At 42.9% G+C, this 72,089-nt stretch overlaps 2 protein-coding genes across 2 annotated transcripts in view; both read right to left on the reverse strand.

Moving 5' to 3' along the window:
* Positions 1 to 3,871: 3,871 nt before the first annotated feature.
* On the reverse strand, positions 3,872 to 54,186 carry LOC135545477 (complexin-2). The gene is made up of 4 exons (XM_064973110.1): positions 54,097 to 54,186; positions 18,952 to 19,102; positions 12,008 to 12,195; positions 3,872 to 9,960 (listed from the first exon to the last, which is right to left on the reverse strand). The coding sequence occupies exons 2-4, from the start codon at positions 18,980 to 18,982 to the stop codon at positions 9,763 to 9,765; spliced, it is 417 nt and encodes a 138-aa protein (XP_064829182.1). The 5' UTR covers positions 18,983 to 19,102; positions 54,097 to 54,186; the 3' UTR covers positions 3,872 to 9,762.
* Positions 54,187 to 65,623: 11,437 nt separating this feature from the next.
* The window catches only part of LOC135545478 (solute carrier family 25 member 48-like), a 14,523-nt gene continuing 8,057 nt past the window's right edge, over positions 65,624 to 72,089 (reverse strand). Inside the window, exons 6-7 of the mRNA XM_064973111.1 lie at positions 67,081 to 67,214; positions 65,624 to 66,340 (exon numbers count right to left, since the gene is read on the reverse strand). Coding sequence (XP_064829183.1) covers positions 66,236 to 66,340; positions 67,081 to 67,214 — 239 coding nt within the window. The 3' untranslated portion in view covers positions 65,624 to 66,235. The remainder of the gene's footprint in view (positions 66,341 to 67,080; positions 67,215 to 72,089) is intronic.

The following is a 72,089-nucleotide window of genomic DNA, read 5'->3' on the forward strand; positions in this document are numbered from 1 at the left end:
AAATGTGGAAAAGGTCAAGGGTTGTGACTACTCTGAAGGCACCGTAGGAACATTAGGATTTAGGTTTACTATCTGAATTGACCGGAATTGAAATGTAATTGACCCCAACCATGCAACTCACGACTACCCACTGATTTCTGATAGTTAGGGTTATCTAATACCCTCAGCGTAGCCTTGGACACCATGCACTTCACAAAACAACATTTGAAAGGAAAAGCTCTGCCAGACTAAACTACCCCCACCCCGATTCACCATTCTCTCACTAGCTACTAATCATGATAAATCGAAATGTAACTCACAACCCCCAGCCTCCTCAACCCTTCCAGACACGACACAATTACCAAATAAAGCCTTTGGTCTGCTCTCAAGATGGACGATGATTGATTCCAGTAATATGATTGGAAGAAAACAGAATGACCTTTGTACATTCTAAATAGCATCTGGAGGTTAGATAGATATTGTTTGTTTAGACGCGTGTGTATACATTTAAATGTATGGCGTGAGCCAGGTGGTCTGCTTCAATCAATACATCAGGTAACAGGCATTCAAGATGATGTGACCGAGCATGACTGTGTTATGTACTTGGAACTGATGTTTTACTGGAAATGTGTGGTTCTTATTTGGATAGCCTCCATTGAGCATCATGCTTTTCAGTCCGGAGAATAGGCCTAATCTGGATTTAGACAACCGGCCCTATGCTTCTTTAACAGCACATTGTTCAACACAAAAACCTTATTTAACAGCAGTTGAATTGGACGATTACTGAGCACTGACTGTTTTCCTCCATCTTCCCAGCTAGCACATGTGGTTCCTTTGAAGTTGTGGCAACGTACGTTTTTTTGGTTTCCCATTGGTTATGGGAACAAAGCCATACGTTTCCTGACCGGTAAATGTTCTGAGAACGTGGATCTTTCAACAAGACAATAACCCCAAACACACATCAAAATACACAGATAAATGGTTAATAGACCACAAAATCAACATTCTGCAATGGCCATCTCATTCTCCGGACTTGAACCCCATTGAAAACCTGTGGTTTGAATTGAAGAGAGCCGTCCATAAACGCAGACGAATGATATCAAGGATCTGGAAAGATTCTGTGTGGAGGAATGGTCTAACGTCCCTCCCAATGTGTTCTCCAATCTCATAACATATTTTTGAAAAAGGCTCATTGTCGTTATCCTCACAAGGGTAGGGTGCTGAAATACTGAAAACAGGGATGCCAAACATTGGCACTTGTCTTTTTGAGTATTTAAAAAAAAATGTATTTGCTTGTTAAACTAAATCTATTTCTCTGAGCAATTATATTAGTATTAAAATAATATAATTCCCCCATGTTTTTGAGCATGCAATATAGATCAGTATTTGAATTATTTATTTTATACAGTATTTTTTGCTCATATTTATCAATGTGCCCAAAATGATGGACTTGATGTGTTACATCCATGAGCAGCAGATTCACAGTCACAGTAGAAGTTACGACGATCTGGACGAGGTAGTTACAGCAAACCCTTATGCAACCTCTCTACACCGCTATTGCTGTTTTCCCGCAAGAAAATATAGGCATAAGGATTTCTTAGTTAGTTGGCTGAAATATGAAGGCCCTTACTAATTACTATGCTAATGCCTTGTATGTATGGTTTTATTGTGAGAAATTAATTTGTAAAGCCACTTTCAACTGTCCATCATTCAAAGCTGTAAAACAAGGAAGGATGTTGGTTTCTGAACACAATACAGACATTAATGTATACAGGGCATTCAGAAAGTGTTCTGACCCCTTGTATTTTTCAACATTTTGTTACGTTACAGTCTTTTTCTAAAATGGGGTAAGTAAAAAAATGTCCTCAGCAATCTACACACAATACCCCGTAATGACATCACATTACCCCATAATGACATCACAATACCCCATAATGACATCACAATACCCCACAATGACATCACAATACCCCATAATGGCATCACAATACCCCATAATGACATCAACACAACCCATAATGACATCACCACACGCCATAATGACATCACAATACCCCACAATGACATCACAATACCCCACAATGACATCACCACACCCCATAATGACATCACCACACCCCATAATGACATCACAATACCCCACAATGACATCACAATACCCCATAATGACATCACAATACCCCATAATGACATCACAATACCCCACAATGACATCACAATACCCCATAATGACATCACAATACCCCATAATGACATCACCACACCCCATAATGACATCACAATACCCCACAATGACATCACAATACCCCATAATGACATCACAATACCCCATAATGACATCACAATACCCCATAATTGTCATGCCCTGACCTTAGATATCTCTGCTTTCTATATATTTTGGTTAGGTCAGGTTGTGACTAGGGTGGGTACTCTTGTTTTTTTTATGTCTAGCGTTTTTTTGTATGTCTGGGGCTTTTGTATATCTTTGTTGGTCTGATATGGTTCCCAATCAGAGACAGTTGTTTATCCTTGTCTCTGATTGGGGATCATATTTAGGTAGCCTGTGTGGCTCAGTCGGTAGAGCATGGCGCTTGCAACGCCAAGCGTCGTGGGTTCGATTCCCGCTGGGGCCACCCATATGTAAAAGTAGTGGCCCCAGCCGACTTGTAAGTCGCTTTGGACAAAAGCGTCTGCTAAATGGGATATATTATCACAATACCCCATAATAACATTACAATACCACATAATGACATCACAATACCCCATAATGACATCACAATACCCCATAATGACATCACACTACACCATAATGACATCACAGTACACCATAATGACATCACAGTACCCCATAATGACAAAGCAAAAACAGGTTTTTAGACATTTTGCAAAAGGGTCTGAATACTTTCCGAATGCACTGTTCGTTTCTAATGCTGGTTGGTGCTGGATGTTAAAATCAACAGCTTCTGTACCATCACATTAATTGCAGGGATTTTGTATTTTAATTGTATGTAATTAATGAGTAACTGTTGGCACTCTAGAAATTAAGTAAAAATGAACTGGCTTTTGGCTAAATTAATCTCCATATTAAACATTTCATTACTGCAGAATCTTTTCTGAATATCAATTCATTTCTGTCTAACAGTTAAGTACCTTACTATGATTGTCATCAATTAAAATAGCAATTTCTGAAGCAAGAATTTTGCTAGGTCTGAGTGAGGAAGGGAAAGCTGAAAACTGGGTGTTATTGGCAGAGAAGTTTGGAACTCTCTTAATTGGTCTTATGAGCTCATTTGCCACCTGGTGATGTCACCAGGCAGGCCAGAACTCCATCCCACTAAAACAGGCTGAATTTCAGGCTGTTCTTTCAATCACCTCTTATAATAAAAGGACATTATCCTAATTGTCACAATTTCACAGTATTATTCCAACCCCATATATATATATATATATGAATGGAGTGGACATTACTGTAAGAACATAACAAATCCCTCTGAATCTCTCCTTTTAAATCTCTCTTCAACTGATAAAGTACTTTTGTCCTCCTCGGTAGCAAGTAAATGGGTAGAATATACACTATGCAGCTGGGTAGAGCGGATCTGAGTGTACAGGTCCGCTCTACCCAGGGCGGCAGGTAGCCTAGTGGTTAGCACGTTGGGCCAGTAACCGAAAGGTTGTTGGATCGAATCCCAGAGCTGACAAGGTAAAAATCTGTCATTCTGATCAAGACAGTTAACCCACTGTTCTCCAGTAGGCCGTCGTTGTAAATAAGAATCTGTTCTTAACTTGCCTAGTTCTGACTTGCCTAGTTAAAATAAAATGTAAATGAGTGACTGGCACATCTATAAATTCTGTTTGCTCATAATGAGAAGAATCTTCAAACTCATCCAAGAAGTTTTTTTTTTGAAACACTTTTATTTGTTATGCATTTTAATTTCCCAATGATGAGTCTATAGTGATGTGGTTCCACATAAAAGAGTATATGACATGCAGATAAGGACATTATAATTACTAATGTTTTACATTCTCATCCTGAATGTAGTATTGAGAAGGAAAAAAAATCCTCAAACTGACAAAAATGATCATGATTTTTATTTCCCTTTTTAGAACATCAATGCCAGTCACATTGAAACAGTACTACAACGGTGAGCCACATAGAGAATGTTCTTAAAGACAGGTTGACACAATGACTGATCCCACAACAGTTTCTCTCCATAGGGAAAGTTAGAAGATATTTTAGTGCAAATATCAAAACATTGGAATGTATTTAAGGTTTAGCGTTCGGTGCACCCTTTCACACTAGCGTTAGTTGTACATCCTCAGTCAGGCAGATCGTAAGACAACTGGAAATATGGCTGAAATGGAACCCTAGAACCGCTTAGCGCTATCTAGAACCTAAAAGGGTTTTTACGCCTCTCCCCATAGGAGAACCCTTTGAATAACCCTTTTTAGTTCAAGTTAGAACCCTTTTGGTTGCAGATTAAATTTGTTTGGGTTCCATGTAGAACCCTTTTTACCTGAGGGTTCTATTTGGAACCCTAAAGGATTCTACCTGGAACCAAAAAGGTTTATTTTATGTGGACAGCCGAAGAACCCTTTTGGGAACCCTTTTTACTAAGAGCGTAGGGCCCCACTTTTGACCAGTAATAGGGTACCATAACACTAACAGGCAGGGGCCATTTTCTCAAGACTGGACTGCATGTATGGTGGGATTCTTTCTGTGCTTTGTTTCACACCCGTATTCGGCAGGACAACAGTGTGGCTCATTACAAAATAGCTGACAGGTGTTAAGCAACATCAGAGAGATGTAACAGCAGTCCAGTCATTCAAACAAAAGTCACACATCAATCTCAATAACGGCTACAGTTTGACAGACAATAAAGTTGATAGGATTATTTATTTGAAAGGTTTATTCTGAAACAGGATGTGTGATCTGATCTTAAAATCTGACCACACTAGAAATCTCCCCATATGATTGCATGAACATCTCTCAAAAAAATTATTATTATTATATATATATTTTTTTAAATCTATCTCTCTGACACTAATTATACGTTTTATATTAGTTTTAAAAATGATCACTTTATTTTTAAAATATCACCATACCCATGTTCATCATTTTCACATAAACATGATGTCAAGTAAAACACTCATTCTGTCTTTGGACAAAGTGCCCACGACAGTTAAGGTTTGTAATGTTTTGAAATGTAGGCATCCCATTTATTTTGAAATTGACTAAATAATCCAGTCTTTCAATATCAGACCTTTGTTACCTCCGACCTGACGTTGTTTGTATTTTCCATCAATGCTGAGGGAGTAATTCTGAACCCTAATCCAAAGACTACTGTCAAGGTGCACGTAATATACAGGAGAAAAGTTATAATTCTGCTGTTTTTCCACCTTTTCATGTTAAATTAATGCAATCGAACATTTCACCAGGGCAGGGCTCAATTCCATTTCAAAAATAGGAATGTTCTTGTGTAATACCAGAGGACACATATCTATATTGTTAAATCACTCCATCTGAGAGCTTAATTAATGAGTCTTGTGTTCCTGGCCTTGCTAATATTATAGGTCAGAAGGACAATAATAAATATTATTTCCACACCATTTCATGCAACCAAAATAATTAAATACCTAGTAAACATTACCAGAACAAGCATTGTTTGTGACAGATGTACTCATTTATGTGAAAAGTAAATGATAATAGCCCTTTGCAAAAAGGCAGTTCACATCATGCTGTGGTGCCTTGAGAATATGTCAGAGAGAGAGAGAGAGGAAGAGAGAGAGAGAGGGGGAAAGAGAGGAGAGAGAGGGGGAAAGAGGAGAGAGAGGGGGAAAGAGGAGAGAGAGAAAGGGAGAGGAAGAGAGAGGAAGATAGAGAGAGAGAGAGAGAGGGAGAGGAAGAGAGAGGGGGAAAGAGAGGAGAGAGAGGGAGGAAGAGAGAGAGAGAGAGGAAAAGAGAGAGAGAAAGAGATATATAGAGATAGAGAGAGAAAGAGATATTTAGAGAGAGAAAGAGATATAGAGAGATGAGAGAGAGAGAAAGAGATATATAGAGAGATGGAGAGAGAGAAAGAGATATATAGAGAGATGAAGAGAGAGAGAGAAAGAGATATATATATATAGAGAGAAAGAGATATATAGAGAGATGAAGAGAGAGAGAGAAAGAGATATAGAGAGAGATGAAGAGAGAGAGAGAAAGAGATATATAGAGAGATGAAGAGAGAGAGAGAAATAGATATATAGACAGATAAAGAGAAAGAGAGAGGATAATAGACAGATGAAATATGGCTATTTTTCCTGTTTGACAAACCCTACTCTAAACAATTACAGGAGGAAAGTGTGAGTATCGCAGTTGAAGTTTGGACACAGATTTATGCCCCTATCCCAGCCAGGGACAATCACCCAACCATCATATATCACTAATATGCAGCAGCAAGACAGAGAAATATGCATTATAATTGTAAAGCCAAATTGGAACCACTCATACATGTTCCATACATTACCGTAATTACAAGAGTATGTTTACAACTGGGGCAGAGGTATGAGCTGTATGCTGCTTGGAATACATGCTATCATCAATATACACAGATGTTTGATTTACTGCATATAGTACGTCCCCAGCAGAATATGTCGAGGAAACATATATGTATCTGAACTACAGGTATTGGGATGAAGACAACAGAAAAACCTCAACAGCTTCTTTGACCAAAATGGAAACATATTGTTAAAATGGTCTGTAATAAGGAGAGCAAATCTGTATGGCAGCACATCCTGTCTGGACTTTACTTGGGCAGTGGCACACTATCTCTGTGACGTGTGTTATATAGTTCAGATTATGAGAGGATATATATGGGGTGGCAGGGTAGCCTAGTGGTTAGAGCGTTGGACTAGTAACCGAAAGGTTGCAACTTCATATCCCCGAGCTGACAAGGTACAAATCTGTCGTTCTGCCCCTGAACAGGCAGTTAACCCACTGTTCCTAGGCCGTCATTGAAAATAAGAATTTGTTCTTAAACTGATTTGCCTAGTTAAATAAAGTGTGTCCCCAGTTTGGGGTTAACAGTACGTGTTGTTGAATTATATAATTCTGATTGTTTATAAAAGTCCGAGTAAAGGTAGGGTTAAAGCCACCTTCTGTAAATGTTGTTTTTGTCATGAAATGAATTGCATCATCACATGAGAAGGCAGGTCTGGTTGAGCAAACAGAATGAATAGCATCTGGGGATGTTATAGGGCCTGGTGTTATAGCAGTAGGATGTTATAGGGCCAGGTGTTATAACAATTCAGTCTGTCATCAACAAACTCTTATTCTGTATGGGATCGACACAGGCCATCACAGAGCTGGGAATCGACAACAACCCAAACTTCTGAATCTAGTAAAACAGATTCTGTTGCCGGGAGACTACAACATAAACAGGCCGTCGTTTGTGTTGTTGTATTTGGTGTGAATTTCCCCCCTATGTTCCTATGGCGATGTGAAAGGAATGTGTTAAGTATTTTTTTTAGACATATGGCACAACCAATCCGAGCCTGGTTAGAGTCTGTGCACACAGGATTCATCGACACTTATAAACAGGGACATCACGTCACTATAGAAAGACACAGATATTGTATAAACATACAAACATACATACAGTACATGTACTGTAGTAGTACATAGACATCATTACAATGACTTCCTCGTTTTCTCCTCTGCTTTTCTTTGCGTATACACTTGTATATTGTACACATTAGGATACAGTTGGTGAGAAGGGTTTAGACGAATAGGTAGATAGTGTAACGGAACTACACTTTTTTTCTATACAGGATTTTTAAAATTTTTAACATTGAATTATAATTGTTATAGTTTTTTTTGTGTGATTATTACATTCTAAACCATATGCTTTTACCTCGTGAAAAACCCTATCAGACCTAAAAAAAAGAGAACAATTATGAATAATTTATTCATAACCTGTGATTATTTAAATTTTTACTTTTTTTTCTTTTTTCTCGAATATATCAATCTTCAGTGTCATGTAGCCATGTACGTTATATGAAAAATATGAGAATTTCTGACAATTAAAACTTCACAGGGTTTGGTCTTTGGAAAGTGAATCCCAAAATGACATCAATGTCTACATAAAACTATATGTTGCCAGCCTATTCCTACTGAAATCAACAAGACTGGACCACTTCCTTAGTTCTGGACAATTTCCTTAGTTAGTGGGGACAAAATAAATGATCATGTTTTTTTCAGTATCTTTGGATATTAATGATTCAAACACTACCAATTGCGATTGTCTCTCAGGATAACATGGAATTTATAAAGGAATTTATTTAGGTCAATTTATTAACTATGAAATAAATGAAATTCCATTTAACATTGCTTACTGTTTCATAATAGCCTCCAAAAGAATGAGTTAAACAAGTAGCTTGTGTAAAACAGACGTGTGGTATGGGAGGTGGGTAGTGAAAGGACGACATACGCAGTATAGGCTTCCTTCACTGTAATGCAGTGCTCATGTTTGATTGTCTTTGGACTGCACTAACCACCAACGGTTAAATGTGATGTTGACTAAATCATTTTCATAGAACTGTGCGTGTTTTTCTTCTTCTCTACACAGAATGTGAATCTGTTGTATTCTATGGATAATCTGAGTGTTTAATGTTGACAGGATGAATCTGTTGTATTCTATGGATAATCTGAGTGTTTAATGTTGAATATTAATCTGTTGTATTCTATGGATAATCTGAGTGTTTAATGTTGACGGGGTGAATCTGTTGTATTCTATGGATAATCTGAGTGTTTAATGTTGACGGGGTGAATCTGTTGTATTCTATGGATAATCTGAGTGTTTAATGTTGACGGGGTGACCTTTGTTTGAGCAAAAATGGTTTCTCTCACAAGATGCAGTCGGTCAAGCTGATAATCTCCTACATTTAATCTGGGAAAATGAGAGATGTTTTATTATTAGTCAGGAATGTAAAGGGAAATCAAATATTCCACTTGCCTCAGTTGTTTCATAGCATTAAGAAGGCATTGGATCAGCTCTATTCGTACAGCCAGACTAACATTAAATACATACGTCATAATGTGGCATGTTTGCGTCCTTTGAAGACAAACATGAAGTTAAATGAAGATGAAGTTAAATGATATCGTCAAACGACTTCAACGAGACCCTCATTAACAGTTCCCCTGTTGGAGAAGGTCCTACGAAGGCACAGTCTAAACTAACTAAACTGCTGATCTCAAAAAGACCTAGAATAGAATATCCCCTTCCCATACAGTTACAGTAGCTTACTTACTATAAAAATAGAAAAAGCCAGTGAATTAAAAAAAGAAAAGAAAAGCGCTCCATCTTCAGATACGTGTTGGCAGCGCTTTTCAACCACATGAGCAGGAATTGCCCATTGAAGTGCCCACTGGTATGGTGGATTGAACCCTGCTCTCTAATGCATGGCTGGACAGAAACTCTTTACCCCAGTTAATACCAATGGCCAACCAATCCAAATGCATCTACCTGGTGCGGTGAATCTATATACCAATGTTGGAATGTTAGATAAGTGGGGAAAATTAGCAAACATAAACTCAGTCGGCAGTTGAGAGACCCGACGAAAAGCTGTGGGTTGATATATAACCACATTGTGTCTAGTCAGAGTAAGAAAACAACAAATACTTCTGTAAAGGCAGTGAATGGCCGTTTGGCAAGAACCCCTTCTACCCAAATCCCCAGTCCCAGATCTCCCCTCCCCCTCCCCCTGGCTGGACCGAACCATGTGTTGTTGTTGTCGATGTGTTCATTACTTCTTGAACATGTCCTTTAGAGGTCCAGGGAGGAACTTGAGGACGGTGTCCAGAATGCTCTCCTCATCCTCGTCTTCCTCGTCTCCGCACCCGGCTGGGATGGCCTTCTTGGCACGCGTCAGAGACCCCTCACAGGCCTGCTCCATGGCTGCCTTCTCCTCCGCCTCCTTCTCCTCCTTCTTCTTCAAGCCATACTGCATGGATAAAGGGCACAGAGATAACCATATATGGGGATGGCACTTTCATGAGGAGTAACACCCCCACACCTCCCATCTTGAGATCAAATGGAGTTCCACAAGGCTTGATTCTTGCACTTACAGTGCCTTCAGAAAATATTCACACCCCTTGGCTTTATCCACATTTTGTTATGTTACACGTTGTTATTAAATATAGTTAAATATTGTTATTTTACTGCTGCTGTTTAATTATTATTATTTATTTATTTATATATATTTTTAGCAATTCTTTTACTTCTTAAAGCATCGTTGGTTATTGGCTTGTAAAGTAAGCATTTCACTGTAAGGTCTAGAACCTGTTGAATATTCGGCGCATGTGACAAATAAAATATGATTTGATACAGCCTGAATTTAAAATGGATAAAATGTAGATTTTTCTTCTCTCACACAAAATAGCCATAATGTCAAAGTGGAATTATGTTTTTAGATGATTTGTTTTTAAACAAATTAATTTAAAATGATAAGAAGAAATGTCTTGAGTCAATACGTTTTCAACCCCTTTGCCATGGCAACCTAAATAAATCCAGGAGAAAAAAAATATGCTTAAAAAGTCACAATAAGTTGCCTGGACTCACTCTATGCAATATTAGTGTTTAACATGATTTTTGAATGACTACCTCACCTCTGTACCCCACACATAAAATTATCTGTAAGGTCCCTCAGTAGAGCAGTGAATTTCAAACACAGATTCAACCACAAAGACAAGGGAGCTTTTCCAATGCCTTGCAAAGAAGGCCACCTATTGGTAGATGGGTAAACATTTTAAAAAGCAGCCATTGAATATCCCTTTGAGAATGGTGAAGTTGTTAATTAAACTTAAAGTCACTACAAAGATACAGGCATCCTTCCTAACTCAGTTGCTGGAGAGCAATGAAACCGCTCAGGGATTTCACCATGAGGCCAATTTAAAACAGTTACAGAGTTTAATGGCTGTGATAGGAGAAAATTGAGGATGGATCAACAACATTGTAGTTACTCCCAATACTAAATTGACAGAGTGAAAAGAAGAAAGCCTGTACAGAATACAAATATTCCAAAACATGCATCCTGTTTGCAACAAGGCACCACTGCAAAAGAAAATGTGTAAGAGTAATTAACCTTTCGTCCTGAATAAAATGTTTTATATTTGGGGCAATACAACACATTACTGAGTACCACTCTCCATATTTTAAAGCCAGGTGGTGGCTGCATCATGTTATGGGTATGCTTGTAATCGAGAAGGAATGGGGACTTCTTCAGGATAAAAAAATAAAACGAAATGGAGCTAAGCACAGGCAAAATCCGAGAGGAAAACCTGGTTCAGTCTGCTTTCCACCAGACACCTGGGGATGAATTCACCTTTCAGCAGGACAAGAACCTAAAACACAAGGCCAAATATACCGTGGAGATGCTTACCAAGGAGAGTGTTCGGAGCTACAGCTTGGACGTAAATCTACTTGAAACTCTATGGCAAGACCTGAAAATGGTTGTCTAGCAACAACCAATTTGACAGAGTTTGAAGAATTTTGAAAATAACAAATGGGCAAATATTGTACAATCCAGGTGTGTAAAGCTCTTAGAGCCTTACCCAGAAAGACTCACAGCTGTAATCACTGCCAAAAGTGCTTCTACAAAGTATTGACTCAGGGGTGTGAATACTTATGTAAATTAGATATTTTTGTATTTAATTTGCAATCAATTTGCCAACATTTTAAAATGTGTCATTATGGGGTATCATGTGTAGATGGGTGAGGGGAAAACATCGATTTAATCCATTTTGAATTCAGGCTGTAACACAACAAAATGTGGAACAGGTCAAGGGGTGTGAATACTTTCTGAACTAACTGTATATTATTTATAGTTTACATTAAAAGGGCAATCTGGGATTCAAAGAACTATACAAAGTACTTTTTTAGGTGTAGTATACAGCTAAAGGTTGGGGCTGGAGTAATGTAATGGTTTTATAACGGGGTACATTGAATGTAAAATAGTTTCTGAGTCATTTGTGGACTGCTGCAGTGCTCACCTTGTCCCTGATGGACTGTCGCACGACTTCTCTTTCCGCCTCCATTTTCCTGTGCTTATCCTTCCTCTCCTCCTCCTGTTGTCTCAGTGCCTCCTGTCTCTCCTCCTCTTCCTCCTTCTTCTTCTTTGCGGCCTCTGGATCCTTCTCCTCCTCTCCGCCTAACATTTTCCCCATGTCTTTAGTGGCCCCTGGAGGAAGCAGGCACACACACAGAGCCTGAAGTCATTCAGTTAAAATACAATACAATACACTTCTATTTGTCCATCTGCTACCAACCCAAATCCTACAGCCACAACCTGCCACCTGTCTCACTGGTCTATATGATATACTGTATCAGCAGCCCAACCTGTCTCACTGATCTATATGATATGCTCTATCAGCAACCCAACCTGTCTCAAGTTACTGCTCTGAAACAGGAAGAGGCTGGTCGCAGGCCAAGTTACTGCTCTGACACAGGAAGAGGCTGGTCGCAGGCCAAGTTACTGCTCTGACACAGGAAGAGGCTGGTCGCAGGCCAAGTTACTGCTCTGAAACAGGAAGAGGCTGGCCGCAGGCCAAGTTACTGCTCTGACACAGGAAGAGGCTGGCCGCAGGCCAAGTTACTGCTCTGAAACAGGAAGAGGCTGGTCGCAGGCCAAGTTACTGCTCTGACACAGGAAGAGGCTGGTCGCAGGCCAAGTTACTGCTCTGAAACAGGAAGAGGCTGGTCGCAGGCCAAGTTACTGCTCTGAAACAGGAAGAGGCTGGCCGCAGGCCAAGTTACTGCTCTGAAACAGGAAGAGGCTGGCTGCAGGCCAAGTTACTGCTCTGAAACAGGAAGAGGCTGGTCGCAGGCCAAGTTACTGCTCTGAAACAGGAAGAGGCTGGCCGCAGGCCAAGTTACTGCTCTGAAACAGGAAGAGGCTGGCCGCAGGCCAAGTTACTGCTCTGACACAGGAAGAGGCTGGCCGCAGGCCAAGTTACTGCTCTGAAACAGGAAGAGGCTGGCCGCAGGCCAAGTTACTGCTCTGAAACAGGAAGAGGCTGGCCGCAGGCCAAGTTACTGCTCTGACACAGGAAGAGGCTGGTCGCAGGCCAAGTTACTGCTCTGACACAGGAAGAGGCTGGCCGCAGGCCAAGTTACTGCTCTGACACAGGAAGAGGCTGGCCGCAGGCCAAGTTACTGCTCTGACACAGGAAGAGGCTGGCCGCAGGCCAAGTTACTGCTCTGACACAGGAAGAGGCTGGTCGCAGGCCAAGTTACTGCTCTGACACAGGAAGAGGCTGGCCGCAGGCCAAGTTACTGCTCTGACACAGGAAGAGGCTGGTCGCAGGCCAAGTTACTGCTCTGACACAGGAAGAGGCTGGCCGCAGGCCAAGTTACTGCTCTGACACAGGAAGAGGCTGGTCGCAGGCCAAGTTACTGCTCTGACACAGGAAGAGGCTGGCCGCAGGCCAAGTTACTGCTCTGAAACAGGAAGAGGCTGGCCGCAGGCCAAGTTACTGCTCTGAAACAGGAAGAGGCTGGCCACCAGGAGCCAATAGATCCCCCTGGAGCCCCTGGGAGCAGGGTTAAAGATTACTCTGGAGCCCCTGGGAGCAGGGTTAAAGGTCACTCTGGAGCCCCTGGGAGCAGGGTTAAAGATCACTCTGGAGCCCCTGGGAGCAGGGTTAAAGGTCACTCTGGAGCCCCTGGAGAGCAGGGTTAAAGGTCACTCTGGAGCCCCTGGAGAGCAGGGTTAAAGGCCACTCTGGAGCCCCTGGGAGCAGGGTTAAAGATCACTCTGGAGCCCCTGGAGAGCAGGGTTAAAGGTCACTCTGCACACTGTTAGCGCCCAACTGCTTTCAAATTTGTAGCCCCCACGGACTATGGCACTACTACCCCTTGGTGTCTGTAGTGACGCCTCAAGCACTGAGATCCAGTGCCTTAAACTGCTGCGCCACTCGGGAGTCCTAAGGTAAACATGTTATCATTAAATTAGACTGTTAAGAGAGACAGTCTCTCTCCATTGGATATCACTGTCATTGTCCTTTGCACATATCTTCCCCGTCCCATGTGTCCAGCTTGTCCTACAACATTACATTAGTAGTTGGGTCACTAATTTTCCTTGCACACAAATAATGCATTAATCTCACAAAGCTCTTGTTTGATACATTCAGAGGATGGTTTGTCCCAGACTGGATGTCACCTCTTATGAATCACCATAAGTAACCCTTAGAGTGCATGGCACACAACGTGTTTTGTCTAGTCTAGTGAGAGACAGAGACACAGAGAGAGAGAGAGAGAGACACACACAGACCGAGAGAGAGAGAGAGAGAGGGAGAGAGAGAGAGAGACACACAGACCGAGAGAGACCGAGAGAGACCAAGAGAGAGAGAGAGAGACACAGAGAGAGAGACCGAGAGAGAGAGAGAGAGAGACAGAGAGAGAGACAGAGAGAGAGACCGAGAGAGAGAGAGAGACAGAGAGAGAGACAGAGAGAGAGAGAGAGAGAGAGAGAGAGAGAGAGAGAGACCGAGAGAGAGAGAGAAAACAGGGAACATGGCCCATCGTCTTCCACAGTCTGCTAGTCGGAACACTGACGCTGCTGAATAATTTGTTAGGGATTGGGGGGGGGGGTGGGGGGTGGAACTCATTTGAATAATGGATGGCCCTCATTGGTAAATCATGCTCTCGTATGTCAAAAGTAAACTTAAAATGTTGGACACTTTGGGATGAACTTTTAAAAATGATCACCAGTATCACGAAGAGCTCATGAAAATGTACTGTAGTTAGGGGCACCCTATTTCCAGAGACTTATGAGACCTGGTCAAAAGTAGTGCACTATATAGGGAATAGGGTTCCATCTGGGACACCTACAGTGCCCTCAGAAAGAGTTCAGACCCTTTGACTTTCTCCACAGTTTGTCACGTTACAGCCTTATTCTAAAATGTATTAAATAAAAATTTAAAAAAGCTCAATCTACAAACAATGCCCCATCATGACATCACAATGCCCATAATGACATCACAATGCCCCGTCATGACATCACAATGCCCATAATGACATCACAATGCCCCATAATGAAAAAGCAAAAACAGGTTTAGAAATGTTTGCAAATGTACAAAAGTAGAGGTATTCAGACCCTTTACTTAGTACTTTGTTGAAGCAACTTTGGCAGCGATTACAGCCTTGTGTCTTCTTGGGTATGACGCAACAAGCTTGGCACACCTGAATTTGGGGAGTTTCTCCCATTCCTCTCTGTAGATCCTCTCAAACTTTGTCAAGTTGGATGTGGAGCGTCACTGTACAGCTATTTTTAAGTCTCTCCAGAGATGTTAGATCGGGTTCAAGGCTCTGGCTGGGCCACTCAAGGACATTCATGGACTTGTCCCAAAGCCACTCCTGCGCTGTCTTGGTTGTGTGCTTAGGGTCGTTGTCCTGTTGGAAGGTGAACATTTGCCCCAGTCTGAGGTCCGGAGGTCCTGAGTGCTCTGTGGCAGGTTTTCATCAAGGATCTCTCTGTACTTTGCTCCATTCATATTTTCCCCCAATCCTGACTAGTCTCCCAGTCCCTGCCGCTGAAAAACATCCCCACAGCATGATGCTGCCACCACCATGCTTCACCGTAGCAATGGTGCCAGGTTTCATCCAGACGTGACACTTGGCATTCAGGCCAAAGAGTTCAATCTTGGTTTCATCAGCCCAGAGAATCTTGTTTCTCATTGTCTGAGAGTCTTTAGGTGCCTCTTGGCAAACTCCAAGGCCTGATTGGTGGAGTGCTGCAGAGATGGTTGTCCTTCTGGAAGGTTCTCCCATCTCCACAGAGGAACTCTGGAGCGCTGTCAGAGTGACCATCAGGTTCTTGGTCACCTCCTGGACCAAGGCCCTTCACCCCTGATTGCTCAGTTTGTCCGGGCGGCCAGCTCTTGGAAGAGTCTTGGTGATTCATAACTTCTTCCATTTAAGAATGATGGAGTCCACTGTGTTATTGGGGACCTTCAATGCTGTACACATGTTTTGGTACCCTTCCCCAGATCTGTGCCTCCACACAATCCTGTCACGGAGCTCCATAGACAATTCCCTCGACCTCATGGCTTGGTTTTTACTCTGACATGCACTGTCAACTGTGGGACCTTATATAGACAGGTGTGTGCCTTTCCAAATCATGTCCAATCGATTGAATTTACCACAGGTGGGCTCTAATCAAGTTGTAGAAACATCTCAAGGATGATCAATAGAAACAGGATGCACCTGAGCTCGATTTCGAGTCTCATAGCAAAGGGTCTGAATACTTATGTAAATAAGGTATTTCTAAAAACCTGTTTTCACTTTGTCATTATGGGGTATTTTGATGTCATTATGGGGTATTGTGGTGTCATTATGGGGTATTGTTGTGTCATTATGGGGTATTTTGATGTCATTATGGGGTATTGTGGTGTCATTATGGGGTATTGTGGTGTCATTATGGGGTATTGTGGTGTCATTATGGGGTATTGTGATGTCATTATGGGGTATTGATGCCATAAGTCAATGGTTCCACCAATGATTTCAGAAGGCGAGATAATGATGATTTAAAGGTTTTCACCTCCAGAGGTGGTCAGAAAGATCTGATCACAATCAGATCATAATGCATCTTTTAAACATCTACACCTGTCTGAAAATGTGTCCACAATCAGAATGTGGATGAGTTCAGGACAAAGGATGCATGTTAGACCCAGGTATAAACAGGGCTTTAGTCTTCTCTCCATGTTATGACCTGCTGTAGTTACTGCTCGGCCGCCTGCCTGTCTGTCTGGAGACTGATTGAAACAGGCACGCAAATAGCACTCCCTGCTAATCTATTGTGGTCAGTCAGAGAGCCCGATGAACCAATATCTAATTAACTATGCAGCGATGCAAAGCAATCCCATGCCAGAGGCTAGGATCCATACGGAGATCTGTGTGAGATGGTGGATGCCAGCAACACAAAACATCCAGTTTATTTCCAATGATATCAGTCAAAGCTAAATGTGATAGAGAAGTGGGAAAATAGGACTTTATGTTATTGCGCAGAATGTACTATTTTGACATTGAGATCTTGGGACTAAAAGGTTATATTTGCAAAATGATGAATCTGAGATAATTGGCTTTAAATAAATAAAATTATATATCTAGGCAAGTCAGTTTAGAACAAATTCTTATTTACAATGATGGCCTACACCGGCCAAACCTGAACGACGCTGGGCCAATTGACGCACCGCCCTATGGGACTCCCAATCACGGCCGGTTGTGATACAACCTGGATTCGAACCAGGGTGTCTGTAGTGACGCCTTTAGCACTGAGAGAGACAGTGCCTTAGACTGCTGCACCACTCGGGAGCCCATTGGTTTGAATGGTGTCAGTAATTTTTATATTGTATATTTATTTATATATATTGTATATGTATATTTATTTATATATATATTATTATTATTTATTTATATTTACTTGTATTCTTTTGAACTTAACAACATGAATTAAGGTATTTAGAGTACTATATACTGTAGGAAGAGAACATTGAACAGAAAATGGTTATGTCAATAACTTCATTTTGACAAAATTGTAGATAGAACCTTACAGTACCTAACTCTCCATTTAGAATATTTTCAAGTCTTATCTGAAGAAAGCCCCCCAGTCTCCCAGTCCCCCCAATCCCCCATGCCCCCCAGTCCCCAAGCCCCTCAGTCCCCTGGCCCACCAGTCTCCCAGTCCCCCCAATCCCCCAGACCTCCAGTCCCCCAGCCACCCAGTCCCCCGGCCCACCAGTCCCCCATCCCCCCCAGTCCCCCATCCCCCCAGTCCCCAAGCCCCTCAGTCCCCTGGCCCACCAGTCCCCCATCCCCCCAGTCCCCAAGCCCCTCAGTCCCCTGGCCCCCAGTCTCCCAGTCTCCCAGTCCCCCAGACCTCCAGCCCCCAAGCACAACCCCAGCCACCCAGTCCCCCGGCCCACCAGTCCCCCATCCCACAAGTCCCCAAGCCCCTCAGTCCCCTGGCCCCCAGTCTCCCAGTCCCCCAGACCTCCAGCCCCCCAGCACAACCCCAGCCACCCAGTCCCCCATCCCCCCAGTCCCCTGGCCCCCAGTCTCCCAGCCCCCCAGCACAACCCCAGCCCACCAGTCCCCCATCCCCCCAGTCCCCAAGCCCCTCAGTCCCCTGGCCCCCAGTCTCCCAGTCCCCCAGACCTCCAGCCCCCCAGCACAACCCCAGCCACCCAGTCCCCCTGCCCACCAGTCCCCCATCCCCCCAGTCCCCAGCTGCAACCTCAGGCCCCCATCAATCCCCCATTCCCAGCCCAATGAAATGACATTCTGCACCCAGGCCAGACCAACCAAATGAAAGGTCACCGCATGGCCACAGCCTCTTCCAGAAAGGCAACTGGCTCCAAGCCTGTCAGAGGAGAGGGGGATTAGGATTGACAGGAGAGGTATACTTTTGATTTGACTACCCATAGTCATCCCACCGATTCATCCCAATCAGGATGTTGATTTAACAATGCATTGACCTTTAGCCAGAGTTCATCCACAGTGACAAGTTCATCTACACTGCATATAGATATAAATGATGGAGCTGTATCGGAGGTTGAGATGACTATAAATATAAATGATGGAGGAGTATCTGAGTCTATAGGTTGAGTTGACTATTGCTTCCCTCTGAGACCTAAAACCAGAAACTGGTCATAAATTGTGACCGTTTAATTCCTTGATAGTGATCATTGCTTTACATTATAGTATATTGTCTACAATAAGTTTACCAGGCAGCTTGTTTGATTTGTTTATAGTTTAGCAGTTCTTCCAAATCCAAATTCAGTTTGTATTTTCTAGAGCAATACATTTGTACTTTGATGCAAAGATCGAGATGTAACGAGGCACGTGCTCCCCTGAGTAGAAACATCAGATCACATGGCAAACAGATGTTCAGTCCATAATATTGACACGTTCATACAGCAGCGTATACAGTACTTACCACCTAAGGCTTGCTTCATCACAAAATTCATGGTTCCTTCTGATACTCTGGTCTTCTACAGACAAACACAACTGTGCATGTAGCCGTCCCTCCTTTACCAGGTCTCTGTTGCCTTCCGCAGTCTGTGTGAGTGTTTACCTCTTGATCCAAGCTGTGGAGAGAGGAGAGAGAGGAGAGATAGGAGAGAGAGGAGAGAGAAAGGAGAGAGAGGAGAGGAGAGAGAGGATAGAGGAGAGGGAAGGAGAGAGAAAATATATAGGAGAGGGAAGGAGAGAGAAAGGAGAGAGAAAGGAGAGAGGAAGGAGAGAGTGGAGAGACAGGACAGAGAGGACAGAGAAAGGAGAAGAAAGGAGAGAGGAGAAGCGGGGGAAAGGAGAGGAGAGAAAGGAGAGGAAAGGAGAGAGGATAGAGAAAGGAGAAGAAAGGAGAGAGAGGAGAGGATAGAGAAAGGAGAGGAAAGGAGAGAGGATAGAGAAAGGAGAAGAGAGGATAGAGAAAGGAGAGGAAAGGAGAGAGGATAGAGAAAGGAGAAGAAAGGAGAGAGAGGAGAGGATAGAGAAAGGAGAGGAAAGGAGAGAGGATAGAGAAAGGAGAAGAGAGGATAGAGAAAGGAGAGGAAAGGAGAGAGGATAGAGAAAGGAGAAGGAGAGAGAGGAGAGGATAGAGAAAGGAGAGGAAAGGAGAGAGGATAGAGAAAGGAGAAGGAGAGAGAGGAGAGGATAGAGAAAGGAGAGGAAAGGAGAGAGGATAGAGAAAGGAGAAGAAAGGAGAGAGAGGAGAGGATAGAGAAAGGAGAGGAAAGGAGAGAGGAGAGGAAAGGAGAGAGGAGAGGAAAGGAGAGAGGAGAGGAAATGAGAGAAAAGAGTGAGGAGATGGAAAGGAGAGAGAGAGGAGAGAGAAAGGAGAGAAAGGAACAATGAAAGACAAAACAGTTTACTGGAAGATGTTAACAAAGGATATGGAGAGTGGCTATGTATGGTTGAGGCGGTAGGGTGTGTATGTGTGTGTGTGTGTGCGTGTGTGTGGTTGTAAAGCATAAGGATGTATTCATCTCTATGTTGTGGAGTCTACATCTATGTAGAACGGAGTAGATTTCCTGCTACAGTATCTCATCACTGAGCTCTATTAGAACAGAGTAGATTTCCTGCTACAGTATCTCATCACTGAGCTCTATTAGAACAGAGTAGATTTCCTGCTACAGTATCTCATCACTGAGCTCTATTAGAACAGAGTAGATTTCCTGCTACAGTATCTCATCACTGAGCTCTATTAGAACAGAGTAGATTTCTTGCTACAGTATATCATCACTGAGCTCTATTAGAACAGAGTAGATTTCCTGCTACAGTATCTCATCACTGAGCTCTATTAGAACAATGTAGATGCTGGATATTTCACCTCCTACATGTTCCCTCTGGTCCCCCCTTGAAAGACAATCCCATTCCCCAGAACAGCCAGGATCAATACTAAGGTACTCTCCTGTGTTAAAATACTAAAGAATACTCTATGTTTGAGACGCAGGGGGGTTAAGGGTGCTTGAGATCCAGGGGGGTTAAGGGTGCTTGAGACCCAGGGAGTGAAGGGTGCTTGAGACCCAGGGGGGTTAAGTGTGCTTGAGACCCAGGGGGGTTAAGGGTGCTTGAGACCCAGGGGGGTTAAGGGTGCTTGAGACCCAGGGGGGTTAAGGGTGCTTGAGACCCAGGGGGTTAAGGGTGCTTGAGACCCAGGGGGTTAAGGGTGCTTGAGACCCAGGGGGTTAAGGGTGCTTGAGGGGGGTTAAGGGTGCTTGAGACCCAGGGGGGTTAAGGGTGCTTGAGACCCAGGGGGGTTAAGGGTGCTTGAGACCCAGGGGGGTTAAGGGTGCTTGAGACCCAGGGGGGTTAAGAGAAGAGCCTCATGTCCATAAACACACAGTTGTCTTGATTAGCTCCAGGCAACAGATGTAGAGAGGTAGGCTTGCGTCGCAAATGGAACCTCATTCCCTATACAGTGCACTACTGTTAGGGTTCTGATCAAAAGTAGTGCACTATGTAGGGAATAGGATGCCATTTGGGACGTAACCATATTCTATAGGGCACCAGCACTGAGCTGAGTGCTTTCAGTGCATTAGCCCCTGCTACTAGTCATCTGGACAAGGTATCTCCTTAAGGAGCAGTCAACAGAAAAGTGTTAGAACTAATGTAGTGCCAACAGCCAACTACATTAGAATAGAGGGCTTTTTCATGTTCTGCTTGCTTGTTGATATAGAGTAGAACTCTATGCAAGTGTAGATGGTTGTTGACTGTACAACCCCAGGAAGTTAATCCAGACCATATTAATAGTTTCCTTATTTAAAATAAATATATATATATATATTACAAAGGATTTAAATGGACACGTAACATTTGATTGGTTGATTTATCAATAACTCAGTCATCTCTTAAACCAATCCCTTAGCTTTGGTATCATTTGAATTTATGGTTCATGAAAATACGTTTTTTGTTGTTTTTTTTTTTAATATCCAAGATGGAGGAAAATCTATCCTAATGGACCGTATGCGTTCTAGAGGCAAATCTGTTCAGCATGAGGAAAGACACCTACATACAAAGTTTTAAGTCTATTGGTGGTGTTCAAAGTCAGGGGTCGCAGAGGAACTGCAGTGGGGTCGTAAAATATATATATACAGTATATACACTATATATACAAAAGTATGTGGACACCCCTTCAAATTAGTGGTTTTGGCTATTTAAAACAACACTCATTGTTGACAGGTGTATAAAATCGAGCAAACAGTCATGCAATCTCCCTGGAAAATCATTGGAAGTAGAATGGCATGTACTGAAGACCTCAGTGACTTTCAATGTGACACCATCATAAGATGCCACCTTTCCAACAAGTCAGTTTGTCAAATTTCTGCCCTGCTAGAGCTGCCCTGGTCAACTGTAAGTGCTGTTATTGTGAAGTGGAAACGTCTAGGAGCAACAATGGCTCAGCTGCGAAGTGGTAGCCAACACAAGCTTATAGAACGGGACTGCCGAGTGCTGAAGCGTGCAGCGCGTAAAAATTGTCTGTCCTCGGTTGAAACACTCACTACCGAGTTCCAAACTGCCTCTGGAAGTAACGTCAGCACAATAACTGTTCATCAGGAGCTTCATGAAATGGGTTTCCATGGCCGAGCAGCTGCACACAAGCCTAAGATCAACATGCGCAATGCCAAGCGTAGTGGAGAGAGCAGTGGAAATGCGTTCTCTTGCGTGATGAATCACGCTTCACCTTCTGGCAGTCTGATGGATGAATCTGGGTTTGGGGGATGCCAGGAGAACGCTACCTGCCAGAATGCATAGTGTAAAGTTTGGTGGAAGAATAATGGTCTGGGGAGCTTTTCATGGTTCGGGCTAGGCCCCTTAGTTCCAGTGATGGGAAATCCTAATGCTACAGCATGTAATGACATTCTAGACGATTCTGTGCTTCCAACTTTGTGGCAACAGTTTGGGGAAGGCCCTTTCCTGCCCCCGTGCATAAACCTCATCAAACACCTTTGGGATGAATTGGAACGCCGACTGCGAGCCAGGCCTAATCGCCCAAAATCAATGCCCGACCTCACTAATAGTGGCTAAATGCAAGCAAGTTGCCTCAGCAATTTGTCAAATTTCTAGTGGAAAGCCTTCCCAGAAGAGTGGAGTGGTTATAGCACCATATTAATGCCCATGGTATCCACATACTTCTGGTCATGTAGTGTATATATTTTGTTTAGGAACGAAAAAGTAAGAGTACAGATTATTGTAATGGACAATCTATAAAAGTTTTTGAGATAATTAGACAAATAAAATGTTACTGTTACTGATTTAAAAAATCGGAAAAATAATTGATGAAAAAAAAATCTAAATTGACTGATTTAAAGGTTGTGTCATTAGATGGGTTTGTGTGTAATTCTGGGGTAATGGAGTCCTTTACTGAAGAAGTAGAAATACCACTGGTCTAGGTGAAACGGGGTGGCGGATATTAAGGTTTATAGGCTGAGACTACCTATGACAGTGCCACCTATAAGCCAATTGGTGTCATTTATCGGGACTCGTTTACTCATGGCCTCTAGTTTCTATGTGCTAGTGGGATGGGTGTGGCTTCGTGACAATGTTCACAATCAATCAAATTCAATCAAATGTATTTATGAAGCCCTTTTTTACATCAGCAGATGTCACAAAGTGCTGTACAGAAACCCAGCCTAAAACCCCAAACAGCAAGCAATGCAGATGTAGAAGCACGGTGGCTAGAACAACTCCCTAGAAAGGCAGGAACCTAGAGAGGAACCAGGCTCTGAGGGGTGGCCAGTCCTCTTCTGGCTGTGCCGGGTGGATATTATAACAGTACATGGCCAAGATGTTCAAATGTTCATAGATGACCAGCAGGATCAAATAATAATAATCACAGTGGTTGTAGAGGGTGCAAGCAAGTCAGCACCTCAGGAGTAAATGTCAGTTGGCTTTTCATAGATCAGAGTTAGAGACAGCAGGTGTGGTAGAGAGCGAGTTTAAGACAGCAGGTCTGGGAAAGGTAGCAAGTGTGGTGAACAGGTCAGGGTTCCATAGCCGCAGGCAGAACTGTTGAAACTGGTGCAGCAGCACAGCCAGGTGGACTGGGGATAGCAAGGAGTCATCAGGCCAGGTAGTTCTGAGGCCTGGTCCTAGGACTCAGGTCCTCCGAGAGAAGAGAGAAAGAAAGAGCGAGAGAAAGAGAGAGAGAATTAGAGGGAGCATACTTAAATTCACACAGGATACCGGATAAGACAGGAGAAATACTCCCTATATAACAGACTGGCCCTAGCCCCCGACACATAAACTACTGCAGCATAAATTCTGGAGGCTGAGACAGGAGGGGTCAGGAGACACTGTGGCCCCATCCGATGATACCCCCGGACAGGGCCAAACAGGAAGGATATAACCCCACCCACTTTGCCAAAGCACAGCCCCCACACCACTAGAGGGATATCTTCAACCACCAACTTACTACCCTGAGTCAAGGCCAAATATAACCCACGAAGACCTCCCCATGGCACAAAACCGAGGAGGGTGCAAACCCGGACAGGAAGATCACGTCAGAGACTCAACCAACTCAAGTGACGCACCCCTCCTAGGGACGGCATGAAAGAGCACCAGTAAGCCAGTGACTCAGGCCCTGTAATAGGGTTAGAGGCAGAGAATCCCAGTGGAGAGAGGGGAACCGGCCAGGCAGAGACAGCAAGGGTGGTTCGTAACTCCAGTGCCTTTCAGTTCACCTTCAAACCCCTGGGCCAGACTACACTCAATCATAGGACCTACTGAAGAGATGAGTCTTCAATAAAGACTTAAAGGTTGAGACCGAGTCTGCGTCTCTGACATGGGTAGGCAGATCGTTCCATAAAAATGGAGCTATAGGAGAAAGCCCTGCCTCCAGCTGTTTACTTAGAAATTCTAGAGACAATTAGGAGGCCTGCGTCTTGTGACCGTAGAGTACGTGTAGGTATGTACGGCAGGACCAAATCAGAGAGATAGGTAGGAGCAAGTCCATGTAATGCTTTGTAGGTTAGCAGTAAAACCTTGAAATCAGCCCTTGCCTTAACAGGATGCCAGTGTAGGGAGGCTAGCACTGGAGTCATATGATCACATTTTTTGGTTCTTGTCACAAGAGCAGCTGCTCACCGATTTGACAGCTCCCAACACAGTTACACCTCCGACACCGCCAAAACATCAGCTATGCGGGTGATCTGATCGAATCTAGGCCTAAGAAGAACAATAGCTTTGCTGTGAAACCCTAATTAAAGCTAGTATGGAGTCCAGCTCTGCTCTCACATCCCCATCCCTTCCGCTGACACTTTCCCCAGGATTTATTCATATGGGGTCTATGGTGATAAAAGCCCTCAGCCTCTAACTGGTAGGAGAAGATTACATGGTTCCATTACATTTTTCTTTGGAAATAATCAGCCTGGGATATTACGGTCTCATTTGGGGGCGACTAAGAACGTAGAAAATGTACAGCATGTTAATAAAATATGTGATTTAATAAATTATTTCAAGTAAAGTAATAGGCATTGCATTCTAAATTAATTAAGCATATTTTTTACCATAGAGATCCTATAATTCTGCGTTCTATGTCATTCTGGGGCGATATGAATAGGGAATCTGTTCATATGAGTTTCTATTAACCATAGAAGGAGCTGATAGTAATTAAATTCTGCAAAACACCAAATATTCAATTTAATTCAAGTAAAATTGTGCATTGGGCTCTTTCAATGCAGATAGAATTTCCATTTTCCAAACATGAAATGTAATTGGCTTCAACAAAACATTTAAGACACGGAATCGATGCAGCGTTTGTAAGTGTAAGTAAATGTCATGTCGGGTAACTGTATTTTTACTAAATTGCTCCCTATGTCAATATTGCTCCCTTTCATAACATAAGTAACGGCAGAAATAGAAGAAAGGATGACGTCTCTCTCTCATGTATACCAGGAGGGAAAGGATGATGGTACGCAGACCCACAAGCCACTGCGGCCCCTCATGATGAGTTCTGTTTTTTTTTGTGGTCCCCACCCCCATTCAATGTTGCCCAAGTTGGTGAGTGTAGATGGAACAGGGATATTGTTATTCACGTCGGCACCAACAATGTTAGGATGAAACAGTCAGAGGTCACCAAGCGCAACATAACTTCAGCATGTAACTCAGCTAGAAAGATGTGCCGTCATTGAGTAATTGTCTCCCAGTTAGGGGAGTGATGAGCTCTACAGCAGAGTCTCTGGCCCCCTCCCAGTTAGGGGGAGTGATGAGCTCCACAGCAGAGTCTCACAACTCAATCACTTGTTGAAAACTGCCTGCCAGTTTAGTGGGGTCTGCCACTAGCACAGACAGTGTAGTCAGCTCTGCTATCCCCATTGAGACCATGTCTGTGCCTCGATTTAGGTCGGGCAAAACTAAACATGGCTGTGTTCGATTTAGCAATCTCACTGGAATCAAAACCTCCTCCATTCCTGTCATTATTAAAGAGATTGTGATAATATCTCACATCTCAAAATAGACCGACTTAAATGTTAGATCCCTCACTGCCAAGGTAGTCATAATCAATTAACTAATCATAACCTTAATGTGATTGGCCTGACTGAAACATGGCTCAAGCCTGATGAATTTACTGTGTTTAAATGAGGCCTCTCCTCCTGGTTACACTAGTGACCATAGCCCCACTGCATCCCACAAAGGCAGAGGTGTTGCTAACATTTACGATAGCGAATTTCAATTGACGGAGGAAAAAAAGACTGTGTTTTCATCTTTTGAGCTTCTAGTCTTGAAATCTATGCAGCCTACTCAAACACTTTTTATAGCTGCTGTTTACAGGCCTCCTGGGCCATATACAGCGTTTCTCACTGAGTTCCCTGAATTCCTATTGGACCTCGTAGTCATGGCAGATAGTATTCTACTTTTTAGTGACTTCGATATTCACATGGAAAAATCCAACAGACCCACTCCAAAAGGCTTTCGGCGCCATCATCGACTCATTGGGTTTTGTCCAAAATGTCTCCAGCCTTACGCATTGTGTCACATTCTGACCATCGTTCTTGTGTGTTTTCCTTGTTTTAGTGTTGGTCAGGACGTGAGCTGGGTGGGCATTCTATGTTGTGTGTCTGGTTTGTCTATTTCTATGTTTGGCCTGATATGGTTCTCAATCAGAGGCAGGTGTTACTCATTGTCTCTGATTGGGAACCATATTTAGGTAGCCTGTTTTGTGTTGGGTTTTGTGGGTGATTGTTCCTGTCTTTGTGTTTGTGGCACCAGATAGGACTGTTTCGGTTTTTTCACATTTCTTGTTTTTGTAGATTGTTGTATTTTCATCTTTATTAAAGATGTATCACAATAACCACGCTGCGTTTTGGTCCGCCTCTCTTTCACCAGAAGAAAACCGTTACACATTGCCACAGTCATAACCTGGATATAGTTCCCGTGGAATAAATATTGTGGATCTAATTGTTTTTCCTAATAATCCTGAACTATCGGACCACTATCTAATTATGTTTGCAATCGCAACAAATAATCTGCTCAGACCCAAACCAAGGATAATCAAAAGCCACACCATAAATTCTCCGACCAACCCAAAAATTCCAAGACGCGCTTCCAGACTCCCTCCTTGGCCCTTCCAGACCCCCTCCTTGGCCCTCCCAGACCCCCTCCTTGGCCCTCCCAGACCCCCTCCTTGGCCCTCCCAGACCCCTTCCTTGGCCCTCCTAGACCCCCTCCTAGACCACCTCCTTGGCCCTTCCAGACCCCCTCCTAGACCCCCTCCTTGGCCCTCCTATGTTGAACATAATAAACTGCTCCCCATCCTCCAGATGTGTACCAAACTCACTAAAAGTGGTAGTAATAAAGCCTCTCTTGAAAAAGTCAAACGTTGACCCAGAACATTTCCAAAACTATCATCCTATATCGGATCTCCCATTCCTCTCAATTTGTTTCAAAAAAGCTGTTGAAGACAAAGTTGTATACGAAAAGCCCCAGTCTGGTTTTAAAACCCCATCATAGTACTGAGACTGCAATTTTGAAGGTGGGAAATTACCTTTTAATGGTGTCAGACCAAGGCTATGCATCTGTCCGGGTGCTCCTAGACTTTAGTGCCGCTTTTGAAGCCCTTGATCACCATATTCTTTTGGAGAGATTGGAAACCCTAACTGGTCTACATGGACAAGATATTGCTTGGTTTAGATCTTTTCTGTTAGAAATATATCAAAAGTTTGTCTCGGTGGATGGTTTGTCCTCTGACAAATCAATAGCACGTTTTGGTGTTCCTCAAGGTTCCATTTTAGGACCACTATTATTTTCACTATATATTCTACCTCTTTGTGATATCATTCGGAAACACAATGTGAACATTCACGGCTATGTGGACTACACACAGTTGTACATTTCGATGAAACATGGTGAAGCCTCAACATTTCCTTCCTTGGAAGCATGTGTTTCAGACATAAGGAAGTGGATGGCGGCACATTTTTTACATTTGAACTTGGACAAAACAGAGATGCTAGTTCTAGGTCCCAAGAAGCAAAGATATCTGCTGTTTGATCTGACAATTAATCTTGATGATTGTACAGTCGTCTCAAATAAAACGGTGAAGCACCTCGGTGTTACTCTGGACCCTGATCTCTCTTTTGACGAAGATATCAAGAATATTTCAAGGGCAGCTTTTTTCCATCTTGGTAACATTCGTAACAGAAACGTTTTGTCCAAAAATGATGCAGAAAAGCTAATCCATGCTTTTGTCACTTCTAGATTAGACTACTGCAATGCTCTACTCTATGGCTCTATGGATAAAGCACTAATTCAACATCCATTAGTGCTAAACACGGCATGCTAGAATCTTGACGAGAACCAAACAATTTGATCATATTACTCCAGTGCTAGCCTCTGTTAAGGCTCGGGCTGACTTCAAAGTTTTACTGTTAACCTACAAAGCATGGACTTGCTTCTACCTATCTCTCCGATTTGGTCCTGCCGTACATACCTACTCGTACACGTACGGTCACAAGACACAGGCCTCCTTATTGTCCCTAGAATTTCTAAGCAAAAAGCTGGAGGCAGGGCTTTCTCCTATATCCTACGTGAGAGACGCAGACTCTGTCTCAACCTTTAAGTCCGACTGAAGACTCATCTCTTCAGTAGGTCCTATGATTGAGTGTAGTCCGGCCCAGGTATTCGAAGCTGAAAGGCAAGGCTCTGGAGTGACCCTATTACGGGGGCTGAGTCACTGGCTTACTAGTGCTCTTCCATGCCATCCCTAAGAGGGGTGTGTCAATTGACTGGGCTGAGTCACTGGTTTACTAGTGCTCTTCCATGCCATCCCTAAGAGGGGTGCATCAATTGACTGGGTTGAGTCACTGGCTTACTAGTGCTCTTCCATGCCATCCCTAAGAGGGGTGCGTCAATTGACTGGGTTGAGTCACTGATGTGATCTTACTGTCCGGCTTTGCGCCCCCCAGTGGTGGAAAAAGTAACCAATTGTCAGACTTGAGTAAAAGTAAAGATACCTTAATAGAAAATGACTCAAGTGAGTGTCACCCAGTAAAATGCTACTTGAGTAAAAGTTAAAGTATTTGATTTTAAATATACTTAAGTATCAAAAGTAAATGTAATTGCTAAAATATACTTAAGCATCAAAAGTTAAAGTATATTTTCAAATTCCTTATATTAAGCAAACCAGGCAGCACCATTTTAAATGTATTTTTAATTTACAGATAGCCAAGGGCACACTCCAACACTCAGACATAATTTACAAAGGAATCATGTGTTTAGTGAGTCCACCAGATCAGAGGCAGTAGAGATGAACAGGGATGTTCTCTTGATAAGTGTGTGAATTAGACAATGTTTCTGTCCTGCTAACCATTAAAAATGTAACAAATACTTTTGGGTATCAGGGAAAATGTATGGAGTATAAACTACATACTTTTCTTTCGGAATGTAGTGAAGCAAAAGGAAAAGTAGTAAACAAATCTTAATAGTAAAGCAAAGTACAGATACCCCCCAAAAACTACTTCAGTAGTACTTTAAAGTATTTTTACTTAAGTACTTTACACCACTGCTGATTGGTTGAGGAGATATTTCATGGGCTATACTCATTGTCTCAGGGTAATAAGTTGGTCGTCTGTTGACATCCCTCTAGTGGTGTGGTGGCTGTGCTTTGGCAAAGTGGGTGGGGTTATATCCTGTCTGGTTGGCCCGGTTCAGGGGGTATCGTCAGACAGGACCACACATTAAATTTGATCCCTGCTCTATAGGTTTACGGAGACTGTGAGCAGTCAAGAGAAAATGTATCCACGCTGTCCTACTGTACTGAATCCATTCAGACCAGTACAGTATCTCTCAAACAGAACATAGAGAATGTGTCCCAAATGGCACCCTATTCCGTTTATAGTGCACTACTTTTAACAAGGGCCCTATTCCATTTATAGTGCACTACTTTTAACAAGGGCCCTATTCCGTTTATAGTGCACTACTTTTGACCAGGCCACATAGTGCTTTGAGACGCACACAGATAAAGAACATCCTCAACAACAACAACACTGTCCATCTCCATCAACAGTCTAAAGTACATGTCTAGCTGAAGACAGGACTGAAAGACATCGCCTGAATCTGAAATGCTACACTCTTCCCTATGTAGTGCACTACTTTTGACTAGGGCCTATAAGGTTTGGGTTAAAAGCAGTGCAGTATATAGGGAAGAGGGTGCCATTCGGGACGGACACCATGGCTAGCCGCAGGGAGGGGACGGGACGAACTGAAAGATCCTCTCTTCTTGCTCAAGGAGCATTGAGACAACGGATGAAAGATGACATTTACTAAAAGCAGATTGCACAGAGTTGTGTAATTAATGGATGAGGGCATCAGCAGACAGACAAGACATATCTATTACTGTTTCCTGTGAAGTACCATCTGGTCGCCAACAACGACATTATGGAGAAAAACATGCTTCACTTCTACTTTAAAAAAAATATGAAATACAATAAATTTCACACAAAGAGCCCTTGGAAAATATTGCTGACCTGTTCCACAGCAGAGTTTCTAAACCCAGAGGCCCAACATCACAAGACTTCCAGGAACGCTTGCGTAGCATACTGGAAATACCAGACTGGGGTTTGGCAAGCCAATGAGATAAGTGGAAAATGTGTCCTTTAGTTGTAAATTCTCTAAATCTAAAGGAAAATTCCACCTTCTTCTAAGTCCTCCTCTGACAAAGCGGTGGAACAAGGATCGGACCAAAATGCAGCGTGGTTCGTTAGATACATCTTTTAATGATGAAGTAAACACGAACAATACAAAACAACAAACGTGGAAAACCGAAACAGCCCTGACTGGTGAAACAAACACAGAGACAGGAACAAGCACCCACAAACACACAGTGAAACCCAGGCTACCTAAATATGGTTCCCAATCAGAGACAATGACTAACACCTGCCTCTGATTGAGAACCATATCAGGCCAGACATAGAAATAGACAAACAAGACATCCAACATAGAATGCCCACTCAGATCACACCCTGACCAACCAAAACATAGAAACATACACATAAACTATGGTCAGGGTGTGACACCTAGATTCTCAAGTAGATGAAACTGACATTACTGCAACCTTGTGAAAGTGATAATCTGACACAATTATTATTTTTTTCTCAAAAACAACTTCATATCGTAAGAAGTGCCATTGATTTGACGTCCTGCATATGCGCAGTTCGAAGCGACACAAACCATTACGACCAATGAAGTGTTTCTGCACATGAGCTTAGCTAGCTAACGTCGTCATGACGTTGTCTTCAAGAGTGGCTGTTTCTGCCCATCTTCATAATGTACAGTCTTTGGTGCCACCCTGGATGCCAATGGCACGTGATACAATACACTGTCATGGAGACGGTAGAAATCACTGACATTTCATTCCTGCTTGTTTTTTTCTCTGTTTATATCATCCATTAATGTCAAGAGGAAATACACTGAGGGTAAAAAACATTAAAGAACACCTTCCTAATATTGAGTTGCACCACCTTTTCCCTCAGATCTAACACCCTTTTCCCTCAGATCTAACACCTTTTTCCCTCAGATCTAACACATTTTTCCCTCAGATCTAACACATTTTTCCCTCAGATCTAACACCTTTTTCCCTCAGATCTAACACCTTTTTCCCTCAGATCTAACACCCTTTTCCCTCAGATCTAACACCTTTTTCCCTCAGATCTAACACCTTTTTCCCTCAGATCTAACACCTTTTTCCCTCAGATCTAACACATTTTTCCCTCAGATCTAACACCTTTTTCCCTCAGATCTAACACCTTTTTCCCTCAGATCAACCGCAATTGGTCGGGGCATCTACACTCTACAAGGTGTTGAAAACGTTCCACAGGGATGCTGGCCCATGTTGACACCAATGCTTCCCAAATGTATTTCAAGATGGCTGGACATCCATTGGGTGGTGGACCATTCTTGATGGACACGTGAAACTGTTGAGAATGAAAAACCCATTTCTTTTTTTTTCCTTTTTTTTGGTGTGAATTTTACCCCTTTTTCTCCCCAATTTCTCCCCAATTTCGTGGTATCCAATTGTTTAGTAGCTACTATCTTGTCTCATCGCTACAACTCCCATACGAGGTCAGTACAGGAGCATCAAAGCTGGGACCGAGAGACTGAAAAACAGCTTCTATCTCAAGGCCATCAGACTGTTAAACAGCCACCACTAACATTGAGTGGCTGCTGCCAACACACTGACTCAACTCCAGCCACTTTAATAATGGGAATTGATGGGAAATGATGTAAAATATATCACTAGCCACTTTAAACAATGCTACCTAATATAATGTTTACATACCCTACATTATTCGTCTCATATGTATACGTATATACTGTACTCTATATCATCTACTGCATCCTTATGTAATACATGTATCACTAGCCACTTTAACTATGCCACTTTGTTTACATACTCATCTCATATGTATATACTGTACTCGATACCATCTACTGTATCTTGCCTATGCGGCTCTGCACCATCACATCATATCTTTATGTACATATTCTTTATCCCCTGTGTATAAGAAATTCGTTTTGGAATTGTTAGTTAGATTACTTGTTGGTTATTACTGCATTGTCGGAACGAGAAGCACAAGCATTTCGCTACACTCGCATTAACATCTGCTAACCATGTGTATGTGACAAATAAAATTTGATTTGATTTGATTTGGGAGAGACGAAGGTTTAAAGTCATGCGTCCTCCGATACACAACCCAACCAAGCCGCGTCTTAACACAGCGCCATCCAACCGCACCAATGTGTCGGAGGAAACACCGTGCACCTGGCAACCTTGGTTAGTGCGCACTGCACCCGGCCCACCACAGGGGTCGCTGGTGCCAACCCCTCCCTAACCCGGAATGATGCTAGGCCAATTGTGCGTCGCCCCACGGACCTCCCGGTCGCAGCCAGTTATGACAGAGCCCGGGCGCGAACCCAGGGTCTCTGGTGGCACAGCTGGCGCTGCAGTACAGTGCCCTTAACCACTGCGCCACCCGGGAGGCCCAAAAAACCCATTTCTTGACACACTCAAAACCGGTGCGCCTGGCACAATACCACGTTCAAAGGCACTTAAATATTTTGTCTTGCCCATTCCCCCTCTGTATGGCACACATATATAATCTATGTCCCAATCGTCTCAAGGCTTAACAATCCTTCTTTAACCTGTCTCCTCCCCTTCATCTACACTGATTGAAGTCGATTTAACAGGTGGCATCAATAAGGGATCATAGATTTCACCTGGATTCACCTGGTCAGTCTATGTCATGGAAAGAGCAGGTGTTTCTAATGTTTTGTACACAGTGTACAGTCATCACCTCTACTCATTATACAGTTCACTACCGTTAGTCAGCACCTCTACACAGTATACAGTTCACTACCATTAGTCAACACCTCATTATACAGTTCACTACCATTAGTCAACACCGCATTATACAGTTCACTACCATTAGTCAGCACCTCTACACATTATACAGTTCACTGCCATTAGTCAGCACCTCTACACATTATACAGTTCACTACCATTAGTCAGCACCTCATTATACAGTTCACTACCATTAGTCAGCACCTCTACACATTATACAGTTCACTGCCATTAGTCAACACCTCATTATACAGTTCACTACCATTAGTCAGCACCTCATTATACAGTTCACTACCATTAGTCAGCACCTCTACACATTATACAGTTCACTGCCATTAGTCAACACCTCATTATACAGTTCACTACCATTAGTCAGCACCTCATTATACAGTTCATTACCATTAGTCAGCACCTCATTATACAGTTCACTACCATTAGTCAGCACCTCTACACATTATACAGTTCACTACCATTAGTCAGCACCTCATTATACAGTTCACTACCATTAGTCAGCACCTCTACACATTATACAGTTCATTCCATTAGTCAGCACCTCATTATACAGTTCACTACCATTAGTCAGCACCTCATTATACAGTTCACTGCCATTAGTCAGCACCTCTACACATTATACAGTTCACTACCATTAGTCAGCACCTCATTATACAGTTCATTACCATTAGTCAGCACCTCTATACATTATACAGTTCACTACCATTAGTCAGCACCTCTACACATTAGAAAGTTCACTACCATTAGTCAGCACCTCATTATACAGTTCACTACCATTAGTCATCACCTCTACACATTATACAGTTCACTACCATTAGTCAGCACCTCTACACATTATACAGTTCACTACCATTAGTCAGCACCTCTACACATTATACAGTTCACTACCATTAGTCAGCACCTCTACACATTATACAGTTCACTACCATTAGACAGCACCTCATTATACAGTTCACTACCATTAGTCAGCACCTCATTATACAGTTCACTACCATTAGACAGCACCTCATTATACAGTTCACTACCATTAGTCAGCACCTCTACACATTATACAGTTCACTACCATTAGTCAGCACCTCTACACATTATACAGTTCACTACCATTAGTCAACACCTCATTATACAGTTCACTACCATTAGTCAGCACCTCATTATACAGTTCACTACCATTAGTCAGCACCTCTACACATTATACAGTTCACTACCATTAGTCAGCACCTCTACACATTATACAGTTCACTACCATTAGTCAGCACCTCATTATACAGTTCACTACCATTAGTCAGCACCTCTACACATTATACAGTTCACTACCATTAGTCAGCACCTCTATACATTATACAGTTCACTGCCATTAGTCAGCACCTCTACACATTATACAGTTCACTACCATTAGTCAGTTCACTACCATTAGTCAGCACCTCATTATACAGTTCACTACCATTAGTCAGCACCTCATTATACAGTTCACTACCATTAGTCATCACCTCTACACATTATACAGTTCACTACCATTAGTCAGCACCTCTATACATTATACAGTTCACTACCATTAGTCAGCACCTCATTATACAGTTCACTACCATTAGTCAGCACCTCATTATACAGTTCACTACCATTAGTCAGCACCTCTACACATTATACAGTTCACTACCATTAGTCAGCACCTCTATACATTATACAGTTCACTACCATTAGTCAGCACCTCTATACATTATACAGTTCACTACCATTAGTCAGCACCTCTATACATTATACAGTTCACTACCATTAGTCAGCACCTCATTATACAGTTCACTACCATTAGTCAGCACCTCATTATACAGTTCACTACCATTAGTCAGCACCTCTACACATTATACAGTTCACTACCATTAGTCAGCACACTCATTATACAGTTCACTACCATTAGTCAGCACCTCATTATACAGTTCACTACCATTAGTCAGCACCTCATTATACAGTTCACTACCATTAGTCAGCACCTCATTATACAGTTCACTACCATTAGTCAGCACCTCATTATACAGTTCACTACCATTAGTCAGCACCTCTATACATTATACAGTTCACTACCATTAGTCATCACCTCATTATACAGTTCACTACCATTAGTCAGCACCTCTATACATTATACAGTTCACTACCATTAGTCAGCACCTCTATACATTATACAGTTCATTACCATTAGTCAGCACCTCTACACATTATACAGTTCACTACCATTAGTCAGCACCTCATTATACAGTTCACTACCATTAGTCATCACCTCATTATACAGTTCACTACCATTAGTCATCACCTCATTATACAGTTCACTACCATTAGTCAGCACCTCATTATACAGTTCACTACCATTAGTCAGCACCTCATTATACAGTTCACTACCATTAGTCAGCACCTCTACACATTATACAGTTCACTACCATTAGTCAGCACCTCATTATACAGTTCACTACCATTAGTCAGCACCTCATTATACAGTTCACTACCATTAGTCAGCACCTCATTATACAGTTCACTCTACCATTAGTCAGCACCTCATTATACAGTTCACTACCATTAGTCAGCACCTCATTATACAGTTCACTACCATTAGTCAGCACCTCATTATACAGTTCACTACCATTAGTCAGCACCTCTATACATTATACAGTTCACTACCATTAGTCAGCACCTCATTATACAGTTCACTACCATTAGTCAGCACCTCATTATACAGTTCACTACCATTAGTCAGCACCTCTATACATTATACAGTTCACTACCATTAGTCAGCACCTCTACACATTATACAGTTCACGACCATTAGTCATCACCTCTATTATACAGTTCACATACCATTAGTGTCATTCACCTCAAAAAAAACATCAAACAAAATAACAAAGTGAACAAAAAAACAAAACAGTTCACTAAACAGAAAACATTAGCCACCAAACACAGCACTAAGTATGATTCATTATACAGTTCACTCAGCCAAAAACCATTAGTCAGTCACATCCTGGCCTAACCAAAATTATATGGCCAGTTCACTACCATTAGTCATCACCTCTCATTATACAGTTCACTACCATTAGTCAGCACAGTACTCATTATACAGTTCACTACCATTAGTCAGTACACCTCATTATACAGTTCACTACCATTAGTCAGCACTGGACTGGACTGTAACATTATACAGTTCACTACCATTAGTACAGTTGGACTACCATTAGTCAGCACTGTATCCCATTATACAGTTCTGGACTGTATCCCATTAGTCAGCACTGTAACAGACTGGACTAACCCATTATAACAGTACTGGACTGTAACCCATTAGTAATCAGTACTGGACTGTATCCCATTAGTAACAGTACACTGGACTGTAACTCATTATAACAGTTCACTACCATTAGTATCATTAGTAACAGTACTGGACTGTAACCCATTATACAGTGGACTGGACTGTAACCATTAGTAACAGTACTGGACTGTATCCCATTATAACAGTGGACTGGACTGTAACCCATTAGTCAGGACTGGACTGGACTGTAACCCATTAGTAACAGTACTGGACTGTAACCATTAGTAACAGTACTGGACTGTATGTAACCATTAGTAACAGTACTGGACTGTAACCCATTAGTAACAGCACTGGACTCTATACATTATACAGTACTGGACTGGACTGTATCCCATTAGTCAGCACTGGACTCTACCCATTAGTACAGTGGACTGGACTGTATCCCATTAGTAACAGTACTGGACTGGACTGTAACCCATTAGTAACAGTACTGGACTGTAACCCATTAGTAACAGTACTGGACTATAACCCATTAATAAGAGTACTGGACTGGACTGTAACCCATTAGTAACAGTACTGGACTGGACTGTATCCCATTAGTAACAGTACTGGACCGGACTGTAAAAAGTAACAGTACTGGACACTGTAACCCAAGTAAAATACTGGAAACCCATTAGTAACAGTACTGGACTATAACCCATTAATAACAGTACTGGACTGTCATTAGTAACAGTGCTGGACTGAAAACAGTACTGGACTGTAACCCATTAGTAACCAGTAAACAGAAAACATTAGTAACAGTACTGGACTGTAACCCAGAAAACACTGGACTGTATCCCATTAGTAACAGTAGGACTGGACTGTAACCCATTAGTAACAGTACTGGACTGGATCCCACTAGCCATTAACCCAGTACTGGACTGTAACCCATTAGTCAGTACTGGACTGTAACCCATTAGTAACAGCTGGACTGTGATTAGTAACAGTACACACTGTAGCCAAAAACTGGAAACCCAAGTAACAAAACTGTAGAAGTAAACTGGACTGTATCCCTAGTAACAGTACTGGACTGTACCCATTAGTAACAGTACTGGACTGGACTGTATCCCATTAGTAACAGTACTGGACTGGACTGTATCCCATTAGTAACAGTACTGGACTGGACTGTATCCCATTAGTAACAGTACAGCACTGGACTGTATCCCATTAGTAACAGTACTGGACTGGACTGTAACCCATTAGTTACAGTACTGGACTGGACTGTATCCCATTAGTAACAGTACTGGACTGGACTGTATCCCATTAGTAACAGTACTGGACTGGACTGTAACCCATTAGTATCAGGACTGGACTGGACTGTAACCCATTAGTATCAGTACTGGACTGTATCCCATTAGTAACAGTACTGGACTATAACCCATTAGTAACAGTACTGGACTGTAACCCATTAGTAACAGTACTGGACTGTAACCCATTAGTAACAGTACTGGACTGGACTGTAACCCATTAGTAACAGTAATGGACTGTAACCCATTAGTAGCAGTACTGGACTGTATCCCATTAGTAACAGTACTGGACTGTAACCCATTAGTAACAGTACTGGACTGGACTGTAACCCATTAGTAACAGTACTGGACTGTAACCCATTAGTAACAGTACTGGACTGTATCCCATTAGTAACACTGGACTAACCCATTAGACTGTACCCATTAGTAACAGACTGGACTGTAACCCATTAGTAACAGTACTGGACTGTAACCATTTAGTAACAGTACTGGACTGGACAGTATCCCATTAGTAACAGTACTGACTGACATTGTAGTACCCATTAGTAACAGTACTGGACTGTAACCCATTAGTAACCCACTGGACTGTAACCCATTAGTAACAGTACTGGACTGTAACCCATTAGTAAACTGGAGTACATTAGTAACAGACTGGACTGTAACCCATTAGTAGTACAGTAACTGGACTGGACTGTATCCCATTAGTAACAGTACTGGACTGGACTGTATCCCATTAGTAACAGTACTGGACTGGACTGTATCCCATTAGTAACAGTACTGGACTGGACTGTATCCCATTAGTAACAGTACTGGACTGTAACCCATTAGTAACAGTACTGGACTGGACTGTAACCCATTAGTAACAGTACTGGACTGTAACCCATTAGTAACAGTACTGGACTGGACCCATTAGTAACAGTACTGGACTGGACTGTATCCCATTAGTAACAGGACTGGACTGTAACCCATTAGTAACAGTACTGGACTGTAACCCATTAGTAACAGTACTGGACTGGACTGTAACCCATTAGTAACAGTACTGGACTGGACTGTAACCCATTAGTAACAGTACTGACTGTACATTAGTAACAGACTGTATCCCATTAGTAACAGTACTGGACTGGACTGTATCCCATTAGTAACAGTACTGGACTGGACTGTATCCCATTAGTAACAGTACTGGACTGGACTGTAACCCATTAGTAACAGTATGGACTAGTAACATTAGTACTGGACTGGACTGTAACCCATTAGTAACAGTACAGCACTGGACTGTAACCCATTAGTAACAGTACTGACTGGACTGTAACCATTGTAACAGTACTGGACTGGACTGTATCCCATTAGTAACAGACTGGACTGTATCCCATTAGTAACAGTACTGGACTGTAACCCATTAGTAACAGTACTGGACTGTATCCCATTAGTAACAGTACTGGACTGTAACCCATTAGTAACAGTACTGGACTGTAACCCATTAGTAACAGTACTGGACTGGACTGTATCCCATTAGTAACAGTACTGGACTGGACTGTATCCCATTAGTAACAGTACTGGACTGTATCCCATTAGTAACAGTACTGGACTGGACTGTAACCCATTAGTAACAGTACTGGACTGGACTGTATCCCATTAGTAACAGTACTGGACTGTATCCCATTAGTAACAGTACTGGACTGTATCCCATTAGTAACAGTACTGGGACTGTAACCCATTAGTAACAGTACTGGACTGGACTGTAACCCATTAGTAACAGGACTGGACTGTAACCCATTAGTAACAGTACTGGACTGTATCCCATTAGTAACAGTACTGGACTGGACTGTATCCCATTAGTAACAGTACTGGACTGGATCCCATTAGTAACAGCACTGGACTGGACTGTATCCCATTAGTAACAGCACTGGACTGTAACCCATTAGTAACAGCACTGGACTGTAACCCATTAGTAACAGCACTGTAACAGTACTGGACTGTATCCCATTAGTAACAGTACTGGACTGTATCCCATTAGTAACAGTACTGGACTGTAACTAGTAACAGACTGGACTGTAACCCATTAGTAACAGTACTGGACTATAACCCATTAGGTACTGTATCCCATTAGTAACAGTACTGGACTGTAACCCATTAGTAACAGTACTGGACTGTATCCCATTAGTAACAGTACTGTATCCCATTAGTAACAGTACTGGACTGACCCATTAGTAACAGTACTGGACTGTATCCCATTAGTAACAGTACTGGACTGTAACCCATTAGTAACAGTACTGGACTGGACTGTATCCCATTAGTAACAGTACTGACTGGACTGTATCCCATTAGTAACAGTACTGGACTGGACTGTATCCCATTAGTAACAGTACTGGACTGTATCCCATTACCCAGTTGGACTGTAACATTAGTAACAGTACTGGACTGTATCCCATTAGTAACAGGACTGGACTGTATCCCATTAGTAACAGTACTGGACTGTAACCCATTAGTAACAGTACTGGACTGTATCCCATTAACCACTGGACTGTATCCCATTAACAGTACTGGACTGTAACCCATTAGTAACAGTACTGGACTGTAACCCATTAGTAACAGTACTGGACTGTAACCCATTAGTAACAGTACTGGACTGTATCCCATTAGTAACAGTACTGGACTGGACTGTATCCCATTAGTAACAGTACTGGACTGTATCCCATTAGTAACAGTACTGGACTGTATCCCATTAGTAACAGTACTGGACTGTATCCCATTAGTAACAGTACTGGACTGTATCCCATTAGTAACAGTACTGGACTGGACTGTATCCCATTAGTAACAGTACTGGACTGGACTGTATCCCATTAGTAACAGTACTGGACTGTATCCCATTAGTAACAGTACTGGACTGTAACCCATTAGTAACAGTACTGGACTGGACTGTATCCCATTAGTAACTGGACTGGACTGGACTAGTAACATTAGTAACAGTACTGGACTGTAACCCATTAGTAACAGTACTGGACTGTAACCCATTAGTAACAGTACTGGACTGGACTGTATCCCATTAGTAACAGTACTGGACTGTATCCCATTAGTAACAGTACTGGACTGGACTGTATCCCATTAGTAACAGTACTGGACTGGACTGTATCCCATTAGTAACAGTACTGGACTGTAACCCATTAATAACAGTACTGGACTGGACTGTATCCCATTAGTAACAGTACTGGACTGTATCCCATTAGTAACAGTACTGGACTGGACTGTAACCCATTAGTAACAGTACTGGACTGGACTGTAACCCATTAGTAACAGTACTGGACTGTATCCCATTAGTAACAGTACTGGACTGGACTGTAACCCATTAGTAACAGTACTGGACTGTATCCCATTAGTAACAGTACTGGACTGTAACCCATTAGTAACAGTACTGGACTGGACTGTAACCCATTAGTAACAGTACTACTGGTAACAGTACTGGACTGGACTGTATCCCATTAGTAACAGTACTGGACTGGACTGTATCCCATTAGTAACAGGACTGGACTGGACTGGACTGTAACCCATTAGTAACAGTACTGGACTGGACTGTATCCCATTAGTAACAGTACTGGACTGGACTGTAACCCATTAGTAACAGTACTGGACTGTAACCCATTAGTAACAGTACTGGACTGTAACCCATTAGTAACAGCACTGGACTGTAACCCATTAGTAACAGTACTGGACTGTAACCCATTAGTAACAGTACTGGACTGTAACCCATTAGTAACAGTACTGGACTGTATCCCATTAGTAACAGTACTGGACTGTAACCCATTAGTAACAGTACTGGACTGTAACCCATTAGTAACAGTACTGGACTGTAACCCATTAGTAACAGCACTGGACTGTAACCCATTAGTAACAGTACTGGACTGTAACCCATTAGTAACAGTACTGTAACCCATTAGTAACAGTACTGGACTGTAACCCATTAGTAACAGTACTGGACTGTAACCCATTAGTAACAGCACTGGACTGTAACCCATTAGTAACAGCACTGGACTGTAACCCATTAGTAACAGTACTGGACTGTAACCCATTAGTAACAGTACTGGACTGTAACCCATTAGTAACAGTACTGGACTGTAACCCATTAGTAACAGTACTGGACTGTAACCCATTAGTAACAGTACTGGACTGGACTGTAACCCATTAGTAACAGTACTGGACTGTAACCCATTAGTAACAGTACTGGACTGGACTGTAACCCATTAGTAACAGTACTGGACTGTAACCCATTAGTAACAGTACTGGACTGGACTGTAACCCATTAGTAACAGTACTGGACTGTAACCCATTAGTAACAGTACTGGACTGGACTGTAACCCATTAGTAACAGTACTGGACTGGACTGTAACCCATTAGTAACAGTACTGGACTGTATCCCATTAGTAACAGTACTGGACTGGACTGGACTGTAACCCATTAGTAACAGGACTGGACTGTAACCCATTAGTAACAGTACTGGACTGGACTGTAACCCATTAGTAACCGTACTGGACTGTAACCCATTAGTAACAGGACTGGACTGTAACCCATTAGTAACAGTACTGGACTGGACTGTAACCCATTAGTAACAGTACTGGACTGGACTGCATCCCATTAGTAACAGTACTGGACTGGACTGTAACCCATTAGTAACAGTACTGGACTGTATCCCATTAGTAACAGTACTGGACTGGACTGTAACCCATTAGTAACAGTACTGGACTGGACTGTAACCCATTAGTAACAGCACTGGACTGTATCCCATTAGTAACAGTACTGGACTGTAACCCATTAGTAACAGTACTGGACTGTAACCCATTAGTAACAGTACTGGACTGTAACCCATTAGTAACAGTACTGGACTGGACTGTAACCCATTGCCATTATTGACAGCGTATCAACCAAGGTGTAATTCACTTTGCTTTTAGTATTGTCATGTTTATATTTGCTATTTGATTTGGGTATCTGGTATTTGGGTACCTTCATGAATATCTTGGGTATCTTAAAAGTCGCAAATGAAACATATTATTATTATTGTTATTGTTATTTATTTTATTTTTATCATAAGTGCCATCAGTGAATTTGTGGCGTCAGTGAATCTGTGTCTCTGGCAACATCTGGGTTAAAGGTCTGGGGACCTTGCCTTACTGTGTGTGTGTGTGTGTAAGGGGAAATGGAAGGGGGTAATTAAGTTACACTCAAAATAGCCCTCCCTGGTTTACAAAGTGGATCTGACATCATCTACAATTGATTCAAACTCAGGGTTCTGCCCTCCCTATCGGATGTGGAGATATCCCTGTCCTACCCTGCCCTACCCTGTCCTGCCCTCCCCTCCCTATCGGGTGTGGAGATATCCCTGTCCTACCCAGTCCGGTCCTACCCTGCCTTACCCTGTCCTGCTCTGCCCTCCCTATCGGGTGTGGAGATATCCCTGTCCTACCCAGTCCGGTCCTACCCTGCCCTACCTTGTCCTACCCTGACCTGCTCTGCCCTCCCTATCGGACGTGGATATATCCCCGTTCTACCATACCCTGCCCTGTCGTGTCCTGTCCTACCCTGTCCAGCCCTGTCTTGCTCTTTCCTGCCCTGTCCTGTCCTGTCCTACCCTGTCTTGCTCTTTCCTGCCCTGTCCTACCCGGTCTTGCTCTTTTCTGCTCTGTCCTGTCCTGTCCTACCCTTTCCAACCCTGTCCTGCCATGTCCTATCCTACCCTGACAACCCTGTCCTGCCCTGTCCTATCCTACCCTGCCCTGCCGTGTCCTGTCCTACCCTTTCCAACCCTGTCCTGCCATGTCCTATCCTACCCTGACAACCCTGTCCTGCCCTGTCCTATCCTACCCTGTCCTGCCATGTCCTATCCTACCCTGACAACCCTGTCCTGCCCTGTCCTATCCTACCCTGTCCTGCTCTGTCCTGCCCTACCATGTCTTATTCTACCCTGACAACCCTGTCCTGCTCTGTCCTGCCCTGCCCTATCCTACCCTGTCCGGCTCTGCTCTATCCTGCCCTGTCGTGTCCTGTCCTACCCTTTCCAACCCTGTCCTGCTCTGTCCTGCCATGTCCTGTCCTACCTTGTCCAACCCTGTCCTGCCCTGCCATGTCCTGTCCTACCTTGTCCAACCCTGTCCTGCTCTGTCCTGCCCTGTCCTGTCCTGCCCGGTCTTAGCCACAATAGGGTGTATGATGTGACAACATGGCACACATCCACGTTGAAGAATATGAAGGCCTGTCCATAAATAAGATAAAAATACATATTTATTTATATTCTGCATAAAAGTGCAGTGTGTGAAATTAATTGTCTGACCTATTTCCAGTCTATGATTTCCTGATGAATCGGATGTGCATAAATGTCTAGACAAGAGCATATAAAAAAGCAAATTAGACTAAATTGGCTTCAAACAAAATTCATAGCAGAATGATGGTTGAACTATCGCTGTATCAAAAATATCCTGTCAGTCGTGCATTGACCCAGGCCCACAGATGTTTCAGTGACAAAGGCAAAGCACAACGCAAACTCCATCAGACGTGTGCACGGTGTGAGATTTGTGAGCAACCATATGAATGAATTCATAGTTTGTTGGTTTTGGTAGGTTTATACAGATGATAATTAGCTGTAGCTATAATCTGTAATACATTGTCAATGTCCCTGTCAAATAAACAAAACTATTAATATCTAACTGACAGAAAGTGAATTGTCTCTGTCCCTGAACACAACCTGTCTGGAGTTATTTTTTTACGTTAGGCTCCCGAGTGGCGCAGTGATCTAAGGCACTGCATCTCCTGGTTCAAATCCAGGCTGCGTCACATCCGGTCGTGATTGGGAGTCCCATAGGGCGGTGCACAATTGACCCAGGTTTGGGTAGGGGGGAACAGGTTAAAGAGGAAACAGGGTAGAGGGGAAACTGGATAGAGAGGAAACGAAGTTATGGAAGAAACAGTGTAGAGAGGAAAACTCCTATTGGCAAGTGGCAAGACTGTACAACAGATCGGGGACCAGGCTAGGTTGCGTAGTCTAATAGCATATGTATGACAAAAGGTTCCCTGTCTCTTGTCTACTCGCATCGTCCCCAGGACCAACTGCTAGAGAGAGAGAGAGAACAAGCTGGTGGATGAGAATATTCCCTTCATGAATATCCATAACTTGGACATATATTGGGCTCCCGAGTAGCGCAGCGGTCTAAGGCACTGCATCTCAGTGCAAGAGAGGCGTCACTACAGTCCCTGGTTCAAATCCAGGCCGTGATTGGGAGTTCCATAGGGCGGCACACAATTGACCCGGGGAAGGCCGTCATTGTAAATAAAAATTTGTTCTTTAACTGACTTTCCTGGTTAAATAAAAAAATTGCAAACACTACAATGACACAAGGAGGTTGGATGGTTTAGTGTTTCAGAGCTTGTTACTTTGCCCTGCTTTACAAACAGAAGCTGATGTCATTTTATTGTACCACACCTTGTCTTCAGCAATGCTCCTTTAAAGGGTGACGACTCTAGTGACAATATTTAGGGAGAAACAATGGATACAGCACCTGTGCCAGGAACTGTGTTCAGTGCAGAGCTCCAAATTGTCTTCCTAGCTGTCTTCCCTCCTACAGCACTCTGTTTAGCTTCATAGCAACAGGTCTAAGGGGTTGTTACCAGGACAACCACTTCTTACATCAACTAGAGGCAGTGAGAGTGTGGGTGTCCTGGCAGCGGGAGGAACAGGAGAAGTACATCTCTATTACCAGTCACCCCGTCAGAACTTATACAGTGTATATTCAGACCCTTCAGGTCTGCTAACACGGATCGGGGGGTGAAAGGGGCCAACGGGAAGATGAGGGAGCGAATCGGCACCAGCTGGTCACCCCGTCAGAGAACTCCCTCCCTGGTTGTCCAAACAGCCAGATGAGGATATGACTCAGCAGTTGTTAGATCTCAGGTAAGGACCATCGTAGCGACGCCCATCAGAGTGAGGCCAATCGTAGTGAGGCCCATCGTAGTGAGTCCCATCCTAGCGAGGCCCATCAGATTGAGGCCCATCAGAGTGAGAACCATCCTAGTGAAACACATCCTAGCGAGGTCCATCCTAGCGAGAGCCATCCTAGCGAGGCCCATCCTAGCGAGGCCCATCCTAGCGAGGCCCATCCTAGCGAGGCCCATCCTAGCGAGACCCATCCTAGCGAGGCTCATCCTAGCGAGAGCCATCCTAGCGAGGCCCATCCTAGCGAGGCCCATCCTAGCGAGGCCCATCCTAGCGAGGCCCATCCTAGCGAGGTCCATCCTAGCGAGAGCCATCCTAGCAAGGCCCATTCTAGCGAGGCTCATCCAAGCGAGGCCCATCAGAGTGAGGCCCATGCTAGCGAGACCCATCAGAGTGAGAACCATCCTAGCGAGAGCCATCCTAGCGAGACCCATCCTAGCGAGGCCCATCCTAGCGAGAGCCATCCTAGCGAGGCCTATCCTAGCGAGCACCCATCCTAGCGAGGCCCATCCTAGTGAGGCCCATCCTAGCGAGGCCCATCCTAGCGAGGCCCATCCTAGCGAGGCCCATCCTAGCGAGGCCCATCCTAGCGAAACCCATCCTTGCGAGGTCCATCCTAGCGAGGCCCATCCTAGCGAGGCCCATCCTAGCGAGGCCCATCCTAGCGAGGCCCATCCTAGCGAGGCCCATCCTAGCGAGGCCCATCCTAGCGAGGCCTATTGTCAGTCAGGGAAGTGCTTATCGGCAACACACATTGTGATACAAACACATGATTCACTCAGGGGTTTACATTAATCCCAGCACCCTTTAACAAAAGGTTCACTAGCAAGACACACGCTGACTGGGCAGACTCTTAGTAGGCACGTACTGACTTGTTTTTCCATTTCCTTCTTAAGAGTGAACTTTTAAATGTTGAACAGCTGCTTTACATCAGTGCTTCTACAATGGTTGTGGACTAGAGGAGAGCGTTACTCTGCATAAGAGCAGAAATTATGTTTAGAGCTGTCTCAAAAACATCCCTCAGTCATCTGTCTGGTACTGTACTGTGGCGCTAATTTGTTTGTCGGGAGTGGTTCAATGAGCCCACGAGGGGTTCCCTCCTCCTCTAGTGAAATAGAAGAGAGAAAGCGAAGTGCTGCTGGCCGGTAAGTGGCCTATCAGTGACCATAGAACCAGGTTCCTGGGGTCTGTTAGTGGCCTATCAGTGACCTCAGAACCAGGTTCCTGGGGTCTGTTAGTGGCCTATCAGTGACCTCAGAACCAGGTTCCTGGGGTCTGTTAGTGGCCTATCAGTGACCATAGAACCAGGTTCCTGGGGTCTGTTAGTGGCCTATCAGTGACCTCAGAACCAGGTTCCTGGGGTCTGTTAGTGGCCTATCGGTGACCTCAGAACCAGGTTCCTGGGGTCTGTTAGTGGCCTATCAGTGACCTCAGAACCAGGTTCCTGGGGTCTGTTAGTGGCCTATCAGTGACCATAGAACCAGGTTCCTGGGGTCTGTTAGTGGCCTATCAGTGACCATAGAACCAGGTTCCTGGGGTCTGTTAGTGGCCTATCAGTGACATAGAACCAGGTTCAGTGGATCAGTGACCATAGAACCAGGTTCCTGGGGTCTGTTAGTGGCCTATCGGTGACCATAGAACCAGGTCCCTGGGGTCTGTTAGTGGCCTATCAGTGACCATAGAACCAGGTTCCTGGGGTCTGTTAGTGGCCTATCGGTGACCATAGAACCAGGTTCCAGGGGGCTGTTAGTGGCCTATCAGTGACCATAGAACCAGGTTCCTGGGGTCTGTTAGTGGCCTATCAGTGACCATAGAACCAGGTTCCTGGGGTCTGTTAGTGGCCTATCAGTGACCATAGAACCAGGTTCCTGGGGTCTGTTAGTGGCCTATCAGTGACCATAGAACCAGGTTCCCGGGGTCTGTTGGGGAGGGAGCAACATGACAGAATAATCAGACAGAAATGAAGAGACAGATTTAGGGGCTCCCAAGTGGAGCAGCAGTCTAAAGACACTGCATCTCAGTGCTAGAGGCGTCACTACAGACCCTGGTTTGATTCCACCCTCATTATACTCTGATGAAGACAGCTCGCCTGTCAAAATGTTGGATTTTAAATTTTTGCATCTGAGCTCCTTGAGTGTGCGGCTCTCCTTTATTTTCAAGTTGTCTAATCCGCTAGCCAGCACCTCGCCTAAATAGGTGTCGTTTCTTTTTCTTCTAGATTGATTTCAGGCTGTATCACAACTGGCCATGATTGGGATTGGCCCAACGTTGTCCGGGTTAGGCTTTTGGCTGGGTTAGGCCGTCATTGTAAATAAGAATGTGTTCTTTTTTGTTCTGACTTGCATAGGTTAAATAAAGGATAAAAAAATAATAATTGGGGAATCATCATGTCAGCTGTTCTATTCAATACAATTTTATCTGCAAGGTTGTGAAGAATGTGAATGTTTCAGCTCATTGAACAACCCCCCCCCCTGAGGGGTCTTGTGTTATTGACCCCCTGCTGAGAGGTACCTGGGGAACCCCCCCTCCTCTACACTGTGGGGTCTAATTAGCCTCCGTCAAAACGATTCAACTTCCTCATCTGCAAAACCTAGTTTCACAACAACAACAACAGCAGTGTTGTTCTGTACTGTTAGGCTACTGTAAACACGAAAAGGGCAAATATTAGTGAGGTCAAATCAAATATTTATTGGTCGTATACACGTGTTTAACAGATGTTATTGGTCATATACACGTGTTTAACAGATGTCATTGGTCACGTACACGTGTTTAACAGATGTCATTGGTCGTATACACGTGTTTAACAGATGTTATTGGTCGTATACACGTGTTTAACAGATGTCATTGGTCGTATACACGTGTTTAACAGATGTCATTGGTCACGTACACGTGTTTAACAGATGTCATTGGTCGTATACACGTGTTTAACAGATGTCATTGGTCGTATACACGTGTTTAACAGATGTCATTGGTCGTATACACGTGTTTAACAGATATACACGTGTTTAACAGATGTCATTGGTCGTATACACGTGTTTAACAGATGTCATTGTCATTGGTGTTTAACAGATGTTATTGGTCGTATACACGTGTTTAACAGATGTCATTGTTTAACAGATGTCATTGGTCGTATACACGTGTTTAACAGATGTCATTGGTCGTATACACGTGTTTAACAGATGTCATTGGTCGTCATACACGTGTTTAACAGATGTCATTGGTCGTTTAACAGATGTCACACGTGTTTAACAGATGTCATTGGTCGTATACACGTGTTTAACAGATGTCATTGTGTTTAACAGATGTCATTACACGTGTTTAACAGATGTCATTGGTCGTATACGTGTTTAACAGATGTCATTGGTCAGATGTCATTAACAGATGTCATTGGTATACACGTGTTTAACAGATGTCATTGGTCGTATACACGTGTTTAACAGATGTCATTGGTCGTATACACGTGTTTAACAGATGTCATTGGTCGTATACACGTGTTTAACAGATGTCATTGGTCGTATACACGTGTTTAACAGATGTCATTGGTTTAACAGATGATACACGTGTTTAACAGATGTCATTGGTCGTATACACGTGTTTAACAGATGTCATTGGTCATACGTGTTTAACAGATGTCATTGGTGTTTACGCGTGTTTAACAGATGTCATTGGTACACGTGTTTAACAGATGTCATTGGTCGTATACACGTGTTTAACAGATGTCATTGGTCGTATACGCGTGTTTAACAGATGTCATTGGTCACGTGTTTAACAGATGTCATTGGTATACACGTGTTTAACAGATGTCATTGGTCGTATACACGTGTTTAACAGATGTCATTGGTCGTATACACGTGTTTAACAGATGTCATTGGTGTATACACGTGTTTAACAGATGTCATTGGTCACGTACACGTGTTTAACAGATGTCATTGGTCGTATACACGTGTTTAACAGATGTCATTGGTCATGTACACGTGTTTAACAGATGTCATTGGTCACGTACACGTGTTTAACAGATGTCATTGGTCGTATACACGTGTTTAACTAACTACTTATAGGGCGGGCAGGGTAGCCTAGTGGTTGGAGCGTTTGACTAGTAACTGAAAGGTTGCAAGTTCAAATCCCCGAGTTGACAAGGTACAAATCTGTCGTTCTGCCCCTGAACAGGCAGTTAACCCACTGTTCCTAGGCCGTCATTGAAAATAAGAAGTTGCTCTTAACTGACTTGCCTGGTAAAATAAAGGTAAAATTAAAAAAAATGTAAAAACCACCCATCATCATAACTGTATGTCTGCACGTGTATATGATGTTACTACTGTGTTACTGTGCTGTGTGTGTGTTACTGTGCTGTGTGTGTGTTACTGTGCTGTGTGTGTTACTGTGCTGTGTGTGTTACTGTGCTGTGTGTGTTACTGTGCTGTGTGTGTTACTGTGCTGTGTGTGTTACTGTGCTGTGTGTGTTACTGTGCTGTGTGTGTTACTGTGCTGTGTGTGTTGCTGTGTGTGTTACTGTGCTGTGTGTGTTACTGTGCTGTGTGTGTTACTGTGCTGTGTGTGTTACTGTGCTGTGTGTGTTACTGTGCTGTGTGTGTTACTGTGCTGTGCGTGTTACTGTGCTGTGCGTGTTACTGTGCTGTGCGTGTTACTGTGGTGTGCGTGTTACTGTGCTGTGCGTGTTACTGTGCTGTGCGTGTTACTGTGCTGTGCGTGTTACTGTGCTGTGCGTGTTACTGTGCTGTGCGTGTTACTGTGCTGTGCGTGTTACTGTGCTGTGCGTGTTACTGTGCTGTGTGTGTGTGTGTGTGTGTGTACACCTCCGTGCGTAGCATTTTTATTTTTCAATATATGTACCAAGGGTCTAGGCACTTTACAGCAAGACAAGCATGGCAAGGAAAGATCAGCCCACAGATAACATCCTTTGAGCCGCCGTGAAGTTCTTAGGGACCATCAGCATACCATTTCAATTATAGATTAGAAGCTCTATCCATGAAGTTCTTAGGGACCATCAGCATACAATTTCAGATGAATTAGAAGCTCTATCCTTGAAGTTCTTAGGGACCATCAGCATTCCGTTTCAGATGAATTAGAAGCTCTATCCATGAAGTTCTTAGGGACCATCAGCATACCGTTTCAGATGGATTAGAAGCTCTATCCTTGAAGTTCTTAGGGACCATCAGCATTCCGTTTCAGATGGATTAGAAGCTCTATCCATGAAGTTCTTAGGGACCATCAGCATACCGTTTCAGATGGATTAGAAGCTCTATCCATGAAGTTCTTAGGGACCATCAGCATACCGTTTCAGATGGATTAGAAGCTCTATCCTTGAAGTTCTTAGGGACCATCAGCATTCCGTTTCAGATGAATTAGAAGCTCTATCCTTGAAGTTCTTAGGGACCATCAGCATTCCGTTTCAGATGAATTAGAAGCTCTATCCTTGAAGTTCTTAGGGACCATCAGCATTCCGTTTCAGATGGATTAGAAGCTCTATCCATGAAGTTCTTAGGGACCATCGTCATACCGTATCAGATGGATTAGAAGCTCTATCCATGAAGTTCTTAGGGACCATCAGCATACCATATCAGATTGATTAGAAGCTCTATCCATGAAGTTCTTAGGGACCATCGACATACCATTTCAGATAGATTAGAATCATTATCACTTACCTGGTTTCATTTCAGCTTTAGAAGCTATATTCAATTACAATCAGCTCCTCTGGTCAAACGTAGTGCACTATATAGGGAATAAGGTGCCATTTGGGACACTGGTAAAAAGTAGTGCACTATATAGGGAATAAGGTGCCATTTGGCAAACACTATGTCTACTGGCTACGGAAATACAGATCAAGGCAAATCCTTTGAACCAGCATGGCAACATCCTCATCACAGGGACAATTTGTCCAGGTAATTGTAACAGTAGTTTTTTATTGTTTTCATTATTGCATTATAAACATCTCACAACATCTTGATTGAGGTTTATTTCTGTGGGAGATTGTATTAATAATTCATCAGTTTGGGTCCTCTGTGGTTCAGCAGCTCAGTCCCTGCCTGCAGCTAGGCCTCTTTTTCTCTCTCCCCCTCTCTCTTTCTCTCTCTCCCCCTCTCTTTTCTCTCTCTCCCCCTCCCTATCTATCTCTCCCCCTCCCTCTTTCTAGCTCTCTCTCCCCCTCTCTTTTCTCTCTCTCCCCCTCCTTCTTTCTATCTCTCTCTCCCCTCCCTCTCTCTCTCTCTCTCCCCCTCCCTCTTTCTCTCTCTCTCTCTCCCCCCTCTTTCTAGCTCTCTCTCTCCCCCTCTCTTTTCTCTCTCTCTCCCCCCTCTTTCTAGCTCTCTCCCCTCCCTCTTTCTATCTCTCTCTCCCCTCCCTCCCTCTTTTCTCTCTCTCTCCCCCTCCCCTTTCTTTCTCTCTCTCTCCCTCCCTCTTTCTATCTCTCTCCCCTCCCTCTTTCTCTCTCTCTCCCCCTCTCTTTTCTCTCTCCCCTTCTCTTTTCTCTCTCACCCTCCCTCTTTCTATCTCTCTCCCCCTCCCTCTTTCTATCTCTCTCCGCCTCCCTATCTCTCTCTCCCCCCTCTTTTCTCTCTCTCCCCCTCTTTTCTCTCTCTCCCCCTCCCTCTTTCTAGCTCTCTCTCCCCCCCTCTTTTCTCTCTCTCCCCCTCCCTCTTTCTAGCTCTCTCTCCCCCTCTCTTTTCTCTCTCTCCCTCTTTCTAGCCCTCTCTCCCCCTCTCTTTTCTCTCTCTCTCTATTTCTTTCTCCCCCCTCTCTTTCTCCCCCCCCTCTCTCCACCCTCTCTCTCCTTCTCCCTCTCTCCCCTCTCTCTCTCTCCCCCCTCTCTCTCTCTCTTTCTTCTCTCCCCCCCTCTCTCTCTCAACCCTCCCTCCTTCTCCCCTCTCTCACTCTCTCCCCCTCTCTCTCCTTCTCCCCTCTCTCACCCTCTATCTCCTATGCTAACAGAATAGAACTCGAACAGGAATCATCAAACTCATCTCCACATCTGTCATCGTCAGCCCACTATTGACAAGACAATCAATCTCTTTCCAACTAGGTGACAGGCAAGCCTGTGTGGCATTTCCTCCTCAGCAGCTGCTGGAGGCTGTAGGCTAATATTACAGCTATACAATTGTCACAACATACACTGTAGGTGTATTACTTGAACATTTTAGCATTGGATGCAAACAAAGCAATCTATATGACCTCACTGCATATTATGACATCTTTGTCCAAAAGGTTCTCGCACTTAACATGAATGAGGGTTGCATGAATGAACAGTAGGGTTGGCTGCCTCCAAAATCTGATAGGCTACTGTACTTACATGGCTGGAGGATGTTGCTTTCAGCTATAAGCAACTGTCAAAAGTATTACCATCGGTAGGCTAATGGTGAAACATGGGCACTGACTGTAAATGTTGAACTCATCCTTCAGTTCTCAACAACAAGGGTTAACATGGTCTAATTGGTGGACCAGTGTACTAGATGTTTCTGTTGTCTGTATACTTATGTTTACATTATCTCTCTCTCTCTCTCTCACACACACACACACACACACACACACACACACACACACACACACACACACACACACACACACGTTGTGAGTGCATATAGCATGCATATATTGGCTAATCAATTTAGCATCACATCAAATATGTAATGTCCATAACCTGAATGTGGCTCATTTCAACAGACTGGTAACCTACACCGTCAACAAAAACATGTTGGTCTACGCTTACAACATATAACATGCATGTACAACTTAAAAAACACAATAGACATGTCAATATTTTGTTCAAACCAATCGCTCATCGAATAGAGCATCTCAAAATACTATCTAATGCATGCACAACAACTGCCCATTCCGGGAAAAACATCAGCGTTACAAACACACACACCTCTCCTTCCTCAACCGCGCTCAATAGCTTTGAGGAGGACACAAATTCTCCCTCACCTACGGCGAGATTATGGTGTCAAAATAGGCAACAACCATGAGCACTCTTGTCTTCTTCCAACAACACCGTGCTGAAACTAACAGCTTAACACGCCTTAAAACCATCGCGTGCCCAACCCTTTCTCCATCTTCGACTTCAGTTCGCACTACTAGTAGCCCTAGCTGGTTTCAGTACCAGTCAAGTGGAAAGTCAAAACGTGTTCCAGCTATGGTAAATTGTTGTTGCTCAGAATGAATTGATCGGTAGTTTTACAAACCTTAGAGCGACTGGAGAAAGTCAGGCAGCGGCTCTCTCGGTCCCCAACCAACCAGTCTGTCTGTATCCTCCACCGTTTAGTATCGCACGCCCTCAGTCTACCCCCTCACTCGTCTATTTTCCTCTCCCTACCGCCCCCTTCACTATTCATACTACCACTTCAAGCTTCGCCAAAGAAAGATACTGAAAATATCACAACATACACGGTTCGCATTTTTGTATCACCTAGACTAGTTCAAGTCAACTTTATATAGTCCGGATTTAGTAGATTTCATGGACACCAAATGGTTATTTCTGGTAAGGTATATTACTTATTGTAAAATACTTTTCATGGATAAAGATTGTCTACAATGTGCTGTTATATTGTTTTTTAGAACCCATTATGCTTTTTGGCAGACTTCAGTAAAGAACTTAAAGGCCTACAGAACAGGAGACTTCAGTAGAGAACTTAAAGGCCTACAGAACAGACAGACTTCAGTAGAGAACTTAAAGGCCTACAGAACAGGGAGACTTCAGTAGAGAACTTAAAGGCCTACAGAACAGGGAGACTTCAGTAGAGAACTTAAAGGCCTACAGAACAGGCAGCCTTCAGTAGAGAACTAAAGGCCTACAGAACAGACATACTTCAGTAGAAACTTATAGGCCTACAGAACAGGGAGACTTCAGTAGAGAACTTAAAGGCCTACAGAACAGGGAGACTTCAGTAGAAACTTATAGGCCTACAGAAAACAAATGACAATAGACTACGGAGTGACAACAAATAGGTATTAAGAGATATTCAATATAATTTATTATTGATTTCAGTGACACATAGATACATGCATTAAATTGATATTGTAGATACCAAGGGTAGGAGCCCTGATCAGATTGATGCCAATGGTACTGTAGGAGCACTGATCAGATTGATGCCAATGGTACTGTAGGAGCCCGGATCAGATTGATGCCAATGGTACTGTAGGAGCCCTGATCAGATTGATGCCAATGGTACTGCAGGAGCCCTGATCAGATTGATGCCAATGGTACTGTAGGAGCACTGATCAGATTGATGCCAATGGTACTGTAGGAGCACTGATCAGATTGATGCCAATGGTACTGTAGGAGCCCTGATCAGATTGATGCCAATGGTACTGTAGGAGCCCTGATCAGATTGATGCCAATGGTACTGTAGGAGCACTGATCAGATTGATGCCAATGGTACTGTAGGACTGATCAGATTGATGCCAATGGTACTGTAGGAGCCCTGATCAGATTGATGCCAATGGTACTGTAGGAGCACTGATCAGATTGATGCCAATGGTACTGTAGGAGCAATGATCAGATTGATGCCAATGGTACTGTAGGAGCCCTGATCAGATTGATGCCAATGGTACTGTAGGAGCCCTGATCAGATTGATTGATGCTGATCAGATTGATGCCAATGGTACTGTAGGAGCACTGATCAGATTGATGCCAATGGTACTGTAGGAGCCCTGATCAGATTGATGCCAATGGTACTGTAGGAGCACTGATCAGATTGATGCCAATGGTACTGTAGGAGCACTGATGTTGCACCAAAACCAGGAGGATGAGAAAAGAGAGAGAAAAGCAGGCACTGATAGGGAAAAACCCACTGGTTGACTTGAACAAACAAGACGAACTGGCAACAGACAGACAGAGAACACAGGTATAAATACACAGGGGTGATGGGGACGACAGTGACACCTGGGGGGGAGGTGGAGACAAGGACAAAGACAGGTGAAACAGATCAGGGTGTGCCAGTGTGTAACCAAGCCTCTGTTGCGAGGCTGCAGGGTGTGTGAGGCTGCAGGGTGTGTGAGGCTGCAGGGTGTGTGAGGCTGCAGGGTGTGTGAGGCTGCAGGGTGTGTGAGACTGCAGGGTGTGTGAGAACAGGGTGTGTGAGGCTGCAGGGTGTGTGAGGCTGCAGGGTGTGTGAGGCTGCAGGGTGTGTGAAGCTGCAGGGTGTGTGAGGCTGCAGGGTGTGTGAGGCTGCAGGGTGTGTGAGAACAGGGTGTGTGAGGCTGCAGGGTGTGTGAGAACAGGGTGTGTGAGACTGAAGGGTGTGTGAGGCTGCAGGGTGTGTGAGGCTGCAGGGTGTGTGAGACTGTAGGGTGTGTGAGAACAGGGTGTGTGAGGCTGCAGGGTGTGTGAGTCTGCAGGGTGTGTGAGAACAGGGTGTGTGAGACTGAAGGGTGTGTGAGGCTGCAGGGTGTGTGAGGCTGCAGGGTGTGTGAGACTGCAGGGTGTGTGAGACTGCAGGGTGTGTGAGAACAGGGTGTGTGAAGCTGCAGGGTGTGTGAGGCTGCAGGGTGAGTGAGAACAGGGTGTGTGAGGCTGCAGGGTGTGTGAGGCAGCAGGGTGTGTGAGGCTGCAGGGTGTGTGAGGCTGCAGGGTGTGTGTGACTGTAGGGTGTGTGAGACTGTAGGGTGTGTGAGAACAGGGTGTGTGAGGCCGCAGGGTGTGTGAGACTGTAGGGTGTGTGAGACTGCAGGGTGTGTGAGAACAGGGTGTGTGAGACTGCAGGGTGTGTGAGACTGCAGGGTGTGTGAGACTGCAGGGTGTGTGAGAACAGGGTGTGTGAGGCTGCAGGGTGTGTGAGGCTGCAGGGTGTGTGAGAACAGGGTGTGTGAGAACAGGGTGTGTGAGGCTGCAGGGTGTGTGAGGCTGCAGGGTGTGTGAGAACAGGGTGTGTGAGAACAGGGTATGTGAGGCTGCAGGGTGTGTGAGGCTGCAGGGTGTGTGAGAACAGTGTGTGTGAGAACAGGGTGTGTGAGACTGCAGGGTGTGTGAGAACAGGGTGTGTGAGGCTACAGGGTGTGTGAGGCTGCAGGTGTGTAACCAAGGAATCCATTGTCCGTCTATTATTGCAGAACTACTACATCAAGCCCATAGCAGGTGTTCTGCTGAGGTAATACAACACTCACATACAACAAGAGAGAACATTAGTGGGGGAGATTAAACACGTCAAACACACATAGCCAGGAGGTTTCCAATTTCACATGATGTGTTGTATCCCAGTCTGGGAGGTCTCCTAATTCACATGATGTGTTGTATCTCAGTCTGGGAGGTCTCCTAATTCACATGATGTGTTGTATCCCAGTCTGGGAGGTCTCCTAATTCACATGATGTGTTGTATCTCAGTCTGGGAGGTCTCCTATTTCACATGATGTGTTGTATCCCAGTCTGGGAGGTCTCCTATTTCACATGATGTGTTGTATCTCAGTCTGGGAGGTCTCCTAATTCACATGATGTGTTGTATCTCAGTCTGGGAGGTCTCCTATTTCACATGATGTGTTGTATCCCAGTCTGGGAGGTCTCCTATTTCACATGATGTGTTGTATCTCAGTCTGGGAGGTCTCCTATTTCACATGATGTGTTGTATCCCAGTCTGGGAGGTCTCCTAATTCACATGATGTGTTGTATCCCAGTCTGGGAGGTCTCCTAATTCACATGATGTATTCCATATGAAATGGAGCCAACAGAGTAAAGGGTCAGTGAAGAGATAGAAACCTCATGACATCATGCCTCTGTAGAGGCTAGTTGAAATCATCAACGTAGCTCATGTAAATGATGAACCTCGTTTAGAGGGGGTTAAATGAGATTGACTACAGTGTTGTCGTAACCAGTGAACCAACCATCAACCGTATTCAGAGCTCAGAGACGAAGTGTCAATGAATGGTATTTCCCTTTGGATGGTCTCTAACTCTCTCCTATTCCCCTGATTACACACTTGTTTAATAAGGAACCCACGTGTTTATTAAGGAACCCACGTGTTTATTAAGGAACCCACGTGTTTATTAAGGAACCCACGTGTTTATTAAGGAACCCACGTGTTTATTAAGGAACCCACTTGTTTATTAAGGAACCCACTTGTTTATTAAGGAACCCACGTGTTTATTAAGGAACCCACGTCATCCCAGTAATTTCACATCTCATTCAGGGGTTAATTAATATGTAAATATCTGCTCACTTTGAATCTAGAAATGTACTTGAATTAAATGAATTCCATTGAAGGCATATACTTTTACAATTTATGGACATAATTTCATATAAGTATGAAGACATAATGTTGACCAAAAGTGGATTTCAGCACTTTACTATTGAAGTCATAATGAATGACTTCTCAAAAGGCCTCTGGAGTTACCACTACCTCCCGCTCGCTTACCTTCTTCTGTAATGAGTTGAAGAACCTATATCAATCTTAATCCATATGATATTAACATATTGTAATAAATAATACAGTGGTGTTAATGTGTCATTCTAACTATAACCTGATATCTGCTGAGAAATTACGACGGCAATATAAGGGTAATTTGAGTACGTTTTCTCATCTTTGCCAAGTTATCCAGTGCAATCCAAATATCTGATAATATCTTCTTGAGATGTATTCCAGCAGGACAGAATATTCTAATTTAGTAATATTTTAATTAATTACACACAGAGCAAATTTAAATCAAAGTATTAATGGATTTTAGTGCGGAGAGAGAGAGAGAACGAGCGAGACAGAGAGAGAGAGAGAGAAACTGAAGAGGTAAAAATAATTGAGGACATTTCCAGAGCCTGAAGAAAAGTTCCTTCCTTCCCACTGAAGACAATGGACTCATCCCAAATGGGACCATTTTCCCATAATGCTCTAGTCAAAAGTAGTGCACTATATAGGGAATAGGGTGCCATTTGGATATCCACACCATCACCGCGGGAGGGGAGAGGGGACAGTACAGTGGACTGCAGCAGATAAAATGTGAAGGAGAATATTACAAGCAGCCCAGACCCTCTGTTACATGTCACAACAGCATCTTGATGTAATTACATTAGTCAACTGGGGTCCACTGGCCCAACAGTTGTTGTTTTGACAGTTGAAACTACAGTATGTTTGGGGCCAACTGGCCCAACAGTTGTTTTGACAGTTGAAACTACAATATGTTTGGGGCCCAACAGTTGTTTTGACAGTTGAAACTACAATATGTTTGGGGCCCAACAGTTGTTGTTTTGATAGTTGAAACTACACTATGTTTGGGGTCCACTGGCCCAACAGTTGTTTTGACAGTGGAAACTACAGTATGTTTGCGGCCCAACAGTTGTTTTGACAGTTGAAACTACAATATGTTTGGGGTCCACTGGCCCAACAGTTGTTTTGACAGTTGAAACTACAGTATGTTTGGGGCCCAACAGTTGTTGTTTTGAAAGTTGAAACTACAATATGTTTGGGGTCCACTGGTCCAACAGTTTTTGTTAACTCTACCATGTTGGGGATACACAACACGGTTGTGAGTTTGGGCTGTTATTGAAATGCGAAACAAAACCCGCCCATCAACAATCGTATTTTATCATGAACATCAACACTATGCAATAGCAGTAGTCCCCGCCAGAGCCAGAAGAGACAATTATCACATCCCATTTTTGTGCATCTTCATAAATACTTTTATCAAGATTAATTTAAAAAAGTATAAACCGTATTTGTTGAAAGTCTTCCACGGGGTGTAATGAAACAGTGTTTTATTCTGTGTTGTTTAGCTGTGGGAGCCCCTGGTCCCGTGATAGATTTAATGCCTTACTCAATACAATACACCATCTGGTTGGCCCTGAATGAACCTCTCTCTCTCCTCCCAATAAAAACAACCATGAAGTCTTACACATGCTACAACGGGTGGATTAATTTTATATTTTACCTTTATTTAACCAGGCAAGTCAGTTAAGAACAAATTCTTATTTTCAATGACAGCCTAGGAACAGTGGGTTAACTGCCTGTTCAGGGGCAGAATGACCTTGTCAGCTCGGGGGTTTGAACTTGCAACCTTCCGGTGACTAGTCCAACGCTCTAACCACTAGGCTACCCTGCCAGGTAAGGGGACCACGCTTAGAATTTCATAATGTGGTGTTGACGGAATTCCTTGGTGGGAGGCTAATGGTTGAGACATAACTTTATTGATACATTATGCAGTATGGTTCAAATTAAGTACTTTATTTTATTATTATCATTATTATTATCATTATTATTATTATTATCATTATTATTATCATTATTATCATTATTATTATTATCATTATTATCATAATTATACTACAGTTTACAATCAGGTGGGCCCCATCACAAAAAGATCCTCTTGTAATAAAATACAAAGGTAATACAATTTATGTTTTATTGTTCCAAAACCGGGATAGGTGCAGTGAAATGTGTTGTTTGACAGGGTCAGCTATAGTAATACGGCACCCCTGGAGCAAATTAGGGTTAAGTGCCTTGCTCAAGGGCACAGCGATAGATTTTCCTCTCTGTCAGCTCGGGTACCGCAGTGGTAACAATGTTGCAGAATTCATGATGTGTTCCCAAAAAATGCACGACAGGTCGACAACAACTAATAAACTGGCTGAAGAGCATGTCAGTTCTCTCCTGATTTGTGCTAGCTGTGTGTTTGTGACATCTCCGGCTTTGTGCTAGCTGTGTGTTTGTGACATCTCCGGCTTTGTGCTAGCTGTGTGTTTGTTACACGTGCACACTATGAGGCCCGTGTCGGTGTAGTGGAGAATAGAGGACAATGGGTGTACTGTACTGGAGTAGCAGAGATACAGGGTTATATCAGGTCACAGTAGTTAATAGATCCATCCATCTACAGGGTTATATCAGGTCACAGTAGTTAGGACCGTGGGTCCTCCAGAGATAGAGGGTTATATCAGGTCACAGTAGTTAGTAGATCCATCCATCTACAGGGTTATATCAGGTCACAGTAGTTAGTAGATCCATCCATCTACAGGGTTATATCAGGTCACAGTAGTTAGGACCGTGGGTCCTCCAGAGATAGAGGGTTATATCAGGTCACAGTAGTTAGTAGATCCATCCATCTACAGGGTTATATCAGGTCACAGTAGTTAGTAGATCCATCCATCTACAGCTGTATTTCCTCCAGAGATAGAAACTAATATAGATGTTTAAATATTTGATGTATTCAGGCAAGCTGTTGAAACTAAGGATAAGTCTGAAATAGCACCCTATTCCATATTTAGTGCTTTTGGTCTAAAGTAGTGCACTATGTAGGAAATCAAGTTCCATTTCAGAAACAGACTAAAAGCTTGGAGTTCTCTGGTAGCCTGAATACAGTGGGTTGATGGGTCAGTACCTGCAGGACTGCAGCAAATGTTAATATGACAGTGGAGGAGGGATGGTGACACACACACACACACACACACACACACACACACACACACACACACACACACACACACACACACACACACACACACACACACACACACACACACACACACACACACACACACACACACACACACACACACACACACACACACACACACACACACACACACACACAATGGAGGATGGATGGCGGCCCAGGCTGGCACCGTCTCTCTGTCTAGACCAGTCATCATGGATTCTGTTGACACACGGATGACAAAATTAATCTTTCACCATTTTATTGCCTATCGTTTTGTTTTACGACTGTCCTCTCTTGAGTCTTTGTCCAGTTCACAACGATACCGGAGCAACCATAACTACAGCTGTTTGGCATTGTAGTAACTGAAACCACAGAGATCTTATATTACTCTGATGTTTTATCAGATGCCTCTTCTTTCAGGACCTACACCTGGCTGTCAGGGAAACGTTATCATCACAATGTATATCTAGACAATTCATTGTCTATTTTCAACACAAATACAACATGGTAGCTTTGCACATTAAAAATCATTAGATCAAATAGGGTGTTTCCCAAACGATGGGTAGAACTGTGTTTTTTTGTCTATATATTTTTTTTACAGTCGGATAAACACTCCAAACAGCTTGGAGGCGTCCGCATGGTCCTAAAGCACACCGTTGCCTCGTTTTGTATCACATTCCAATGATATAACTGTGTGTGTGTGTGGGGGAGGGGGGGCGCAACTTTCAACTGTCCCCAGAGAAAGTTGCGCCCCTGCTTTCCACTACTGAGCCAAACTGAGTTGTGCCCATCTGTATAGCCTGGTTACACATCCATCATAATTGCTGGAACTGTGCTGGAAAGGACCACGTAACCTTAGGAAAGGACAACATAACCTTAGGAAATGACAACATAACCTTAGGAAAGGAGGAAAACAAGTAACCTTAGGAAAGGACAACATAACCTTAGGAAAGGACGTAACTTAGGAAAGGTAACCTTAGGAAAGGACAACGTAACCTTAGGAAAGGACAACGTAACCTTAGGAAGACAACGTAACCCTAGGAAGGACAACGTAACCTTAGGAAAGGACAACGTAACCTTAGGAAAGGACGTAACCCTAGGAAACGTAACCTTAGGAAAGGACAACGTAACCTTAGGAAAGGAGAACAGTTACCTTAGGAAAGGACAACGTAACCTTAGGAAAGGACAACGTAACCTTAGGAAAGGAGAACAGTAACCTTAGGAACGGACAACGTAACCTTAGGAAAGGACAACGTAACCTTAGGAAAGGACAATGTAACCTTAGGAAAGGACAACGTAACCTTAGAAAAGGACAATGTAACCTTAGGAAAGGAGAACAGTAACCTTAGGAAAGGACAACGTAACCTTAGGAAAGGACAACGTAACGACAGGAAAGGACAACGTAACCTTAGGAAAGGACAATGTAACCTTAGGAAAGGACAACGTAACCTTAGGAAAGGACAATGTAACCTTAGGAAAGGACAACGTAACCTTAGGAAAGGACAACGTAACCTTAGGAAAGGACAACGTAATGACAGGAAAGGACAACGTAACCTTAGGAAAGGACAACGTAACCTTAGGAAAGGACAACGTAACCTTAGGAAAGTACAATGTAACCTTAGGAAAGGAGAACAGTAACATCAGGAAAGGAGAACAGTAACCTTAGGAAACGACAACGTAACCTTAGGAAAGGACAATGTAACCTTAGGAAAGGACAACGTAACCTTAGGAAAGGACAACGTAACCTTAGGAACGGAGAACAGTAACCTTAGGAAAGGACAATGTAAACATAGGAAAGGACAACGTAACGTCAGAAAAGGACAACGTAACCTTAGGAAAGTACAATGTAACCTTAGGAAAGGAGAACAGTAACATCAGGAAAGGACAACGTAACGTCAGAAAAGGACAACGTAACGTCAGAAAAGGACAACGTAACCTTAGGAACGGACAACGTAACCTTAGGAAAGGACAACATAACTTTAGGAAAGGACAACGTAACGTCAGAAAAGGACAACTTAACCTTAGGAACGGACAACGTAACCTTAGGAAAGGACAACGTAACCTTAGGAACGGACAACGTAACCTTAGGAACGGACAACGTAACCTTAGGAAAGGACAACGTAACATTGAAAAGGACAGAAAGGCCTGCTGATTAGCACCCAATAACCACCTTTATTGGCAACGTTTCCATCCAACCAGGGGACCTGGCTAAGATCCATCCAACCAGGGGACCTGACGAAGATCCATCCAACCAGGGGACCTGACAGAGATCTGTGTTGGATCTTAAGGTCATCAATAAAGGTATTACACTGGGAGCATGTTCAGTGTGAGGGCCTTTCTGTCCTTTTCAAAATGTTCCCAAAACTTTAGGTGGATCACAGTTTTTATGTGTGCTCACTGTGCTCTTTAAAAGGTATCTTAAGATATATTTTAGTTATGTCACCTCCCTCATCCTTCCCTTGCTGTGTTCTAAGACTATCATCCATACATTAGTCTGTCGAGAGAGAGAGAGAGAGAGAGAGAGAGAGGTTAAGTTGACAGAGGGCAGACTGGTACTAGGCCATTCATTCAGCTGCACTGGGCGAGAGCCAACAACACCACACAGGGGCTCTCTGCAAACATTACTAGCGATCAAATTATTGCTTCCTCCATCCCCGTTTCCACAATTCCTGTCAAATCTCATTGGAGGAGGTCCGAGGGAGGAACATTGGATTTAAATGTGTGAAAAACAAGATTTTTTTTTTGAGGAAGTCTGAAAAAATACACTATATATACAATAGTATGTGGGCACCCCTTCAAATTCGTGGATTCGGCTATTTCAGCTACACCTGTTGCTGACAGGTGTATAAAGTTGGGCACACAGCCATGCAATCTCCATAGACAAACATTGGCAGGAGAATGGCCTTACTGAAGAGCTTAGTGACTTTCAATGTGGCACCGTCATAGGATGCCACCTTTCCAACAAGTCAGTTCGTCAAATTTCTGCCCTGCTAAAGCTGACCTGGTCAACTGTAAGTGCTGTTATTGCGAAGTGGAAACGTCGAGGAGCAACAACCGCTAAGTTGTGAAGTGGTAGGCAACAAAAGCTCACAGAACGGGACCGCCAAGCATGTAGCTCGTAAAAATTCTCTGTCCTCGGTCGCAACACTCACTACAGAGTTCCAAACTGCTTCTGGTTCAGGAGCTTCATGAAATGGCTTTCCATGGCAGAGCAACCGCACACAAGCCCAAGATCACCATGCGCTATAACAAGCGTCGGCTGGAGTGGTGTAAAGCTCGCCACCATTGGACCCTGGAGCAGTGGAAACGCGTTCTCTGGAGTGATGAATCACGCTTCAACATCTGGCAGTACAACGGACAAATATGGGTTAGGCGGATGCCAGGAGAACACTACCTGCCTGAATGCATAGTGCCAACTGTAAAGTTTGGTGGAGGAAGAATAATGGTTCGGGCTAGGCCCCTTAGTTCCAGTTAAATCTTAATGCTACAGCATACAATGGCATTCTAGACAATTCTGTGCTTCCAACTTTGTGGCCATTTCCTGTTGCAGCATGACTGGCCTTCACAGAGCCCCTGACCTCAACCCCATCGAACACCTTTGGGATGAATTGGATCGCCGACTGTGAGCCACGCAACTCCATATGGGGGGGGGCGCAACTCCATATGAATGCCCCTTGACTTTTGGATGAGATGTTTTAACAAGCAGGTGTCCACATACTTTTGGTCATGCAGTGTATATAGAGAGCAATATTTCATAGAATTATTGTCCTCTAGGACATTGGTTTTCAAACCTCTCTTCAAGGACCACCAGACATTTCACAATTTAGTTGTAGCCCTGTGCTACCTCTGTTTAACCTTGGTATTTATTCAGTTGAATCAGGGGTACTAACTCTAGAATAGTGTAAATATAGGGACTGGCTGGGGTCCCAGAGGTTGAAAACCCCTGCTCTAGGATATCAGCTGGTAAAGTTTTTTTTAGAGAACAGCGCCTTCTAGTGGAGGTTGTTTGTAGTCAACAGTTCAATCAAAACGTGTAGGGGGGGGTTGTGTGGTATGGGGGCCCAGGACAGAATTTGGTAAACACTGTATTACTGTATAGTGTACAGACAGCTGTACAGAAGCACCCTGCCACCTGACTTTATCAGTCACCCACAGCACTGAGATAAGGTTCTTGCGAAGGATTATTCATTGCCCCCCTACATGTGTTCAGTAACAAGCTGCCAACATTGTGGGCCCCTGATGTTTTTGTTACTGTGTTTACTCGATTACTGTTACACGTCAGTAGCCTAGTATCTTTAAGGTTACTGCAGTCATTTAGAAAGCACTCTTGACTTTTGGAGAGGATTCAAAGAAAGAATACAATTTAAATTGAAACAATATGTTTATTAGATTTTGCAAGTAAAAGTGTACAGAAACAGACCGTAACAAGAATTCCCCCCCAAAAACCCACGTTGAAAATAACTTTTAAGAGAAAAATATGTACAAAACTATTCCTCCTTGTGGAATGACATTTAATTTTTCTCATACTTATTTACAAATCACAAAGTTTAAACAATTTAATTAAAAGCCTGGCACCAACAAAATATAATGATTCATGTGCGCATCATTATGGAGGTTAGAACTGGTTAACTGTTGGGTCCTAAAACGAGTTAATTTATGCAGTACAGCTTTAGATTAAGCATACTGTTACTGTATATTATAGCACAACATATTTAAATGTATACATTTGTCAATTACTGTAAGGCACTTTAAGATATTTTCTTAATATAAGAAATGAGTATTTACACGTTATAAATAGATTGTATTATGGCAGTAACGCAGATAATTGTCAACTAGAACAATTCTCAAGTCAAGACACTCCCTACTTTCATTCTGCAAGGATTCAAATGATCTTCCTGAGGAAACCATTTGGAGTGTCCTTGGACAAGAGGATAACTGTCAAGATAATGTCTCATTATAATCCTTGTGTAGATACTAGAGACCCCTGAAGAACTGCAGAGAGAGTTCGTAGCCCAGAAACATGGTGGCACTCATTGGGAAGCCTCGGATAGCGTTCACTGAGGCTCCTCGGAAAAAGACCTGGAGATCGAGAGAAAATAATTACATAACGTGTAAAAAAGAAAGAAAAAGGAATTTAATTCAAACTTTATATCCTCATGTTCATAACAGCCAACCAAACAAACATAATCGCTGGAATCACATGGTTAACACCTATTCAAGCTTATTCAGGCCAAGTGCCTCTCTTGTTAAATTATTGTCAGGTATTGATCAAATGTCTATGATCGGTCGCTGTCTGCCAAAACACATTTGAACAAGATCTGTCTGGTCACTTGGGGGGGGGTGTGACATAACACTATTGGCTATTTTGTTACATCACAAATTGACCAAAACCTGTTTGAACTCCCTCTTAACCTAGGAACGACCTTGGTAGTTAGTTAATAACTTTTCTTTGGAACAGATCTCGTCTCGCCCTTGTGACTTTTACAGGACATGTTGAGTTGGGTTCACCTGAGTATAAACTTTAAAAACGGACGGGAATAAAACCTGCAGCTACTAGTAGTGTCAGCAATTATCTATGTTGCCACAAAGCTACACCAAAACCACAGGCTACTGTATTACTTTACAAATGAAAATGTAGTGATGAATCGATGTTAAATTACTACACGGTGGGCTGGTTTCCCGTACAAAGATTAGACCTACACATGGACAAAGAAGCATGTTCAATGATCTTCACCTAAAGTGCTGCTTTGTCCAGGTCTACAGACTTAATGGGAGTCCGGGAAACGGGCCCAGTGTGTACTGTGTGTCTGTTTGCTTACATGTATCCCCTCGGTCTTGTAGCTCTGAACGACGCAGTGGACAATCCCTCTGTATTTCCTAGCGTGGAGAGCGTCAGCCTGTAGCCTGCTCTTCACCACGTCAGCTGGAGTAGCCGTGACCCACGAGATAGAACCTGTAGACAGAAACATGCCAGAGGTCAGGAGATGCACTTTAGCATGTAGCAACAGAGTTGATCTATAATGTTTTAGAAGGTCCTTGTAACAGGCTTTGGCTACAGTGATGTACATTAGCATGTAGCAACAGAGTTGATCTATAACGATTTAGAAGGTCCTTGTAACAGGCTTTGTCTACAGTGATGTACATTAGCATGTAGCAACAGAGTTGATCTATAACGATTTAGAAGGTCCTTGTAACAGGCTTTGGCTACAGTGATGTACATTAGCATGTAGCAACAGAGTTGATCTATAACGTTTTAGAAGGTCCTTGTAACAGGCTTTGGCTACAGTGATGTACATTAGCATGTAGCAACAGAGTTGATCTATAATGTTTTAGAAGGTCCTTGTAACAGTGATGCATTAGCATTAGCAACAGAGTTGATCTATAATGTTTTGATGTAACATTGGCATGTAGCAACAGCATGTATGTACATTAGCAACAGAGTTGATCTATAATGATTTAGACGGTCCTTGTAACAGGCTTTGGCTACAGTGATGTACATTAGCATGTAGCAACAGAGTTGATCTATAATGTTTTAGAAGGTCCTTGTAACAGGCTTTGGCTACAGTGATGTACATTAGCATGTAGCAACAGAGTTGATCTATAATGTTTTAGAAGGTCCTTGTAACAGGCTTTGTCTACAGTGATGTACATTAGCATGTAGCAACAGAGTTGATCTATAATGATTTAGAAGGTCCTTGTAACAGGCTTTGGCTACAGTGATGTACATTAGCATGTAGCAACAGAGTTGATCTATAATGATTTAGAAGGTCCTTGTAACAGGCTTTGGCTACAGTGATGTACATTAGCATGTAGCAACAGAGTTGATCATTAGTTGATCTATAATGTTTTAGAAGGTCCTGTAACAGGCTTTGGCTACAGTGATGTACATTAGCATGTAGCAACAGAGTTGATCTATAATGATTTAGAAGGTCCTTGTAACAGGCTTTGTCTACAGTGATGTACATTAGCATGTAGCAACAGAGTTGATCTGTAATGTTTTAGATAGTCCTTGTAACCGGCTTTGGCTACAATCAGGGCATGTTCCAGTCAGCAAAGCTTTATATGTAATACAAATAATAATAATAAATCATTTGGTGGTAGAGAAGACTATAGCACTCAGTTAAGAGTGTAGCTACCATAGAGGTACAACCAGTTTTGGGTACTGACAGATTAAATGTAACAAGGATTACGTAATCATATTACATCAAACCAGATGATTTACAGGGTAGCCTAGTGGTTAGAGTGTAGAGGCGGCAGGGTAGCCTAGTGGTTAGAGTGTAGAGGCAGCAGGGTAGCCTAGTGGTTAGAGTGTAGAGGCGGCAGGGTAGCCTAGTGGTTAGAGCGTTGGACTAGTAACCGGAAGGTTGCAAGTTCAAATCCCTGAGCTGACACGGTACAAATCTGTTGTTCTGCCCCTGAACATGGCAGTTCACCCACTGTTCCTAGGCCGTCATTGAAAATAAGAATTTGTTCCTAACTGACTTGCCTAGTTAAATAAATGTTTAAAAAAAACACAAAAATAAATGGATTGCAGTTACATTCTTAAAAACAGCCAATTACATTTTGTAAAATGTCAAGATGTGTCTTCAAAACACACTGAACTGGCAGGTTTTTGAAATCTGTACTGAGACACACTGCTAGGAAGTCACCTTTCAGTGGGGATGGAAGCTTGTCCCTTCTGTTCTAATCTATTACAAATCCCATTTGTCCTCTCCTTGTTGCTTTCCACACAAACATTTTTAATTTGACCAAAAACATCAGACCCACACTTATTGAGAACTACAGTTGTAAAAGGAGGGTAAAACTACCAGAATTATTTTAGAATACATCAAATCCTTGAAATATATCACAAGACATCTAGTGGCCCTTCGAGTTCTATATTATGTCTTGCCCTCTGTGTGGCCGCATCAAAATATAATTAAATAAGATGATTTAAAATAGAAAACAGAATGACGAAGCTGTAAAACGTCTAAATATAAACCATCTACTTAGTGAAAGGCTCCCGAGTGGCGCAGCGATCTAAGGCACTGCATCTCAGTGCTAGAGACGTCACAATAAACACCTTGGTTTGAATCAAGGCAGCATCACAACCGGCCGTGATTGGGATCCCCGTAGGCCGTCATTGTAAATAATATATATATATTTTTTTTAAATACAATTTTTGTTTAATATGAGAGTTTCAGCATGAAATATCCTTGACATATTTTTTTCACACTCTTGTATTTATTTTACTATGTCACTATGTATATTATACTATGTCACTATGTATATTTTACTATGTCACTATGTCACTATGTATATTTTACTATGTCACTATGTATATATTTACTATGTCACTATATATATTTCACTATGTCACTATGTATATTTTACTATGTCACTATGTATATTTGACTATGTCACTATGTATATTTGACTATGTCACTATGTATATTTGACTATGTCACTATGTATATTTGACTATGTCACTATGTATATTTTACTATGTCATTATCTATATTTGACTATGTCACTATGTATATTTGACTATGTCACTATGTATATTTGACTATGTCACTATGTATATTTGACTATGTCACTATGTATATTTGACTATGTCACTATGTATATATTTACTATGTCACTATATATATTTCACTATGTCACTATGTATATTTTACTATGTCACTATATATATTTCACTATGTCACTATGTATATTTTACTATGTCATTATCTATATTTGACTATGTCACTATGTATATTTGACTATGTCACTATGTATATTTGACTATGTCACTATGTATATTTGACTATGTCACTATGTATATTTGACTATGTCACTATGTATATTTGACTATGTCACTATGTATATTTGACTATGTCACTATGTATATTTGACTATGTCATTATGAATATTTTACTATGTCACTATGTATATTTTACTATGTCACTATGTGTTTGTTGTCGATGTTTTGGGGGTCAAACTGGTGGCAGTTATGAAACAAGTCAACAGTAGGAAGAGTTGCAGTGTCACACCCTGACCATAGTTTGCTTTGTATGTTTCTATGTTTTGGTTGGTCAGGGTGTGATCTGAGTGGGCATTCTATGTTGGATGTCTTGTTTGTCTATTTCTATGTCTGGCCTGATATGGTTCTCAATCAGAGGCAGGTGTTAGTCATTGTCTCTGATTGGGAACCATATTTAGGTAGCCTGGGTTTCACTGTGTGTTTGTGGTTGATTGTTCCTGTCTCTGTGTTTTCACCAGATAGGACTGTTTAGGTTTTAGTTTTGTTCGTTATTTCATGTCTAGTTCCTTTATTAAAGAACATGAATAACCACCACGCTGCATTTTGGTCCGCTTCTCCTTCACCAGAGGAAAGTCCTTACATGCAGAGTTCATTGAAATTAATGCCATTGTTGATTAGATGCTTTTTTTCATTAATTAGGCTTGAACCATATGGTCTAATTAAATCAACAACACCTTTCTCGAACATTCAAATGGAAGGAAGTAGTCATAATTAATCATTGTCACCTCTTAAGCCCATTCTGGTGGGAAGCTGCTATAGACCATCAAGTGCTAACAGTTAGTATCTGGATAACATGTGTGAAATGCTTGATAATGTATGTGATATCAACAGTGAGGTATATTTTCTGGGTGATTTTAAATATGACTGACTTATCAAGCTGCCCACTTAGGAAAAAACGTCAAACTGTAATCAGTGTCTGCAACCTGGATCAGGTTGTCAGTCAACCTACCAGGGTAGTTACAAACAGCACAGGCATTAAATCATCAACATGTATTGATCACATCTTTACTAACGCTGCAGATATTTGTTTTAAAGCAGTATCCAAACCCGTAGGATGTAGTGATCACAATATAGTAGCCATATCTAGGAAACCACAGTTCCAAAGGTTGGGCCTAATATAGTGTTGTATAAGAGGTCATACAATAAGTTCTGTAGTGATTCCTATGTTGTTGATGTAAAGAATATTTGTTGTTCCGTGGTGTGTAACGAGGAGCAACCAGACACTGCACTTGACACATTTATGAAATTGCTTATTCCAGTTACTAATAAGCATGCACCCATTAAGAAAATGACAAAAAACTGAAATCTCTGTTGATTGATGAGGAATTAAAAAAAAATTGTATGGTTGAGAGGGATGAGGCAACAGGAATGGCAAATAAGTCTGGCTGTACAACCGATTGGCAAACGTACTGCACATTTAGAAATCATGTGACTAAACAGAATAAAAATACATAACTACACTATGAAACAACGATGACTGACATAAAGAATGATAGTAAAGAGATTTGGAGCACCTTCAATTACAATTTTTGGAGAAAAAGGCACACTCAGCGCCATCATTCATTGAATCAGATGGCTCATTCATCACAAAACCCACTGACAGCGCCAACTACTTTAATGATTTTTTTTCATTGGCAAGATTAGAAAACTTAGGCATGACATGCCAGCAACAAAACGCTGACACTACACCTCCCAAGTATATCTGACCAAATCATGAAAGACAAGCATTGTACTTTTGAATTCCGTATTAAAATTCTATCAACACGCAAACAGTTCTTAAAAATGTCCTACATTTTCCTTTCTATGTGTGGTTGTTCGTCTTATCATCTCGCTCGATGGAAGTTCATAGTTCACCCATTACCCAACTTTAAAAAGAACCCCACTACATCACTGATAATACAGAGGTCTGTTTGTGCGAAGCTTGATTAGTAATGCCTAGGAATACAAACATGTGAATGCTATGTATTTTGACAAGAGAGAAAACAGTATTGATGTAAAGAGTTGATAATTTTATGCAATTCATCATTTACAACTGACTGA

This window comes from Oncorhynchus masou, chromosome 9, assembly GCF_036934945.1.
Source record: "Oncorhynchus masou masou isolate Uvic2021 chromosome 9, UVic_Omas_1.1, whole genome shotgun sequence".
In the NCBI taxonomy this organism is placed as follows: Eukaryota; Metazoa; Chordata; class Actinopteri; order Salmoniformes; family Salmonidae; genus Oncorhynchus; species Oncorhynchus masou.

Coding starts and splice junctions, on each gene's coding strand:
- LOC135545477 (XM_064973110.1), bottom strand. CDS start 18,982: ATGAATTTTGTGATGAAGCAAGCCTTAGGTG. Junction 12,196..18,951: donor GATGAAGCAAGCCTTAGGTG/GTAAGTACTGTA, acceptor TGCTTCCTCCAG/GGGCCACTAAAGACATGGGG. Junction 9,961..12,007: donor GACAGTCCATCAGGGACAAG/GTGAGCACTGCA, acceptor TTATCCATGCAG/TATGGCTTGAAGAAGAAGGA.